Source organism: Adiantum capillus-veneris, chromosome 12 (genome assembly GCF_014529385.1).
Source record: "Adiantum capillus-veneris isolate H3 chromosome 12, ASM1452938v2, whole genome shotgun sequence".
NCBI lineage: Eukaryota > Viridiplantae > Streptophyta > Polypodiopsida > Polypodiales > Pteridaceae > Adiantum > Adiantum capillus-veneris.
The window spans coordinates 120,111,024-120,183,112 of record NC_140942.1 but is presented as its reverse complement, the minus strand read 5'-3'; the positions used below and the strand labels follow the sequence as shown (position 1 = coordinate 120,183,112).

General features: G+C 41.7%; 2 pseudogenes; both read right to left on the bottom strand.

The window, feature by feature from the left end:
- Positions 1-35,695: 35,695 nt before the first annotated feature.
- On the bottom strand, positions 35,696-37,184 carry LOC147446421 (putative serine protease EDA2; annotated as a pseudogene).
- A 16,895-nt stretch (positions 37,185-54,079) lies between these two features.
- Positions 54,080-58,194, bottom strand: LOC147446420 (uncharacterized; annotated as a pseudogene).
- Between the last annotated feature and the right edge of the window lie 13,895 nt (positions 58,195-72,089).

The following is a 72,089-nucleotide window of genomic DNA, read 5'->3' as shown; positions in this document are numbered from 1 at the left end:
TGAACTCAATTAGGCTTGTCTTAAGCCTTGTGGCTACTCATGATTTAAATCTCAAGCAAATGGATGTAAATACGGCATTCCCTCATGGTGACTTAGAGGAGGAAACCTACATGTTTCAATCAAAGGGGTATGAAGTAAAAGGTAAGGAGAAGATGGTTTGCAGATTAAAGAAGAGCTTGTATGGTTTAAAGCAAGCATCAAGACAATGGTACTTGAAGTTTGATCGATGGATGTTGGATCATGGATTCACAAGATGCAACTCGGATCACTGCATCTACACGAAGAATTTGGGAGATGGGAAGTTCATCATCCTAATGTTGTATGTTGGTGACATGCTGATTGCAAGTGCTAACATGCAGGACATCAAAGACCTAAAAGAGGAGCTGTCTAAATCTTTTTCAATGAAAGATTTAGGTGCTGCAAAGAGGATACTTGGTATGAAAATATCAAGGGACAGGACGAAGAAGACAATAAAGCTATCTCAAGAAGATTACATCAAGAAGGTACTAGAAAGGTTTGCAATGCAAAATGCAAAACCAGTTTCTACACCTTTGGCTAGTCATTTTAAACTAACGAAGGATATGTGTCCAAAGACACAAGAGGAGATAGCCTATATGTCTAAAGTTCCATATGCTGCAGCGGTAGGTTCTCTAATGTATGCTATGGTCTGGACAAGACCAGACATTGCACATGCAGTGGGAGTTGTGAGTAGGTTCATGGACAACCCAGGTAAAGAGCATTGGCAAGCTGTGAAGTGGATACTTAGGTATCTAAAAGGGACAACAACAAATGATTTGTATTTTGGAGGAACTGATATTTTTCTAGAAGGGTATGCTGATGCAGATATGGCAGGTGACAAAGATACTCGAAGGAGCACTACTGGCTATGTGTTCATGGTTGGAGGCACAGCAGTAAGCTGGGCTTCAAAGCTGCAGAAAGTGGTTTCACTTTCTACCACGGAAGCAGAGTATGTAGCAATGACGGAGGCAAGCAAAGAAATTCTCTGGCTTCACAGATTCTTAGAAGAGCTTGGATTCAAACAAGACAATTGTGTCTTGTACAGTGATAGCCAAAGCGCTATCCATCTTGCGAAGAACTCAGCCTTTCATTCAAGGACAAAGCACATTGAGGTGAGATATCACTTCATACGCACTCTTTTGGAAGAGGGACAACTAAAGCTAGGAAAGGTGCATACAAGTGAAAATCCTGCAGACATGTTTACAAAGGTGGTCAACAAGGAGAAGTTGAGCTTTTGCTCATCTTCAATCGGCATTCAAGGATAAGAAGCCAGAATGGAAAGCAGTCACAGGTTTGGTTTGGAGATCAGTCTCCAAGTGGGAGATTGTTAAGTATGGAGCCTGATTTACCCTTGTAATTTTCTGTGGTAAAAGTGCACATTTGTAAGGCCCCCATTATGAGGAGAAGCCATCGTGCGTGAAGGAAAATCACTCACCGGAAACCAAAATTTTCACGGACAAGAATCAGGGGCAACTTTACAGGCCTCGGGGGCCTCCGCCCCCGAGACTTTTTTCCGCCGGAATATTCCTTTTTTGCCGGAATATTATGGCCGGAAGGCGGCCGGAAATTGGTCGGAAAATAACCGGTCGGTTGGCCGGTGGCCGGTAGTCAATGGGCGATGGCCGGTGGTCGGAAGTCAATGGCCGGTGGCCGGTGATCGGAAGTCAATGGCCGGTGGCCGAATTCAAAAGCGGACTTGTCTTCTCAAGGGCGGCCACACATGGGCGAATTGGAGGGTCCGATTTGGACTTATTCGCACAAGGGTGGCTACACATGGCTGTCTCTCATAAGAGAGGGCAGCCCTTTTGGCCTATAAAAGGAGGCCATTTCTACACACATTTTATAGTGTGAAGTTGATGCAACAAGGTGAGTGTGAGGTGGTGAGAGTGAAGCAAAGCGAGAGCTCTATCAAGGGTTTAATCCCTTTGTAAACTACTTCTTCTTTTGAAGTGCTAAAGCCATTGAGTGGTTGCTTTCCCGTGGACATAGCCCACATTGGGTGAACCAAGTATATCGTGTGTACTCTCTCTCTCTCTCTCTACTCTATAATCTCTAGTGTGTGAAATCTATCTCTCTCCATTAAGTAATCTACTCAAAAATCTATTTAGCTACGCCTTATTTCCTAACAGTCATCTCAAATGAATCTTAGTACTAGGATCTCTAAGTGGATTATGGAGTTGCAAGAGTTCCAATACTCTTTCAAGGTAGAAGATAGTGTGCGTGCACAATTGGCAGGGATTCTCACTTATAGGGTACATGAGAAGGAGATTAAGGTGCCTGAAGTAGAAACCCTACCATTGCCACCAGCTAAAAAAATTACTAATGCTTTTACCGTGTTCTTTGATGGAGCTTTTCGACGAGCCACAGGAAAAGCAGGGGGAGGGCTAGTGTTGCTCAACCCAAGTGGAGAGGTGGTCATGAAAGATAAGATCAATCTACCAGGTTCAGCTAGCAACAATGAAGCAGAATATGATACACTACTTCATGGTTTAAAGGTATGCATTGGCCAAGGTATACAACGTCTCATGGTAAAGGGGGATGCACTTCTCATTGTGAAGCAGATTTTAGGCATTTGGGCATGAAAGAATCAAAGCCTAAGGACAAAGGTTCATGTCATCCATAGGTTGTTTAGTCAATTTGAAGATATACAACTATATCATATTCCTAGGAAACAAATGAAGATGCCGATTTACTTGCACAACAAGCAGTTACATGTGCTGAGAAAGAAGTGCAAGTCATCATGGTGGTAGCAGTTGTCAAGCAAGCAAGATACCAGGGATTGGAGTCATTGGCTCCCATTATTGGCTACATTTTGGAGGGCGAGTTTCCACAAGAATTCACAAAAGCTCAAAAGAGGAGACTCATGAAGAAGGCAAGTTTTTATCTCTTCCTAGAAGGATCCCTCTACCAAAGAGGGAAGGATCAAGTGTGCCGAAGAGTATCGACTCTATCGAGGAAATTCCAGCCATTCTAAAAGGTTTGCATGAAGAGGCATGTGGTGGTCATTTTGCCCAAGAGTTAACCGTGAAGAAGATTTTGCTTGCGGGGTATGTTTGGCCAAGCCTGCATGTAGATGTCCAACATTGGTTTAAAAGTTGTCACAATTGTCAGGTAAATGGAAATAGAAGGTTGGTGGATGGTCCGAGGCAAATAGTGCTTGCAAATGGACCCTTTGAAAAGTGGGGCATTGATGCTATGGGTCCTCTTCCTAGAACAAAAAATGGTAAACTCTACATCCTAGTGGCTCTAGATTACATGATGAGGTGGGTAGAGGCTCAAAGTGTGGCAAGGGTAATTGGGAAAACAGTGAGAAGGTTTGTCTACACTAATATTTGTTGTAGATTTGACACACCATTGGAAATTGTTTCTGATAATGGTCCAGGGTTCAAGAAGGATTTACTCACAGAAGTTTGTGAAGAGCTTCACATTCTACATCGTCATAGCACACCATACTACCCACAGTCAAATGGTTTGGCGGACAAGGCTAATGGTGTCATTGTAGGCATCATTAGGAAGATGGTGCAAAACAAGACAAAGTTGTGGGATGACTTCTTGGACATATAGGGAAGCCACGAAGTTCACACCATTTCACTTGGTCTATGGTCAAGAGGCTTTGCAGCCTATTGAACTCAACATCCCAATGATACGGCTTCATGGCAGAGGTGCATAAGATGATCAAGAGGTATGGATGGATTGACTTTTTACACTAGTGGAGCTTGAGTGGAAAAGAGAAGCAGCCTATGAGTGCTACAAAGGAAAGCTATACAAGCAAATGAGAATCTTGACAAGAAACTCAAGGAAAAAGGCATCAAGGAAGGAGAGCTTGTGCTAAGGTATGACAATTGACTCGACAATCGTTTTGATGCCAAGTTTGAAACTAGATGGCAAGGGCCATACATAGTCAAGAAGGCTTTCAATTCAAGTTACTATCAGCTTATGGACTTGAATGGTAAAGAGCATTCTAGGAAGGTAAATGGGTATCGCTTGAAGCCTTATTTGAGTTTCCTTCTACCAAAGGATCTATCGGAGGACTGTCAAAAAGCGACTATCTCATGTAAGTTTTGCTGCATGAGGCATGAGTGTGACGAGAAGCCACACAATGAAAATCCTGTCAAGGGACCAGATATCATATAGGACTCAAAAGCACTCTCTTTACAAAAGATTCTCTATGATGGTACATGAATATACCATCATCCTGGGGGAGGGCTAATGATAGCCGTTTTTCGGCTCTCCGTAATTTCCATAGTGAGTTACCTCACCCTACCAAAATCACCTAAACACTGTGGCTATTCTTACCTTTTAGACGTGTGTGAGTTAGGGAACTTTTCCCATATCTTCTTAAAACCCTCAGCTAGCTAGTCACTGGGCTAGTTGAGCCAAAGAAATAAAAAAAATAATAAAAAAATATTATTACCCATTTGTGTGTAAATATTTCATTGTATATAGGACCTAAATATAAGATATTTTCATAATTATTTTGGTATTTATTTAAATATTTCTACTTAGATGTGCGTTATTTTCCTATGTATGCTATGTACATTGACTCACAATTACCATAATCTTTCTTACCTATGTATTCCATATAGAAATATTTTCATGCAAGCTTCTCTTATTTTGGGTGAGAATCCACTCCAAGGAAAAACCTTAGAAATACCTTTCACCATCAGTCATTGCCTTTCACTAAATTCCTATTTTCTAGAGGTATTTTTTCTTATCTCTTGTAAATAAATATACTTTAATAAAAACAAATGAGGGTCCCCTCATTTGATTCCTTATATTTTCATATATCTCTTTTTCCATTTTATATTTATATATAGCTGACACTATTCTAGATTCCATGAATAGTTATATATACTAGCCTGTTTTTTTTTCATCATATCCATGTATTATATTTATGCATAATCCACAACCATGCATATTTTCAAACCCCTAAGAATCAATTAGGTCATGCTCTCATTCAAGGAGGGGCTCACCTTTGGAGCCATATGCAAATTCAACAAAAGGGGGTCCACTGAAGACTTTTTTGTGAAGAAAAACAGGTATTTTGGTGGGATTTTTTATATCCATTTTCACTCCGAATTTGAAGCAGTAGTCAAAAGCAAAAATGTGGACCAAGAGCTGAATAATCACCTCAAAACTTTTGGTGATTTTTGGAGCAACTACCGGTGAGCTAGGATTTTTTGAGTGGACCACAGTCTGCCAACTTTTCTCACAAGAAGCCCATAGTCTTCTCACCTCTTTCCACACATATACACACACACACACACACACACACACACACACACACACACACACACACACACACACACACACACACATTTCTTTCAATATCTCACTCAAACCTGCACCTTCCATGGTTTCTCTCACCTTCTTCACCATTAACCTCCCCTCTTACTTCCGTAGGTCTCATATGAGCTCTACATGTACATACACCATCTCTATGCCTCTCTCTATTACTTCCAAAGTACAATTCCATCTTACCCCTTCTCTATATACATAAAATTCATAATGTAAACCATGCTTAACCTCTAAAATTGAGAAATCTCATCAACCGAGTTGCCATTTTCATTACGGTAATCAGCCTTGACCGCGGTGGCATAAAGAAGAGAAGAAGTAGAAGATGATCAATAGTCATTTTGGGAACCTACACAAGTAAGTACTTCTTCAAGCTTCACCATCACAAGGATTTCCTCACTTCATTCAACCATCTTACTTCAACCAACCACCTCATTCTACCCATTTTAAATATAACATTAACTTTCTAGTGATTACTAACACTAACCACTAACATACTAACACAAAATAGCCATTGACCTAACCATAAAAGACACCTCACCTCAAGACATTTGCATAGTAACTCTCTCTTTCTCACTCACTCTCTCTCTCTCTCTCTCTCTCTCTCTCTCTCTCTCTCTCCCTTCCTTGCAACTCTACTTTCACCTTATCTACCATCAATAATGCTCTCTTTTGAGCCCACATCCATGACTCAAGCAGACAAAGAAAGCCCGCAATGTTTTGATATTTAGAAAAAATCATAATACTCATTTGTTAGCTTGTAAATTAGGATTTCCAATAATCTTAATGAGGGGTCTCCAACCTATAAATAGACCCCTCTCCTTCTTGTAAAACAACCTCCAATATCTCACATAGCACCCCGACACTCTATGCGTGAGGAGAGACTTAGGCGTAGCAACCACTTTGTGAGCTTCACTTTTGGTGTAAGAGAAGCTTTCAAGCTACACATTGCAAGTGAGAGAGCGTGAGTTCAAAAATCGCAAAACCACTATTGTATATGCTCCTCCATTATCAATAAATTGAGGTTTGGTAAATCAAAGGCATGATTCGACATTCAAATCTTCGTCCTTCCATTTGTGCAATACGGTTTGGAGAATTCAAGGTGACTTGTGTATTTTGAGTTTCTATCGGTTGAACTTGTTTTAGCAAATGTTTTAGTGTATTTTCATTGCCAATTTTGTGTTTTGTGTGTGTCTGGGTGTGAGGTTGCTTGTGTGTGTTTTATGGTGTATCTTCTTTGTTGTGAAAAAATCTCTCTTGCGTACTAGTTTGCATACCATAACTAGGCAGTGCCCCTATCTTGTTTGGGTTTGGCTATGGGTTTCTTGTTTTGTTGTGCTTGTGGTTGCCCCAGCCCCAATTGAGCAACACGGGAGCCTTGAGGGGTGTTTAGAGGTCGCCTCTCTTGTTGCCCGTCCCGGACCGCCTCACTATAATACAAAGCCTTTATGGAGGGGGGACCGGTTCCATGTAAATATGGTCCTCAACTGCTGCCAATTGTTCTATTTCTCTCTCTTTTCAAGTATTGTCAATGCCAAACTAGCTAGGTGTAAATGGCTATGTTGCTTTCTCAAATTAAGTACTTTCTCTATGCTCATTAGGAACTTGTTCTTAATGAAATGCCCACTATGTTATCAATTTCCACTACACACAAGTTACTAGTGCATTAAATGTTACATTGGTATCAAAGCTATTGGTTTCTCTTTTGTTGCTCAAGAAGAGAGGTCCTCAAGCTTGCTATGAATGGTTGGTGTTATTAATTGCAAAAGAGTAAGTAGAATAGGGATTTTTCATCCTTGAAGCACGCCTGCTTATGTAGTTAACGGGGATACTGTCGAGAGCTATGGTCTTAATAATGGAGTCCTAGGGGGCTTGCCTATGGCTTAACCATTATTGAGGTACTAGAAGCTTGACAGGAACCGATGCTATCTTGGCTCTGTTGAACCCTCTCTTCTATTCCTTGAAATTAATAATATTCGAGCCATGGGTATAGATGCTTGAGTGCTTATTTTTGAAGGTAAAGGGGAGTAGCAACTAGGGCTTGCAGTGCCAAAGTACAAGTAAAAATTTACACCTAAAATTTTCTAGTATGGATGAAAAGGGAAAAGAGATTGAAATGAGTGTTGATAGCTTTGATATTTCTAATGAAAGAGCAACTAATGATGCCCCTATGCTTGTAAACTATCTTGTTTCTAGGCTTCAACAAGCCCTGGGCAACCCATCCCTCCAAGGTGAAGTGCTACAACAACTGCGTACCCATGGTATTCTTCAAACTCCCCACCAAGAAGAGAGAGTACCTAGGAAAGATCCTGGTGAGACTTCCAAAAGAGGACTCTCTCCGATAAGGGAAGAAGAGGAGGATTCGTACAAAGGGCTCAAAACTTTACTACTCGATGAGGCATCTCCCTGCCAAAGGGGAACCCAAGTTTCAACGGTAGATCAAAAGAACAAGAAAGAAATGAGTCTCCTGCCACCTCGGTAGAGATGGCTCCATGAAGACGGCGGGCAAAATGCTCTCCAACACCTCCTAAATGAAGAAGACCATCGCATACTTCTCTACACCATGGTATGTGTGCATACTATAGACACTTCATAGAAAATTTCTCACAAATTGCGGGACCATTACATGACCTAACAAAGAAAAACATTAGGTATATATGGTCCACCAAGGAGAACAATGCTTTCAAAAAGCTTAAAGAGAAGCTTATCTCTCAATTTGTGCTTACACTGCCAGATCTCTCAAAGCCATTTGAGGTCCAATGCGACGCTTGTGGTGATTGCCTTGGAGATGAATTTTCTCCAAGAAGGGCACTCCATAGCCTATGAAAGTCAAAGGCTTGACCCTGTTGAGCAAGCTCTAGGCATATATGAGAAGGAATTCTTAGCAGTTCTACATGCTCTAGATTCATGGAAGCACTATTTACTGGGGACTCCTTTCATTCTGCGAATGGATCACCAAAGCCTTACGTACTTCATGATGCAGACCAAGATCTTCAACAAACAAGTGAGGTGGGAAAATTTCCTTTTGCAATTTCATTTTCATATTGCTCACATTGCTGGCAAGCAAAATCAAGTGGCCGATGCACTCTTAAGATGACCAAGAGTGAATGCGGTATCCATAGCAACTCACAATGATCTATTCTCTATGATAGATGAGTATGCTATTGATCCCGTTTTTAGAGATGCGATTTCAGCCCTTGCACTAGGGAAGAAGGAAGAACCATTTACCCTACAAGATGGTTATCTTCTCTATGGCAATAGACTATGCGTTACTAAATCACTACATGAGAAAGCAATGTATGAATATCATGCTCCTCCTTATGCGGGGTCTAAAACCAAAGGACTGCCAGGTCCCGGTCCATCCACCCAACCTCCCTTTAATAGGCTCCTAGCCACTTTCGGACCCCTTCCCACTGGCAGCCGGCCCTTGGCCGAATCCGTGACCCCTTGGTTGGCCCTTGGCCTGACATTACTCCCCCCTTGGAGAAGCCTTTTCGTCCTTGAAAACAAAAGTGGGGAATTTCTTCTTAAGAACACTAATGTTTTCCCAAGTGGCACCCTCTTCAGGGCGATCTTTCCACTTGACTAAAGCTTGACTACGTACATGATGACGAGTACGGAGTTCATGAAAATATAAAATGCATTCAGGTTCATGCGGTGGAAGGGGAGGCTCAGTGAAATCAACCAATATCTGCTGGCCGATAACATTGTCGTCCCCATGCAAGCGTTTATGTAAACGACTTACATGAAGTACCGGATGGACACGAGAGTGCGTAGGTAACTCAAGTTTGTAGGCCCTATCTCCAACTCGCTTGAGTATCTTGAATGGTCCACAATAACCTGGAGATAATTTGGGTGTAGGCCGAGTCTTCAGACTATCTGAATGCTCTGGCACACGCAAAAATACCTCTTCCCCTTCCGTGAAGGTAACTTGCCGACGTTTCTCATCAGCATACTTCTTTATACCGATCCTGTGCTTGTCGAACATTTTGACGAGCAAGTCTCAACATTTCCATATGATCTTGGAGGAACTCCTTGACCTGTTGGAACTTCTCAGTTGCCAACCCCACTGTCACTGGTGATCTAGGTTGAAAACCATACATAAGCATGAATGGACTAAAACCAGTTGTAACATGCTTAGCACTATTATATGCAAACTCAAGAATAGGAAGATAATCTTTCCAATCGGATTGCTTCTTGCTAACGTATGCTCGTAGCATATCCTCTAGCACTTGTTGACTCGTTCAGTCTGACCATCTGTTTCAGGGTGATCAGCCGTACTTAAATTAAGTTGTGTACCCAATCGTTTAAAAACAGCCCTCCAAAAATGACTGTTAAACTTGGGATCACGATCACTCACAATGTTACTTAGCAATCCATACAACCTGTAAAGATTTTCCACAAATAACTTAGCTAATTCTGGAGTCTTAATGGTTGACTTGGTTGGAATAAACCGACAAAGTTTAGTCAATCGGTCTACGACCACCCATACCGAGTCATGTCCTCAAATAGTGGTTGGTAAACCCACAATAAAATCCATGGAGATACTTTCCCATTTACCATTGGGAATCTTCAAAGGATGTAAGAGTCCTCCTGCTTTCAGGCGCTCTGCTTTATTAACTTGACATTTTTGGCAATGCAAGACATAGTCTTGAACATACCCATGCAAACCTGGCTAGTAAAACTATCGCCTTACGAGTGCATAAGTTTTCTTAATTCCCGGGTGCCCTGCACTTGGACTATCATGACATTCATAAAGAATTTGGCACCGAATGTCCGCCTCCGTCGGTACACACTCTCTCCCCTTGTGGAGTAGGTACCCATCATCTATGGAAAAATTCTTCCATCTCTGCAGTTCATCACTCGAAAGAGGAGAACTGGGTGTGGAGGAAACAAAACCACTACCAACATTGGAGTGAGAAGGATCCCTCTTTCTAACATAGCTCCACACCTTGGAGTATGCAGTATCATGCTCGCACTTACCTTTGAGAGATTCCAAAAACTCACTTCGCAATTCCGTGAAAAGGAGAGAGTTGATCTCTGGCATTCGGATGAGAGCATTAGCCACTACATTGTACCGCCCTTTGCGATATCGTAGCTTGGCATCATACTCCTGAAGAATCTCAGCCCACCGGGCTTTGCGACCCTTCAAATCACTTTGTTGTGTAAACCACTTGATGCTTTCATGGTCAAACACAATCTTGAAGTGTGCACCATACAAATAATGTCTCCATGTCTTTAAAGCAGACACTATGGCATAGAGCTCTCGTTCTTAAGCAGAGTAATTCTGCTGTGCTGAATCCAGCTTCTTGCTTTCAAATGCAATTGGCCTTCCCTCCCGCAGAAGGACTGCTCCAATCGCACGATTACTAGCATCCGTTTCCATAACGAATGGCTTTAAGGGATCCACAATAGCCAAAACAGGAGCTGTGGCTAATGTGTCCTTAAGTTTGTCAAAACTTTGCTGTTGTTCTAATCCCCACTGAAAGGTCTTGCCCTTGGCTTTCAGTTGATCTGTCATGGGAACAACAATATGGGCATAGTTTTTAACGAATCGACGATAAAAACCTGCAAAGCCTAAAAAAATCTGAAGCTCTTCCAAATTTTTGGGAGAGGGCCACCTCCGAATGGCATCCACCTTGGATTGATCCATGTGTAACCCTGCAGCCGAAATAACATGCCCTAAGTACTGAATTTCCTCCTTGAGGAAATCGCATTTGGATTCCTTGGCATATAACTGATTTTGGCATAACAAATGAAACACTTGTTTCAAATGTGCTAAATGATCTTCCTCAGTGGCACTATATACAAGAATGTCATCGAGGAAAACGATAACAAACTTTTCCAAGTATGGTCTCAAGACACTGTCCATGAGTGTCATGAACGTAGCGGGAGCATTGGTCAACCCAAAGGGCATCACCAAAAACTCATAATGTCCAAACCTTGTTTGGAACACTGTTTTGGGTATATCCGCAAGCCTGATGCGTACTTGATGATACCCAGATCTTAAATCAATCTTTGAAAATATACGAGCATGGGTGAGCTTATCAAACAACTCATCTGCTCGTGGCAATGGGTACTTGTTCTTAACAGTAACCGCATTTAATCCACGGTAATCTACGCACATGCGCATACTACCGTCCTTTTTCTTCACCAAAAGAATGGGAGAGGCCCATGGTGAAGAACTTGGTTGAATAAACCCTCTACTGAGATAGCCAGCAAGATGACGTTCCACCTCAGCAGCCTCAGAATGACTCATTCTGTAAGGCGGTTTACTCACTGGCTTACTGCCTGCAACCACGTCTATGCCATGTTGCACAGAACGTGTCGGCGGTAGCCCTGGTGGTAAATAATATGGGAAAAAATCCTTGAATTCCCTTAAAAGTTCTTGTAATTCATTAACAACATTTTCTTGTTTTGAATTAGTAGGCATAGCTGGAAGAGGAGAGAGAGAAGAATGCGGCGTTGAGGAAGTTTTATTCAAAACATTATCATCATTAAAAACATCATCCACATTGGAAATAAAATGGCACAGTGAGTAACACAAAAAGAGTTCTTCTATTGCATCATCAAAAGAAAGCTTCATAAGATCAGCTGTACAAATAAGTGGTGAGGAAGGTACATCCTTCTCCCCCAACAACAGCACGTGCACACCATTGGATTCGAACATTAGACTATTATGCTCATAGCTACGTCTAACGGATGATCCTAAACTATGCAACCATTCACGACTAAGAACCACATCTGCCCTCTCCATATTCATGACTTGGAAATCCAAAGAGGTACGATATCCTTGAATTTCCAGAGGTACATCTTTAACCTGAGTTTCCTTTATCTCAGCATCATGGCTGTTAATCATTGCTACCTTGGATGGGAACTCGGGGTTTGGGGCAATTTGAGTCATTTCATCAATTTATAATTGATGAAATTGTGCGACGCACCATCGTCTACCAAGATCCGCACCCTGTGCCCTTGGATAGAGCCATGCATACACACCAACTCATGTGGTCCGAAAGTCTGCTGCCACATGGAGGCCGTGATACAGCACTCATGCACCGCCTTGGTGTGTGTTACTTCCACATTAGCAAACTGGGAAGAAGATTCAAGAGGTAAAAGCTGCACCATGTGCACTGCTTTTTCCTTCCCCTTGTCTTGAGCAGCAGATTTCCCCTTGGGACAATCCTTTTTGCTATGTCCAGTTCCCAAACATTTAAAGCACAACTTTTCTTTTTTGGCTTTCTCAAACTCTTCCGTTGAGAGAGGACCTCTAGATCCCTTGGGCTTTTTGGAGGTCTCTGATGCAGCACAGGCAATTTTTCTTTTATGATGCACATGCTGTGGACGTGTTGAAACAGGTGTAGTGCCATGCACATGCGAACTATGCAATGCCCGATCATTGGGATCATCATGGATGTGAGCTTGCACTATTACGTCCTCAAGTGTTTGTGGATCCTGGGTTTTAACGTGCTTCTTAAGCTCGGGAGTTAACCCACGGATGAACCCACGTACCTGTTGAAAGGTATCCATCCCTTCCAGCTTGAGGATCACATCGCGATAATGGGAAATATATTCCAATAATGTTTTATGCTGGCGCATAGAACATTCGTCGCAGGCGGTCCAATTTCTATCCTTCTCATTGGTAGGTAGAAATTCCTTCCTGAAGACAGTTTCAAAAGTTGCCCAAGTCTGTGGTAGCATGCCCTTCTCCTTGAGAGACATCCACCATTTGTAGGCCTTGGCGTCCAAAGTCAGACTTGTCCGCAGTGCCTTGGCTGCATCCGGGGTACGTCTAAGGTCATGAATACCATCCCACTTACTGAGAAAAATATTCACGGTGTCCTTGTTTCGCTCACGCTCTTCTCCCCGAAAAATTGGTGGCTTTGTATTTTTCAACAAATCGTCCACCTCTTTTTGGGTCAGAGAGTGCAGCGGTCCCGGAGGAGGGCCTTGCCCAGCAGCCGGCCCTTGGCCTAGTGTGGAGCCGTGCTCCTGATTTTGATGACTAACAGGACCCATGGCCTGCTGCTGCCGCATATGCAACTTAATCAAATCGGATAATGCTGTGACATTCTGATTTAATTGTGAAAAATTCGTTTCAAGCACAGTCATGCGTGTTTGCAATGCACGAAAATCTTGCATGTCCAGCAACTCATACGCATCGTCTGTCGCCATTGTGGCACGATTACTCTCCGTGAGAGGAACCGTCCGCGTGGCATCGACAGACGAAATGCGTGCGGACTGCTCGAAATCAAATGCATGATGCATATCTATGTCCGAATCCATGCTGTGGACGTACTGTGCGAGAAAAGAAAGGAGAATACCTGAATTCCAACGAGCTCGATAGTAGGTTGCGATAATTAACCGTATAATTACGCCTTTGATGGAAAAAAACGCTGAATTCGAAAGCGAACTTCAATCCAAAATGAAGAGTAGCTTGAAAATAATGATCAAGTCTGCAGCCGATGATGCTCTTGAAAGCATTGATCAATTTGGAGTTGCCAACGATCTGGTTTGCATCTTATGCAATACGCCAGATGAACTTGAAGTTTTCCGATAAATGTTGCAGCCGATGAGATGCTGGAAAACTCGAATCAATGTACCTTCACCACCGATTTGGCTTGCATCGTATGCAAGAAGCCAAAACCGGGAAAATTGCCACCAATCGTTGGCTTTTCAAAAATTTAGAAGCCGAGTTGCAGCAGATTTGGACTGTAAAATTTGAAAAAATCCACAGCCGTTGGGTGCTTTGTGTGCCCACGATGAAAGGATGGGAGCAGAAGAAGAAAACTCGCCTTGCCAAACCAAGTACCGTGGGTAGAGCCCCTTAACTACGCCATTAGGGTTGGCCAAGTTGAAGGGAATTTTTTAAAAAAAACGAAAAACCATGGCCTGCATGTCACCGACAGCGCATGGAGAAGAAGCGGCTGAAACTAGCGATGGCGAGGTCTTTTGAGGCCGTCCCAAGCACGGGACCCTGCTATTTTTCCACAGCGCTCCCAGCGAGCCCACCTTTGGCCAATTCTGTGCAGGTCGGAATTTCCTCCCTTCCCGACTTAGAGTTCCTGCACGCGCTTGGCTCGACTTCGTCTTCTTCCTCCCTTTTTTGGTTGTGCATGCAACATGCAGCAAAAGCAAAACCGTGCCCCAGTTCTAAAGATAGCCTGAAGCTCTGATACCAATCTAAAACCAAAGGACTGCCAGGTCCCGGTCCATCCGCCCAATCTCCCTTTAATAGGCTCCTAGCCACTTTCGGACCCCTTCCCACTGGCAGCCGGCCCTTGGCCGAATCCGTAACCCCTTGGTTGGCCCTTGGCCTGACACGGGGCATAGAGGGATTTAGTCTACCCTAAAAGGGATAGAAACATATTTCTATTGGCCTGTCATGAAAGCAAACATACAAGAGTATGTTTCAAAAGGTGTGGTATGCCAAAAGACGAAAAATGATAGAGGGAAGCAACCTGGATTGCTTCAACATGTGCAAAGCCCTAATTCACCATGGAAGAGCATATCCATGGATTTTATCTTTGGATTGCCCAAGGCTATCCATGGGAATACACGAATATGGACGATAGTAGACAGGTTTAGCAAGCAAGCACACTTCATACATGTCAAAAAGACTATCAAGGCCCATCAAATGGAAACCCTCTTTATATCACAAGTCTTCAAGTACCACGGCTTGCCAATGTCCATAGTGTCACATAGAGATCCTAGAATGACCTATAATTCTTGACAAGGTCTCTTTGAGAACTAAGGTACAAGGCTAAACTTCTCTTCGACCTATCATCCCCAAACGGATGGCCAAAGAAAAATAGCTAACCTAACAATTATTGATCTACTAAAAGCTTATGTCACAAAAGTAGATCAAAAGTCCCAATGGGAGAAGTACTTACCCTTAGTGGAATATGCTTACAATAACATTGTACATGATTCAATGGGAAAAGCACCTTTTGAGGTGATAGAGGGAAGATAAAAAAGTCCCCTGCTACTCAAGGTACATGGAAGATCTTCGCCGTAGATGATTATAGCCGAGACCTGCAAGAATCTTTCCAAAAGATTAAGGATGCTATATCCATCTCTCAGCAAAGGCAAAAAGGATGTTGCTATTGATAATCACAAAAGAGCCCTAGCCTTTAAACGAAGTGATTGGGTCTTGCTTAAGTTTCCCAAGGCTTGATAAAGGTACACTACGAGCAAGAATCCTACGGGATATCAAAATTACTATGCTAAGTTAGCAAAAAGGTACTATGGTCCCTTTCAGATTCTTAGGCCAATCAATGAGATGACCTATCAACTCAAGTTGCCCAGCCATTGGCTCATACAAAATGCTTTTCATGTGAGCCTACTAAAGAGCCACCTCATGAAGCAATCACTGAAGACCCACCGGAGATCGAGGACCAAGAAGAGGTGCTGTAGCCCGAGTCCATTCTCCGACACAAAGACAAGGTATTACGAGGCGATGAAACTATCTGAAGATATCTTATCAAGTTTAAAAATTATCCTTATGAAGATGCTAGATGGATGCAAGGCATACAATTAAAGGATAACCTAAATCTTGTCAATGCTTATAAAGCTTCCCTAGAGTAAAAAAATGTTAACATGTATAAATGAACAAATTTTTTGTCTTATAAGACTCTCTTTTTCTTTATTGTGCACAAATGTTAATAAGTATGCATGCTTACTATCATGTTTGTGGAGACAACATGCTTGCGGCAGCTAAGGCTCTCAAGCACCAAATGGACTAGTCATCCATTTGGAAAGGTGTCATAGGGTGAAATAGGGATCCTCTACCCGCTAGCAAACGGACTAATGACCAGGCTTTATCTTCTCTACCTCATAGTCAAGGATGACTATGATTTCAAGAGAGAGGTAATGTCATAAAAATTAATATCTAATTCTCTCGAATGATTTTTACATGTTAAACTGATCATTTAATATGGGGAAGTACCAGGGGAGTAAAAGCTAGAATATTGGTAAGGCTGTCGGGGATCCATAGGAGGGAAAATAGGGATCCAAAGGGGGAGATTCTGCAAAAGAGCAATGTGCTTCAATGGGGCTTAAAAGACCTAAGGTTCAGCTCCATTAAGACTTCCATAGGCTAAATTTCCTAAAGTTAATTCAATTGTCCAATGGCTACAGTAGGGGAAAATTGGATGGTCATTTGGGTAGACTAAAAAATCTTCCCACATCCCTAGGAAGGAGGGGACAAGCCCTAATGGTAGGGGATGAGAGAGAAACACACACACACACACACACACACACACACACACACACACACACACACCCAAGATCTCCCCAAAGGGAAGAATGGACACATGGCAGGCTCCTAGGCCATCAGTTGCCCCCAATTTTCCCTCAAATCCTACTGGATGGCCATAGAGGTGGACCAATGAGAATTAGGCTAGATTAAAATTAGTCTAATCAATTTAAAATGCTTGATAAAAGAACCAATAGAAATTAAACTCCCTAGAAAACTATTGGACAGTCTACCAAGGGGTCCAATGAGCATCCATCGCCCAATGGCTTGCCTGATTCCTATTGGCCAAAAGACTAAAATGGTCCAATGAGAGTTTAAATGAATTATTTAATTACCTAAAGCTCTCACAAAAGTGGAAAGGGGAACACATGTTACAAGGCTATCAATTATGCTTTTAATTTGTGATTGGCTAAGCTTTATAGGAGCTAATGGGAGGCCAGCATGAGTAATTTGCAAGAGGGGTCGACCAAGAACAGAGAGACGGCTGCATTTTTGTCTAACACAATGCTACACACATACACACACACAGACATAGACACACACACACAACTCATGTGTGCAAGAACAAATCCATATCCTTCTCCAAGCATTGAGAACTAGAGGCCATCACCAACAACTCTTGCTATGGAATGCAAATCCAACCAAGAGCCAAGCTTCAATGGCATGCTCATCTCCTCTACCGTGCTAATTACTAAGCTAAGCTGTGCTATTAGAGTGATTATGTGAGGAGAATACTTATTTCTTGTAAGATACATCTTCTTCCTCTCAATCATCCTCATTCCCTACCTTTACCTTCTGTGCACGCTCACCTCTCCCACCATGTCTTGTCGTTGCACCCACCATAGCTGCAACCTTTCAAGTGGTATTAGAGCCCATGCGGGCAAGAACTCCAAGGCATTTCTAGCGTGCATCTTAACACGCTTTCATTGGCGATGGTGAGAATCTCAAGGCGCTATCAGTGGTGCTAGCAGGGTGAAGGCTCTACAGATTGGCGTTTTAAAATGTCCTGTAGGTGGTACAATAGGGAGAAATAAAATTTTCAACCGTTCCAAAACGCTCCTAGGCACGCAGGTGAAAAGATGCTACCGCCTCTCTATATGGCCAATGCTGCATTGCCAGTTGCTCTAGCCTTTGGCTCCTCTCAAAACATTGCCGATTGTTGGCAGTTTTTTGCTACTTTGTCACAACGTTCCAAAACACCGTCTGGCAAGAAACCTCTTAAAACGCTATGTGTAGTAACTTGTTGGTGATGACAAGTCAATGAAGCTTGGAAATTCCATGCCACATATTAAAATGTTACGTCACAACTAGCTTTGGTGGTCACGGTCATAAGAAAAATTTACAACGTCAATTTGGATTGTGGTGCAGGAGGCTCACAGGAGGTTAATCAAGAACATCACTGACAAGGCAGCTGTGAGCTTGTATGCATTTTTGAAGCATTTCAAAATGTTGTTCCACAGTGGTAGTGCCCTTCATGATTCTATCGGTATTGAAGGTTGTTTGCATATCATGTTTGAACTAATGGATGATGCAAATATGCATGGAGAATCAATACCCATGACATTATTTCTTAGTAACTACTATCTCACTCCAACTTACTACAACATAAAAAATAAATTCAATTTGAAGTAATTCTTCAATCTTTTCTCGGTTGATGAAGACAAAAGTTGATATTTCAAACAACATGGGTACATCAACACAAAGTTCAAAACGGTTCTTTTTACTTGTTCCTCCATGTCATAGATTTGTTCAAAGGTTTCTCTGTTATCAGCAAAATTATATATTATCTGTCAAATCCTTGTTTTAGCCAATCGACTGTCAATTACTACCATGCCACAAAACTTGTACAGATTATAGGAACTGTCACACATAAGCGGTAAGACCTTCCAAAAACATATGTTATCAGCCTATTGTCTCACTTCTCATGAGGTTATTTGGTACACCAAGACCCAAGGTTTGGAAGTAAACCAAAAACTCCATTAGTTGGTAGCCTAATGGTAGCACCAAGTTACGGTGTACCAAAAACCTTGGTTGTGAGAGAACCTAAAACTCACGGTTGATGAGTACACCAAAAACTTGAGGTATTATGAGAGTGGTGTGTCCAATTTGGGCTTGAGGGGGGGATTGTTGTGTTTCCAAGCCCTAGTATAGTCTGGTGTCAAACTCGTGGGAACATACTCCTATAACAATGTAGTTAAACCTCCAGTTTGTATGGATAAACTTGCATGGCAACTTTCCTTTATACTTGTAAGGTTTTTTCAAATTAAAAGATGTAGCGTGCTCTAGTTTTGAGTCGATCTACCTTCTCTCTCCTTCACCTTCTGTGCACGCTTACCTCTCCCACCATGGCTTTTGTCGTTGGCACCCACCATAAGTGCAACCTTTCAACCGTAAAATGGAATTGGAAGAAAAATTACAAATTGAATAGAAAAAGGGTGAATTTTATTTGTAAAAAATTCATAGATGAGGGGTTTCAAAAAAAATTCCTCAAATGCACATGCTATACACAATTTATACATAGTGACCCCCCCCTTGCCCCGGGGTATCAATATACTTAAGCTTGCTATTCATGTAGAGTCTCAGTGTGCTGAAATTGTGGTCTCAATCTCAAAGCAAGACCGACATGGTCCATTATGACAAAGGATATGATTGACAAGGCAATAATCTTCTCTTAACATGGCTAGTGGAAAGAGATAGAGGTACATGACAAACTGCTTGCCGCTTTGTGGTCGAGCATGAGACTAGTGGGTAAAATGGGTGAGCTAATACGTAAGTGTACCAGAGCAATGGAGGCACAAGAGTGGGGAGAGATAACCAAATATATTCAAAACTCCATAACACAATGGTCACCTTGGCTTTCTAATACAAGAAGAAAACTTTTGAACCCATTTTGAAGAGAAATTGCTAGAAAAGTAAATAACGAAGCACTCCAACGACTGGCCTGGGATAGTGAGAACAAGAGCTGGAAAAACAATTTCACCTCAATGGCACTAAAAGAGTACAAAGTAAGAGAGCTATAGAAGGGCTTGAAAAGTGGCCGATTCCTTTGTTCAAGTCTAATTTCTAGTGGAAAGTTTGGAAGTGGCCCAAGAGCAAACATTTTTTTAAACAGCAAATTGAGGGTATCTACTACTCAGTAATGATCAAGACGGATTGGTTCTCCCTCTTTAACAAATAGTGGGGTAAGCAATGGCTAGAATTAAGATGGGTGGCGGTAACAAATAACATCTAGAATCCATAGTGGCCACTATCGATGAATATCTTTCTATGGAAGATGCTATGGGGGTCTCTACCAACATGTGTAAAGATTCTAGCCACATGTATTAGCTTGAATACATGCTCAAGGTGCAAACCTCAAGTTACGGTCCCTCTCACTTTATTTGGTCCCTCTCACTTTATTTAGGGAGTGTGCGAGGATTAGAGGCATGTCAGACAAGATATGAAATGGGCTCAAAGGACCTAGAAGATAGGGTTTTTCAAGAATGATCTATTCTTAGGAGGGAAGGTGATGAAAATTTAAATGCTACTGATTTGTACACAAACAATTAGATTTTGCTACCTTTAATAAGTTTGGAAGACTAGGAACCATCGGGTATTCCAAAAAGACCTCTGAATTGCTAGCCTCACGGAGATCATCCAAGAAGGCAAGAAAGTGATTATTTCCATTGGAAAAAGGAAGAACCCGAATGACTGTAATTAAGCAATTCTCACTGTCAAGACCGCTAATGGTGTGTAAGGGATCATGTGCTATGTCTCGGCTATGTAACTTTTTGATGTATGGAGTGATCCCTCAAGGCTAGACACAAGCTCGAGGTTAAGTTGTTTATTTCTTTGTGAATTTAATACATCCTGTCACAATTGTGAGTTTAACAAAGAAAAAAAAGAGAGGAAGCTAAGAGAATAACCCTTGGTTTAATCAAGCCATATGCAAAACAATTTGGTCCAACTTTTTTTTTTGGCCAAACTCACAATAGTGAATGGAGAAAATATTTAAGAAAACCAAAAAGTTACAATGACAGCCATCCATGCTCCCCAAGGGCCATGGCATCTCTCACCACTCACATTTCACAAATCCAAATACATCATCTAATGAAGGACGCCACCCTAAGACAAAGCATTCAGCTACTATTAGGGGAGCCACCCAGAGCACGAGATGACATAAAGCCAAGATTGGCTTGGGGTTGCCACCAAAGAGAAAGTCCTGCCATAGCAAAACCCTTGCCCATTTAGCTATTAGGGGAGCCACCCAGAGCACGAGATGACATAAAGCCAAGATTGGCTTGGGGTTGCCACCAAAGAGAAAGTCCTGCCATAGCAAAACCCTTGCCCATTCAGCTATTAGGGGAGCCACCCAGAGCACGAGATGACATAAAGCCAAGATTGGCTTGGGGTTGCCACCAAAGAGAAAGTCCTGCCATAGCAAAACCCTTGCCCATCAAGCCAATATGAGAGAACCAAAAACAAAACCAGCAACCCAACCGGATAGTGGCTTGTTACATCAACAAGAGAATACTTCTTTTTTCTTTTCCTTCTCCTTTCTAATCAGACTAGTGGTGGTCATAGATCTCGAGGCATTTAAAATATGGCTAATGAGGGCGGGCTAGCATCTTGTTCTGAGAGTCTTTTGAAATTGGTGCCATACTTGAGGGTTGTCATTAGCATCTCTACAGATAGTCCAACGAGTGAATCTGGTTTCTCTTGCATCTCTTTTGTTGAACATGTCGTCCTTTTAACCACCTCCTCACGAGACATATACCGATTGCTGGCTTCTTCTTTTGGCTTATTATCACTCATAAGAGGCTTGACATCTCTAGTGACATGTCTCCAAGTAGACTTGATTGCCAGACATGTGGACAACTTTTTCCTCGGGGAAGTTCCTAGAATCATGACCAATTTGGCGACATTTGTAACAAATGTTGGAAAATGAGGCAAACACCACCTCTTCCTAAAAGGTGCCAAATCTTCTCATGTTAAGATCTAGATATTTGGGGATGGGCCTACTCATGTTTCACAAAATACATATTTACCATCCAATCCTGCTCTGACCCACTACACCTTCGAAATGAACAACATTCGGCCGATCATTGAAGCAATGGATTCCACATTGTCACGGAGCAATAGAGGAATGCTCTTGAGCATAGCCAACACCAAGCATAACTCCATAAACTCTTTGTTTGGACTCGGGCATCCATGGCATTGCATAAGCAAAGTGGGAAGCTTCCTAATGGCCTCCTCTGATAATCAAACCCTAAAGAGGTTGCATAGAAGCACACTCTTTGCCCATCACTGTGAATTGGCAAAGCGCATTTCAGTTATTTGTCGCCCCTACCGTCCTCTTACATACGCCTTGGACGTCATTTGATTGCCCATAAAGTATAGAACTACCGAGTGAGCATAACAAGCCTCTAAGCTCTATAATGCTACCTCAAGACTAAATTTAGCCTGCATCACGTACCCATCCTCAGCCTTATGCTGGTTGAACATGATCGCCTCGTGTAAAATTTCCTCAGTCAGGGTACAACCGCCAAAAGACGACGATTTCAAGATTTTCTCAAGACAAGCAGCGGTTGCAAAAGTTTCACTAGTTCTTTTCTTGCTCTCCGTCGCGAAAAAAAAAAATGCATGCTTGCTGAGAGAAGTACTCCTACCAATAAAACCAAATCCCTCCTCGTCTTGAGCTTCAACCATAACCCCATCAGGGTTCATGCCGGTGAGACCCTCCCTAAAGCAGGGCTTGAAGCACATATCACACTCAATACTTTACAAGTTGATCGAATTTGAGTTGAATGGAAAAAGTGACCCTAGTATCTCTCCGACTATAAACCATCAAATGAAAAAAAGTAGCTGCGATAATTTATTGACACCCCAGTAGCTCATTGACAAGAGCTGTTGGGGTGTTGAGAATGTTTTCAAAATAAAAAAAATGGTTGGGATAATTTGTGTCGGATTAAAAGAATAGCTGGGATTATGTCTTTACACCCTAATAGCTCATTGCCAAGAGCTACTAGGGTGTTGAAAATGTTTTCAAAATAAAATATTACAGATTCCTCGTTTTTGTATGCTTTTTTTTTTTTTGCTTGTATGGTGATAAATTATCAAGCCATCATCAAGCCTTAGTTGCAATCCACTCTTTGAGCGAGCTCCTCATGATGTTCTTGCTTTGATTACGTTTTCAGGGGATGAACAAGTGCTTGGATCACCTACACAAGATAACAATTGACTAGCAGCTTTGAGTAATACACTAGCTATTGGATATACTCGCTCTTCTACTGGCTTCGCATGCGCATTAAGCGCAATCTCACGAGATTCCCTAAAAGAGCCTCTCTCTCTCTCTCTCTCTCTCTCTCTCTCTCTCTCTCTCTCTTCCGTCTCTCCTCTCTCCGCCCGCGTGCTTAGAAGCTCCATCGCGCATCAGCACAGACCCCCCCTCCTCTGGCTTTGCACATCCAAGCTCAAAGTAGCAAGACACAAGCATGCATGTGTTCTCCCTGCGCGCACGTTGGGAGGAGAGAGAGAGAGAGAGAGAGAGAGAGAGAGAGAGAGAGAGAGAGAGAGAGAGAGAGAGAGAGAGAGAGAGAGAGAGAGAGAGACGTCCCTTGCCCTCTTGCACTGCATAATCTGAACAGCTTGGTTTGCTCGCGCGAGAGCACCGCAGTCGTACCAAAGTCGGCAAGCATAATATCATGCTCTTGTCTTTTTCCATCTTGACTGGGAAGCTTCACCTTGATGCCGACCATGCAACTAATACTAAAGCCCATGCCCTGCTTCACCTACGTCCACCCACCCCGCGATCGCACACTTCTCCAATCCTACCTCGCGCGCACTGCCCTGGCCTGCGAGTCCGACCCTGCAAAAGACATCTGACAAGTGCGCATCCCCAATTTCCTTCTCTGCGCCTCATCACAATAGAATAATTTCTTCCCTTCCACAATCTCTGCACACATCGACACATGGCATCTCCCCCTCTCTTGGTGCCTTCCACCCCTTTTTTTCCTCCTCACCCTTTGGAGAATCTTCTTACATTCTTGTTAATTCACCTGCTTGTCGAAATTGGGCACGCCTCTACTGGCACTATTTTCTAATAGTATGACACATGTGGGTGCTTTGCATGATATAATTTCCTACATATGGTGTTTTTTGTGCAAAGGAATCCATGGATGTTTGTAGCCTGTTTCAAAGAACATATGCTCATTCAAAGCTATTATCTTAGTGTCAATCGATTGATTACATTTTCTACCGTCAATTAGTGGCATAGAAGCATGAACACTTCAATTATGGTAAAAATTTTAATTGGGTCGTTTAAGCTACATGATATGGCATGCCAAAATGAGCTTATGTGATGATAAACAATCAATTGATAGCCAAATTCAACTTGCATGCTTTAAAATTCATGATATGGCATACAAAAGTGAGTGTACGAATGTATTATGAAAGCTACAGAGAGAGAGAGAGAGAGAGAGAGAGAGAGAGAGAGAGAGAGAGAGAGAGAGAGAGAGCGGTCTGCAAGCACCCTTCAGGAAGAGCCTTTAGAAGGAGGAACCACAATTTCCTGCACTTGGTCTTCTTTTGGAAATCCCACGGCCTTACCACCTGCACCTAGAGCTCCCTCAGTCCTATCCTCTTGTTCAAGCCCTGACAGACCCTTACGTGTCCGCTCTACTCTTGTTTCAACCCATCTTCCAATGTCTCTACACGAGCCTTGCTTATCAATCCTGTGCATCAACATGTTATGAATTTCTTACAAAATTAATGATGATCGGTTTGGTATAAGAATCGTGTCAAGAGGCTGCAATGGTCCACATCAAAGTATGCAACCTTCACCAAGCAAGAGGGTGTCCTACTCCAGATTGACTTGGACAAAGCCTATGAATGGATCACATGGGCTTTCATAGAAGATGTTATGAAATTGCTAGGATTTGGGGCGTGGATATGTTGGTTGATACACACCCTAGCCATTGGCAGCCAATCTAAGCTTCTATTTCATAATAGAATTGTGGGTGGATTCAATGTGAGTTCAAAGTCAAATGATCAATCAAGCAAGGATGCATTCTAGCCCTACTATTGTTTGCCATTGGTTCTCATCCTTTGGTTACCATTCTCAAAGTCAGTACTGCAAGAGAGGAGAGATCTAAAGATTGACTATTTTTTACAACGGCCAACTTTTGGGGAAGCTCTTTGTAGATGAGTCCCTTCTCTTCTTAAAATCTTGCCCCCAAATTATCATAAAGGTTCTAGAGATTGTGAAAACATTTTCCATAGCCTTGGGGTTGAAGTGCAATATTGAGAAATCAAGACTGATATCAATTTCAAAAAAAGACTCATTCAACTCATCTTTATGGATGGGAGAGATTATGTAAACAGGAAAGATATTTTGGCACTAGGGAGCCCCACTAGAGGGGGTCAACATAATACACAACCAAAGATTTTAGTGGTTCCTAGATAGGGTAAGGTGTAGGATGCGAAGTTGAGAGTATGTGATGCTTTCCTTCTTGAGTAGGGTTAGAGTGGTTAATTTGTTTATGCTCTCGTACATAGTCTTCCCAAATGCAATTGGAAAGAATTCTTGAAACTAGTAAAAATATTCTAGTGGAATAACACCAAAGACTTCATGCCATGGCAATGCGCCAAACGGGAGACTGTGCCAAATGGGAGACTGTCACTAGGCTAGTGGAGCAAGGTGATTGAGCTCGAGGAGGTCACTTAATAATTATGTGACTATCACACGAGTGTAGCAGAAGGGGTTATTAAATTTTATTTTTTTTCACATTTTCACATATTGAAGGATACCATCAACTTTGAATAATACACTAACTATGGCACTATTTTCTAATAGTATGACACATAAGGGTGCTTTGCATTCTATAATTTCCTACATATGGTGCTTTTTGTGCAAAGGAATCCATGGATGTTTGTAGCCTGTTTCAAAGAACATATGCTCATTGAAAGCTATCATCTTAGTGTCAATCAATTGATTACATTTTCTGCCGTCAATCCATTGCATATAGGCATGAACACTCTAATTATGGTAAAAATTTTATTTGGGTCGTTTAAGCTACATGATATGGCATGCCAAACTAAGCTTGTGTGATGATAAACAATCCATTGATAACCAAATTCAACTTGGGTGCCTTAAAATTCATGATATGGCATACGAAAGTGACAGTAAGAATGTATTATGAAAGCTACTCTGTGTGTGTGTGTGAGTGTGTGTGTGTGTGTGAGAGAGAGAGAGAGAGAGAGAGAGAGAGAGAGAGAGAGAGAGAGAGAGAGAGAGAGAACCTCGTGGTCCATAAGGTGGACAATCGACAATGTCAACACAGTGGGCACAATTGTCGCATGTGATTAGAACACTTTGCTCTGTTGCATACACGCAAAAACAATGACTCATGGGTATTATAAGAGCACTTAGGGCTTATTATCAACAAATTACCACTAGGACCAGATGTTTGTTTGGAGGCATGGCGCCAAGGATCTTGTGAACCATTCATGAAGAGAATCCTACTGCCTGTTATAACATGCAACGATTGATAGGTTAAGCCCAAAAATACACTTATTTCTCCTTTTTAAAGAAGTGTGTCGGATTACAAGGTGAGGACTCCACATATCAATACAAGCGGGAGCACAAACAAGTACAATATATTTAGAGGGTGTAATATGATATGTGATGCAAGTACATATTGGTAGCACCACAAGGGGTCATAAACTTGGGACGGATACATCCCCCATAACCAACTAGACAAACCTTGTATTTGATGTATGCGAGGTTGGGGGTCCTCGTGAAAAGCTTGATCATAGTTTCCCTATGGAATGTATGTGACCATGGTGCTGATGTAATGGGTTTCTCTCAATATAACCTCACATATTGTGAAATTTGCAAAAAAAAAGAAAAACACATTGCTACATGCTAATATGTTAAAGGAGTATACATAATTTGTGCTTCAATAATGATAACTTTGACCAATTGATTGGCTCAATAAAATATTCCTCTACGTCTTCTTCATGTACCCTATTCTTGTAATAAATCATGGACAATAGCTAGCCATCCATTGACCTTTTTGATTTTTTCAATGGTGGAAAAATTAAGTAAAGTATCAACTCCAATTTGCATAGTTTCTATGCAGACTCTTACAAGCCATGATCAAGTGCTAAACAACACAATTTTCACACAATTTGATGAAAGGAAAGTCTTGTTCAAGTGCTAGTGGGAAAATGATACACTAAATTCTACCGGTTGTTGTGTTAGTATTTGAAGGATTTTTTTCTCGTTCTTTCGCTAAAATGTGTGAGTTCTATCGGTGTTTCTAATGACAAGCTTGGATCTAGCTCCAAATGTGAAACTATAGCCATTAAAACATACATTGAAGTCCACTTCTAGGGATCTAAAGTGAGATTATGTGGAGTCCTGCTATATGCTATATTAGACATTATGCATGAACTTCAAAAATTGCAAGACCACCACCCTAGATAACAAGGTTCTTTAATGTGACTGTTGAATGAAAGGACTTATTTACAAACTAAAACGCAAAAGAAGTTTCCAGTCATTCAATGCTTCACATGCAAAACTCACCAAAGCATCAATTATTTTTCTCTTTTGAAGTCGCAAAAGAGGTAAATGTGAAGCATGCCATGATACCTGAAATTCTAGTAGCACCATAGTTCAAATTTGTGCTTGGGTGTATGACATCTCCAAATACTTTTGAACAAACATCTAAGTAATATCTGAAAGATAGCATAGCGAGAGTAAGTTCTCGTAGATTATACATCATCCAAAAGTAGATACTCACTCATTCATATTTTAATGTATACACACTCACACATGATGTGTGTAGGTATGCTTATTTATGTGTATAGGTAGACATGCCCATAGACATACATGTCTATCTATCTATATATTTGTCTGTGTTTTGTGTAAGTTTGTGCTTGTTAAGCCATGACTTCTTCAAGCAAACATTAGCATTTGTAATACTTTTGAGTAAGTTTGTGCTTGTTAAGCCATGACTTCTTCAAGCAAACATTAGCATTTGTAATACTTTTGAGTTGCTAATATAATCTACCAGTTTGTGCTTGTTAAGCCATGACGTCTTCTATCAAACATTAGCATTTGTAATTCTTTTGGGTTGCTAATATAATCTACCAGGATTGTTAGTTTTGAAAAAAAAAAAAAAAAGCTTGTGCTTGTTAAGGAATGTTTGTCTATTTTTTATAAACACAATGTCTTATGTACACATGTATTCATCTATAAAAGACATTCAACATCAGGTTTTTATTATCTGTGCAAATGCACATAGCAGAAGTAACTTGATCACAAAATAGTGTGTGCAATTTGTGTTAATTAGCCTTTGTGTTGTAGAGCGAGCATTCCATTGTATAAGGATTTGCAATGTGTAACTGCCATCTCTCCCAAACTTTGGCCACCATCCTTTACCTCATGAGACATGCATACGTATAGAGCCAAGCACAAATGTCCATACATAAAGTAAAGTATGTGCACACTTATGTACAATGTGTATGCTTGTGTATGGGTACATGACTTGTAACTACCTTCCTATCTCTCTATAAATACAAATCATTACCAAAGGCAACAAATCGGGACAGATAGGCCTATCCGCCTACTGGCCGATTTAGAGCACTAAAACACACACACACACACACACACACACACACACACACACACACAATATAAATGTAACTGAGATAGTTTTTATGAACATCTATGAGCTCATACTTTTCGTTCACATTATGCATGAAAACATTGTTTTTAGAGGCTGCTGTCACAAAGAATCCAAGCTCTGAGCATTGCTGGTACATCCATTGGTGCCCTACATCTGTAAGATGAAAATTTAGTTTTGGCAAAGCTTCGCTTTACAATAAAAAATTATGCAAAGCAATCATTAGGGTGTTCTAACAAGTGTTGTAGCCTTAACAAATCCCCCCCCTCTCCCCCTTTCCCCTTTCCCTTCTAATTTTTGCTTATTGTTCTTTGACTTGTGATGTTTCTTTGCTTACCACCTTTTCTTCTATGCAAGTTTTTGCTTTTGGTTTTGTGTATTTCTGTTTCTTGTACCTATTCTGTGTGTGTCTGTGGCATTTTTTTGTGTGTTTATCACGTGAGTGCAGTAGAAGGGATTATTAAATTTTATTTTTGCTCACAGTTTCACATACAAGGGTACCATAAAGTGGAATTGTCTTTTTAAGAAACAAATTGAATCAAAAAAAGATGTATTTTATTTGTCAAAAATTCACAAATAAAGAGTTTTATAAATAGTCCTTAAATGAACGCGATATTCACAATTTATCCATAGTGACCTCTCCCGTGTGGTTTCGATAGTCATTCATTCCCAAAATTGAGAGAGAGAGAGAGAGAGAGAGAGAGAGAGAGAGAGAGAGAGATCTCACATTAGAAAAATACAAAATAATGCTAAGAACCGTGTAATAAACTATATGTTTTTTTAGATACAACAGATACTAGAAGAGAAAAATAACCGGCTATTTTCTCAAGTTTTGAGGGATGCAAAATAATATTGTTTAAATTGGTGTGAAAAAAAAAGACTATAATAGTAACAGATTCAAGGTGACAAGCTTGAAGTTATTCATACGCAAAAGCCATATGAAACATTTGTACTTCATTAAGAAGGTGAGAAATTGGAGACTACCAGATCCCTATAAAAAAATGGAAGAGTCTCTTACCTTGACCTCTGGGTCAGTATTTTTTAATTGATTGCTGTCAAATTTATTTGTATCACCTCCGACAAATGAATTAAGAGCCTCCACGTATGCTTCCTAGGACAATTGAGAAATTTTGATGATAATTCCTATGAGAATCTTATTTTGTAATAAAGGTAACATATCAAAGAACATAGCATCTCCTTAAACCAAATAGCATTTAATGATAATAATGATAATAACTGCAATGAGAATACTATTTATTTTTACAAGAACATTTTGAATAAGATAAAATTTCTTTACTCATACTGAGCCAAGACACCATTGAGCATCATTGTGGAGAGTATGTCGCTATAATCTTCGCAGTATGTCAAAGCGATGCGAATATGAGAATATGCTTTAATGTTTACCATGGAAAAAAACCGGAATCTGGCACGTGGAGAAAAGAGGGGTTAGATTTTTTAGATGGCGGCAACGTCCATATTGAGAGAGTGTAGCTAGATTCCTGTGGTGGGCAGGTGCGAGGAGCAAGAGTTGGAGCGTCGCAACAGCTGGGGAGAGGAGGTTGAAGACATGATAGGGGTGAAAATCGCGCGCAGGAGGGCTCTGTCTCTGTCTCTCTGTCTGTCTCTCTCTCTCTCTCTCTCTCTCTCTCTCTCTCTCTCTCTCTCTCTCTCTCTCTCTCTCTCTCGGACACGGACATAGATGCTGGCGTTGTCCTGTGTCGCCTCTCTGTCGCTTTGCTGCTCTGCAGGCCATGGCGATCATTGCACGGAGCTATACTGGATGTGCATGGCCCCGTAGGCAGGGTGCATGGCCCCCTAGGCAGGGAGATGGTGCGAGGGCTGGTCTTGAGCGCAGACAGAGAGGCGAATTCTCGTGATGATAGAGACCACGCTGACAGGCAGGCAGGGAGAGTTAGGAAGGCGGGCGTGGAGGAGGACGCAATAAGCGAGGACAGGGGAGCCGGAGAGGGGCGTGTGCATCAGCTCCAAGTCAGCCCCGTGTTCTAAAAGTTAAGGGGTTCACAAAATCTTCTGGCCAAATTAATTAATGTATCGAGAGTAGACACAGTATGTCCCCACAAACTGATTGCACTAGCTTTGATTCCTAGCAGCATTGCATCTCAATCTCATGACCTTACTGTATGATGACTATATATCAAAATATAATTTAGGATAACTTTGGTACATCTAGTGTAATATATGTAGCTATGCTCCTTATTTTAAGTTCATCTAGAAGAATATAAAATTATATTGTTAGCTTTCAAAAGGAGTTCCATTTTTAGCTTTCAAAAGGATTCTTACAAGAGGAGAGAGCTAGGCAGACCTTCATGTGATATAGAAGAGAACATTGGAAGGGAGTGTGCGACAAAAGGATCTCTAGAAGTGGAAGAGTTTGTCCCACTTTCCCAATCGTGGATGGATTTATTTTTTAGCCTGGGAATGTGAAGGGCATTAAATCAGCCTAAAAGATTTGTCTATTATGGGAGGAGACAAGAAAGATATATACAAATTGTTGGTTAATTAAAGAACACCGTCATGACATAACCACTCGCTTGTTGCAAGAAGCAAGCGATAGGGAGAAAGTTGGTGTTTTACACAAATGGACCACTTGGTTTTAGTAGGGTTCTCTCCATTTTTAGTAGGGATCTAGAACCGCAAGTGGTGCTTGACTATGCCTTAGGGAGAGTCTTGGGTGTAAGAGTTAAGTGGGCATACCAATTTCTCACCATTACTAACATCTATGCTCCTTGAAAACGGGAAGAGCCAAAATTTTGGTGAATTTGGGGGATTTTCCGCCGGAAGAGACTGGTGCATCATGGGAGATTTCAATATGGTAGACACTAGAAAAGAGAAGATTGGCTCAGCTAGCCTGTCGGTAGGTTTGGAAAAGGTGAAATGGAAGGAATTATGGTGCATCTGTAGATCCTTCATATCTCCCGCACATTTCTTGCAATATAAGAGTGGTCTACCCTCCCGCCCTCTCTCAAAGGGTAGTGTGGTGATCGGCTCTTTTACTCTTGCTTTAGAAAGGTAGGTAGTAGATGTGGCAAATTTGCTGCTTTACTAGTGGCATCATTGGTTTGCATTGGATGGGATGTGGCTACCACGCAAAGCCTGTGGCTTTTGCTATTATTGATTTTGACTCAATAGTAGTGAACTCTGTGTGAGGTGGTGATGGTCCTTTATGTACTAGATCTGTATGTTGACTTTTGCTTAGAACTTTTTTTCTCTCTTACTTTGTGAAAATATGTAATTGGACATGGGCAAAGGTTTTCTATTCAATGGACAACCAATGTGAACCATCACAATAAAATAACCAATGTATATTTTGCTCAGTATACAAAAGGTATGTAAGTAGTTAGTCTAACAATTTGCATGATTCATAGATATTATGTATTTATATATAGTAGGTGAATGAGCTATTTAGATATAGTAGGTGAATGAGCTATTTCTACCATGGTTTGTACTAAAGTCTCTTGCAAAAAGAAAACTTTGTAAGGCTAAAGCCCCATCCCTTTTTGAGTTGGATGTCAAATTTGAGCAACAAACCAAGTTTGAGGCTGTCTACCAGCATACTACCTACCTACTCGGTCTAGACTCTCTCATCAAGCGGAATCTCGATAGATCCACTAAAATAGCCCTTCTCTCTCCTCTCTCTCTCTCTCTCTCTCTCTCTCTCTCTCTCTCTCTCTCGTACATCTCTCCTCTGTCTTCCCCCTCGTGCTCAGCAGCTCCATCGCGATTGAGGGCAAACCCGTCGCCTGCTTCTGAAGAGCAGCTCCTCTGGCTCTGCACATGCGAGGTTGCCTCCTCCGTGAACACAATCGCTTGTGCTTGCTTTCTCTACGCTTACCTCGTGACCCTTCTGCTAGGATCTCACACACAATTACTTCTACTTGCATTTTTCCTCAAGAAATATTTTAAATCTATTTTGGCGTTTTGAACTAGTGAGCACCTTACCCAACATCTAATAGCCTATTGTGCTAATTGCTTAACTTAAGTTAATCGTTCTTATGTCAATGGGGACGAGTGACTGTATCTATACATCATACAAGTTATAATAGATTAAGAGATACCTGTGCATCATACTGATGGAAGTTCAATGCTGTTGACAACTCTAGAGCTTGAAATGCTTCCACGTACAAGATGCGGGAATTTAACTCTAAACCAAGCACTCAATGCACCCGCATATGAGCTACCAAGTACTATCCAAGGATTCTCGTGACTTTGTGAAAAGTTGTATCTTTGATTGATTTGTTTCTGTATATTATTGAATTTTACACACAAAAAGAGTCATATTTAAGATCACTTTCAACATAGATTAATCAAAGGTATGGATAAAATAGCAAGCAACCTAAAAATAGAAATATAAAAGGTCCGCATGCTCAACACTTTCCAACATGATTTTTTACAAGCCATGCTATTGGTAGCTTCAAATTGTTGAGCTACAAAAAATTGATGTACATATGTGGTTAATTCTTTTTTGAGTAGTGAAGATTTTAAATTAAAGGTGTGTTTCAATCATCCACCATTCATTCATTTGCATTTGTAATTGTGAATCTCTTTTAGAAATTTGTTTTAAGTCCTTGAAAAGTAGGAATTTGTGAAGTTGACATAGACACTTGGCACACACATGGTGTATCTGAGTGAAATTTATATGTTTTGTGTGTGTGTCCATGTGCATGTTTTTTTGTTCCTGCTTGGATTAGAATCCCACTCTGAAATAATTTGCAACTTTTGTAAGAAACTTTGACATTATGGTCACATATTTTCTTGCAACCTTTGCATGCTTCTGAGCAATCTTAGTTGCAAGTTTTGTCAATGCCATTTTTCTAGAGAAGGCTTATCTTTTCAAATTCTTTTTATTCGTAGGCTTACATCCTACATTTTGTGAGACATTTCTCAATATTTTTCTTGTGAATTTATGGTTGGAACAATTCCATACCAATGTTCCTAATGCAAATCCTCATCTTCCCTCTGAATACAAACTTTGTTCATTCTACTAGCTCTTATAGCAGTTCTGTGAGTGTTTCTAAGGTAATATATGCTCCTCGAACTCTCATAATACTTGAATGAGTACTCACTTTTGATGTTGCTCCTTGATATCATCAAGATGGGATTTTGGGCACATAGATCTTATTTGGTAATGATCATTACTGTCAATATCTATCAACAGTATAGTGCTAGGATACATCACCTATTATGCTTTCAATTCTGCTTGCAATTCTTCTAACACTATTAATAGCTATCAATAATACAATTCAGGGATACAACACATATTCTGCTTCTTACAAAAAAGATCTCTTCACTAAATAACTCATTACTTGTTTGCAATACCTAAATACTACAAAAAAACACCAAAAACATTACCAAGAAAGTATGTGTATATTGTAACGTTTCATATCTAAATTTTCTTATTTAGATAGGATCAATGACTTCTATGATCAAATTGAAATCATGAGTGGATCTTGATCCTAAAGTTGGTGTGAATAGTCTACGCAATACAATTTTAAGTGTAATCATGATAGTGTAACACTTCACAAGTGGATCTCTATGCTAAATTTGGCATGAATAGCCTATGCGATACAATTTTTAGTGTAATCAGGCTAATTTGTAACAATTCCTTTAGGTCCATCACTTTTTGTCTGCATCGAAATACACTTGCATTTTGTCTATGGTATATCGTTTTTATTTTGCTTAAAATTTCAAGTTGTTGAATTGAATACAAACTAGTTTTTGAATCGACTAGAATTGCTTAAAAATTCAAGCTTTTGAATTGTATTCAACTCTTATTATGTACACATTCTTTGAGTGAGTGAAAGGAGTACTTTGTAAATTAGATTTTTTTCCATATACTACCATACCTCTCCACTTAGTGCATGAAGTACATATACTTGCAAAGGAGTTTGAGGCTGGAAGTTCTTTTTCAATTTACGCTCAACATCAAAACATATCATATTAACACAAAGCCAATTGAATCTCATCAAAACCCGTAACAAATTTTAAGAATGAAAAGAAATAGGTAACAAGAGTGTTGCTGATTGACTTTGAATAAACATCTTTATAGCCATACCTGGTAGTAATTCCAAAAGTTTGCAAGGTCATATAAAGCTTGTCCAGTACTAAGATATACAAGAATTTTGGTACTTAAATCTGAACCAGGAATGTTTTGCCCATAATATCGATGCTCCAGAGCTACATATGCAGCTTTTATTTCTTCTGCCAATTGCTACAAAAACAATTTCAAGTGTAAGAATCGAAGCGCAATAGAGTTAGATGAGATTCTATTTTTCTCCTTCATAATGTAAGTGCAAAATTCTAGCTAGATTCCAAGTTTTCCATGAAGTAAACTGGTAAAATTTTTCTAGTGTAAATACAAACAATTCCCTAAATTTTGAAGCTTCTATTGCCATTGGACTTCAAAGAGAAAAGTTGAGCCACCCTTCAATTGGCTTTCAAAAGGAAAAGTAAAGTGTGCCCCTCTAGAGGAAAAGTAGATTCAACCACTTCAAAGGTTGAAAGTTGAAGGTTGAAAAGGTTCGAAGTTCCAACTTTCATAGAGACACGTGGAGGGCTTCTTTGGCCTTGAAAAATTTAGGCTTGTCTAACCATCTCAACCCTGATTGCGCATACATGCATTGTTTTATGGCAAAATTTTGTAAAGAAACACATATTCTGCTTCTTAAAAAAAGATCTCTTCACTAAATAACTCATTACTTGTTTGCAATACCTAAATACTACAAAAAAACACCAAAAACATTACCAAGAAAGTATGTGTATATTGTAACGTTTTCATATCTAAATTTTTCTTATTTAGATAGGATCAATGACTTCTATGATAAAATTAAAATCATGAGTGGATCTTAATGCTAAAGTTGGTGTGAATAGCCTATGCAATACAATTTTAAGTGTAATCATGATAGTTGTAACACTTCACAAGTGGATCTCTATGCTAAATTTGGCATGAATAGCCTATGCGATACAATTTTTAGTGTAATCAGGCTAATTTGTAACAATTCCTTTAGGTCCATCACTTTTTTTCTGCATCGAAATACACTTGCATTTTATCTACATGGTATATCGTTTTTATTTTGCTTAAAATTTCAAGTTGTTGAATTGAATACAAAATAGTTTTTGAATCGACTAGAATTGCTTAAAAATTCAAGCTTTTGAATTGTATTCAGCTCTTATTATGTACACATTCTTTGAGTGAGTGAAAGGAGTACTTTGTAAATTAGATTTTTTTCCATATACTACCATACATCTCCACTTAGTGCATGAAGTACATAAACTTGCAAAGGAGTTTGAGGCTGGAAGTTCTTTTTCAATTTAAGCTCAACATCAAAACATATCATATTAACACAAAGCCAATTGAATCTCATCAAAACCCGTAACAAATTTTAAGAATGAAAAGAAATAGGTAACAAGAGTGTTGCTGATTGACTTTGAATAAATATCTTTATAGCCATACCTGGTAGTAATTCCGAAAGTTTGCAAGGTCATATAAAGCTTGCCCAGTACTAAGATATACAAGATTTTTGGTACTTGAATCTAAACCAGGAATGCTTTGCCCATAATATCGATGCTCTAGAGTTGCATATATAGCTTTTATTTCTTCTGCCAATTGCTACAAAAAAAATCTCAAGTGTAAGAATCGAAGCGCAATAGATTTAGATGAGATTCTATCTTTCTCCTTCATAATGTAAGTGCAAAATCCTAGCTAGATTCCAAGTTTTCCATAAAGTAAACTGGTAAAATTTTTCTAGTGTAAATACAAACAATTCCCTAAATTTTGAAGCTTCTATTGCCATTGGCCTTCAAAGAGAAAGTTGAGCCACCCTTCAACTGGCTTTCAAAAGGAAAAGTAAAGTTTGCCCCTCTAGAGGAAAAGTAGATTTCAACCACTTCAAAGGTTGAAAGTTGAAGGTTGAAAAGGTTCGAAGTTCCAACTTTCATAAGAATGAGACACGTGGAGGACTTCTTTGGCCTTGACAACTTTAGGCTTGTCTAACCATCTCAACCTTGATTGCATTCAACTTCTATACTATAAATAATGCGCATACATGCATTGTTTTATGGAAAAATTGTAAAGAATATTGCTACTTTTGACCACGAGATGTTCCAAACATGAGGCTAGCTAGATGAGGGATCGAGCCTCCAACTTTGTGTCTTAATTAATTTATAATATGTAAAGAGCAAATTTATCTTTTACAATCATGTGTCACTCTTGGTAAAATATCACATCTTATGTCACCAACAATCACTCATCACACTTATTTAATCACTTACCATATAGAAGCTATCTAAATGCCTCCACACTCGGCCTCTCCACATACTTCTAGAAAAATGGGACCATCAGGATCATCAAAATATTGGACTGATTCATAATATCGATGTTCAAAAGTTCGGTTGTCCTGTGAAATTATTTATCATGGCATCAATTAGAGCAAACATAACAAGGTCGATTTGTTTAAAGAATGAGGACTAGATTTTAAGAGTCAATTAGAGACTCTTTCATAAATCCAAGTTGTAAATTTTCTTCCTCTAAAGTCTCTTACAATAAAGTTTTTTTTACACTTCAATAAATGGTAAAACCTTGAATTTTAAGTGTAAACTAATAAGACAACCAGCATCTATAGCGGGGATATATAAGTGAATGGCCAAGAAGTTTTTATTTTGCCTTTTTTTGTGTGACATATAGACGCCAATAACTTTTTTGTGGTTTTTCCTGTTTTGTGTGGGGACGAAGTAGTACTCGAGCGGTGAAATGATTTGAGGGTTTGGGTGAACTAGAGGGGGCCGTCGTCTTTCTGAAGAATGACGGGGCGCATGAGCTAAGACTAGATGAGCTTGCGCGTGAGGTAGTGGATCTGCATGCCATGGCAACCCACTCCCACCATTGTCATGGCCAGCAGCGCCGCCAGCAAAAGTGCAGCTCCGCGCCCCATGGCTATATTTCCACACGGGCACACACCCCCAGAGAGAGAGAGAGAGAGAGAGAGAGAGAGAGAGAGAGAGAGAGAGAGAGAGAGAGAGAGAGCCTGAGCTTGAACATGAGTGAGCGACTCTCTCTATAGAGCGAGAGAGCTCCTTGTATTGGTAGCGTTGCGCCGACCGCTGTCTTCTACTCTTTACCTTGATTATGTAAGATCGATTTTTTTTAACTTCGTTAGGGCAGGAAGCAATTTCAAATCCCCGGCCTCTCACTAACTCACGTGGATGCTCTTTTATTAAAAAAACCATTGCGATGAAAAGAACTACGTTGTCAAAAGCTACCAACTGCCAACTCTCAGCAGCAATTCGATTTTTTACTTCGTTAGTTCATAGGTTTCTAGAAGCAGCTCAGAGATTTGTCTCTGGCCACTGTTTGTGTGTGTGTGTGTGTGTGTGTGTGTGTGTGTGTGTGTGTGTGTGTGAGAGAGAGAGAGAGAGAGAGAGAGAGAGAGAGAGAGAGAGAGAGAGAGAGAGAGAGAGAGAGAGAGAGAGAGAGAGAGAGAAGGCTCTCAGCAGCAATTCGATCTTCTCCACAAGCAGTTCGCAGGTTCCAAAAGCAGCTCGGAGCTTTGTTTGCAAGTTTGTCTCTGACTCTCTGGCCACTGTTTGAGAGGGAGAGAGAGAGAGCATTCTTCAGTAGCATAGAGTCTGTAGGCCAAGATCCTCCCTATTCATTCCAGAAGTAGAAGGTTGACAATGTTACTATTTGCCTAATTGGCATATTGGAATCAGCCTTCTTTTGTAGTGAAGCCTCTGCACCTTCCCCGCGTAGCAATCATAGCAACTTTGTGTGCAACAAGACCCAGTGGCTAGTTGAGCAGTATGTCCAGCTTCAACTTCCTTACTCAGCTCGTTTCTGCAAGTGCTACTAGTTATGACCAGTATTATACCGCTCCAAGTATAGCTCATGCAGATTCAACAACCCTGTGCCCTCGTCCATCCTTCAATGTTCATGGAAATGATATATAGCAGGTCCCATGCCTAATTCTCAAGACTGACACCAGTTCTTTTCCGTGCAATATGCCCGCGTAGCAGCAAGCCAGGCCGAACCGGAAAGGAGTATTGAAGACTTTCAAACCCTGGTAATATTTCGCAGATCATCAAGCTGGAGAGTACTTCGGATGCTTGCCGACGTGATGAGCACTCCCAAAGCTCAGATATTTCGTGCGATCAACCAAAGGTAGAGGTATGTTCTACTAGTGCTACTGAAGCAGAAGATATCAGATTTCAATCGATGATTAGTTGGTCTGATCTGTAGTCGTCGAATCACCAAAACTCATCGCAACACGTTATAATTTCCGCACACACATACTCACAGGAGTAATTTCTACAGGAGGCTATGACTTCTTTCTAGCTAGTACTGCAAGAAGTTACAAGCATTGCTGGATGTGGGTCTACAGATTACCCTTCTCTTTCCATGCTTTTCTTCTGTGCTCCAAAATAGCTTGCATTTACACTACGCTTAAGAAACTTATTAGGAGTAACAAGCATTGCTGGATGTGGGTCTATAGATTACCCTTCTCTTTCCATGTTTTCCTTATGTGCTCCAAAATAGCTTGCATTTACCCTACGCTTAAGCAACTTATTAGGAGGTTAATTAGCAGCTTCTACTCACATATGAAGTCATATAAGAGAAAGCAATGGAGCCAAAAGTTAAAAGTACTTGCTCGCACACAACTTTAATGGAACCATCAAACACGGACCCTACTGCCTTCGACTCATCCTCTGATCTATGGTGCTGGGAGTGGCAACACCCATCTATGGTGTTGGAAGTGGAAACACCCAGCTAGCTGTTGTACTGGCACCTTTTACTTGTTCACATGAAAGCAAAGATCCATGAAGAAAATCCTACCTCGTCGACATGGTGAGAGCATTCTTCAGTAGCGTAGAGTCTCTAGGCCAAGCTCCTCCCTATTCATTCCAGCAGTAGAAGGTCAACAATGTCACTGTTTGCCTCATCGGCATATTCAAATCGGCCTTCTTTTGCTGAACATCAGGGAAGTGAGCAAGCTCTAGAATATTTCCAGCTGATGCAAAAGATTTAGGCTATTTTCAACTTCGTATCAAGAGTATTGACTCTTGGAATGCAGTGGTTGCGGGATGCATCAAACATCACGGAAGCTAGCAAGCTCTGAAGTATTTTCAGTTGATGCAAAATGAGCATATCTTTGTATATGAAACGAGCACGTCTCTCCAGATGCAATCACCTATGCTTGCATCTTGAAGGCATGTTGCAATATTGAAGATGCAAAGATGGGCAAAAGCCCTAGGCATGTTGCAATATTGAAGATGCAAAGATGGGCAAAAGCCCTAGGCATGTTGCAATATTGAAGATGCAAAGATGGGAAAAATCCCTGGGCTGTTTTGAACACATGCAAAGCAAGGCTATGGGGAGTGTGGACTCTTGGAATGCACTGATTCCAGGATTCCCCCAACAGGGAAAAGATCTAGTATGTTTTTGGTAGATGCGAAGCGAGGACCCTTCTCCGGATGCAATCACCTACGCATGCATCTTGAAGACATGTTGCTCTACACAACAAGTTGATACGAGCACATAAAATCAGCCTATTATTGTTGGCCAGAGTTTGATGAAAAAACATGTCATGCTTGGCACAATCTTGGTCAATATTCTTGTCAAATGTGCTGCGTTTCAAAGGTGATGATTTCTCCATGGTGTTCTGCAAGCGCATCTCTGTAGATGCAATCACCTCTGCTTGCATCTTGAAGGCATGTGGCAATTTGGAGGATGCTAAGATGGGTAAAAGCCCCCCTCGCTGTCACAAGACGGGCACCCTCGTGCCAATAGAAAAGAACAGACTGAATAGACTTTTAGCACTTCAATAACAACTGAACTGAGAGAGAGAGAGAGAGAGAGAGAGAGAGAGAGAGAGAGAGAGAGAGAGAGAGAGAGAGAGAGAGAGAGAGAGAGAGAGAGAGAGAGAGAGAGAGAGAGAGAGAGAAGACACGTGACACGGAGTGGCAGAATTCCACCCTAGAGAGTATTGGCCTCAAACCTTGGTGCCCCTTTCTGTATTTCTTTATATTGCATCATCAAAGTACAAGCCGGTACTCTAGACTCTGCATCTTCTCCAGGAAGCATGCCACAAATGAGCCCTTAGCACATATTTAAAGGCCCTTGGCCTATGAAAAGCAGTTTACATGAAAATCCTTCAAACTCAAAAGCTTCTGATCCAAAAGCAATGCCAAAAAGCTGCCAGCGTAAATCTCAAAAATGCGTACAACTGCCATGTCAACACTGTCAGAGCGTTTTGCAGAAATTTGCCACGTCAGCACTGTCACCGCAAAATCTGGAGCATCCATATAGCTGTCACATCATCAGCTTTTCTGTGTGTGTGTGTGTGTGTGTGTGGGGATGTGGGTTCTGCTTTATTTTAGTTCCTTTATGTTGTTGGTAGGACTTCTTCCTTTGTTACTTGTTCTTCTTAGGGTTTAGGCCCCTCGGTCGGCATTTGCAAGTTGGCTCCATTCTTCAGGGCTTTGACATGTTAGCAGTTTATGACACTCGCTGTTTTCAATAGATGCAAAGTGACGAAATCTCTCCGGATGCAATCACCTACGCTTTCATGAAAAGCGAGGATTTCCCGATGGACGAAGTCTCCCGAAGTGCTTTTTTACGCGAAAATGCCAATACGACCCGGGCATGTTCTTGATGACGGAGATATTGCCTGTCAGGTGCATTGACTAATGGGAATGGCGTCGCTTGGAATACATTGGTCATGGGATATACACTGCAAGAGTAGGGCAAGAAAGCCTTGTATTGTTTTTAGCTTCCTATCCGGAGTGTTGACTCTTGGAAGGCATTGGTTGCGAGATGTGCCGAACATGAGGGAAGCGAGCGAGCTCTAGAATATTTTCAATTGATGCGAAAGCTTTAGGCCGTTTTCACCTTCCTAACAGGAATGTTGACTCTTGGAATGCACTGGTTGTGGAATGCAAGCTCTAGAGTATTTTCAGTTGATGCGAAGCGAGCACTTCTTTGTATATGAAATGAGCACGTCTCTCTAGCTGCAATCACCTAAGTTTGCATCTTGAAGGCATGTTGCATTTTGGACGATGCAGAGATGGGAAAAAGCCCTCGGCTTTTTTGAACAGATGCAAAGCGAGGCTATCCAAAGTGTGGACTCTTGGAATGCATTGATTGTAAAATTCGCCCCACAGGAGAAAGATCTAGTCTATTTTCCCATGTTGAATCTTGGGAATGCACTCATTGTGGGATGTGTGCAACAAGAGCAAGGCCAATGAGCAATACAAGAAAGAAGTTGTGCTTGACTTTGCCTCGGAAGATGTATACGCCAAATATGGTGTATTGATTGATGCGAATGGCGTCGCTTGGAATACACTGGTCATGGGATATACATTGCAAGAGTAGGGCGAGAAAGCCTTGTGCTGTTTTCAGCTTCCTATCCGAAGTGTTGACTCTTGGAAGGCATTGGTTGCGAGATGTTCCGAACATGAGGGAAGCGAGCGAGCTCTAGAATATTTTCAATTGATGTGAAAGCTTTAGGCCATTTTCAGCTTCCTAACAGGAATGTTGACTCTTGGAATGCACTAATTGTGGGATGCGTTGACCATCAGGGAAGCAGGCAAGATCTAGAGTATTTTTAGTTGATGCAAAGCGAGCACTTTTTTGTATATGAAACGAGCACGTCTCTCTAGCTGCAATCACCTAAGCTTGCATCTTGAAGGCATGTCACATTTTGGAAGATGCAGAGATGGCAAAAGCCCTTGGCTTTTTTGAACAGATGCAAAGTGAGGCTATCCAAAGTGTGGACTCTTAGAATGCATTGATTACAGGATTCACCCCACAAGAGAAAGATCTAGTCTATTTTCAACAGATGCAAAGCAAGGACCTCTCTCCGGACGAAGTCCCTTGGAGTAATTTTATATCCAGATATGCGAAGCAAGGGTAGGTGAGGAAGCTTTGAATAATTTTTCTAGAATGCAATATGACATGGGCATGTGCTTCATGACCATTTTGCCAGAAATATAACTTGTCGAATGCATTCAACGATGGGAATGGCGTCTCTTTCAATGCATTGGTCGTGGGATGCGCATCGTAGGAGTAGGGCCAGAAAGCTCTAGGCTATTTTCAACTTTCTACGTAGAATGTTGAATCTTGGGAATGCACTCATTGTGTGATGTGTGCAACAAGAGAAAGGCCAATGAGCAATACAGGAAAGAAGTTGTGCTTGACTTTGCCTCGGAAGATGTATATGGTGCTCTTCACAACGCACGGAAAGCGCTTGAGGAGCTTCTTGTATGGGATTCCACCTCTTCAAACGCAATGATTGTGGGATGTGCTTAACATCAGCGGGGAGAGGGAGCTACACTATTTTCAGCTGATGTGTAGCCGCGATCCATGCCTTTCTGCTTGCCAGCAAAAACGACTCTCATGTGCATCAAAAGTTTTTCAAAGGAAACATCTTCTTCTAGATGGATTCACCCATGCTTGCACCTTGGAAGTTGGTCACCTTATGCAAGAACTTCACATGGGTTTGACAATTCATGATGATGAAATTGCTAGCTGCAGGTTGTTGGAGAAGATTATCATGCCCAACGGTGTTTTGCCTAATGTGCATGCCCAATGTGGTGCCCTCACAGAACTCCAAAAAGTCATGGATGCGCTTTTTCTATTGATTGCATTTTTCTCGAGCACATTGACTGCTAGGTGCGAATGACATGGTTGTGGAAAGCCATCTTCACAAAGCACAGTGAGTTCTTGAGGGGCTAAAGCGAGCGCATCTCTTTAGATGCAATCACCTATGCTTGCTTCTTGAAGGCATCTGGCAATTTGCAAGATGCTAAGATGGGCAAAAGCCCCGGGCTCTTTTCAACAGATGCAAAGCCAGGGCATCTCTCAAGATGCAATCACCTATGCTTCCGTTTTGAAGGCATGTGGCACTGCATTGATGTTCAGAATGTCGTCTCTTCAAGTGCATTAATAATAGGGACAAGGCCAAGAAGCTCTGCTGGCTGTCAGAATGTCGTCTCTTCAGGTGCATTGATTGCGGGATATGCCCGACAATGACGAGACCAAGAAGCTCTGGCTAGCTACTTCCAACATGCAAAGTGAGGAAATTTCTCATGATGTAATCACCTATGCTTGCATCTTGAAGGCGTGTGGCAATTTAGATCACGATAACACTCATGGGCAACAAAATGCACGATGATATTGTTACTCAAGGGCTGCTGAAAAGTTGTGCTTTGCATTGCCGGGGATGACATGTATGTGAAATATGGTGTTATTCTTAAGCACAAAAGCTGCTTGAAGAGCTTCTTGTATGGAATGTCACCTCCTGGAAGGCATTGATTGCGGGATATGCGAGACAGGGGCAAGGTTTGGAAAATGCGGTGCATCTCTCTAGATACAGTCACATATGCTTGCATCTTGAAGGTATCTGGAAATTTGAAAGATGCTGAGATGGGCAAAAGCCTTTGTCTGTTTTCAACAAATGCAAAGCCAAGGCATCTCTCCAAATGCAATCACCTATGATTTTGTCTTGAATGCATGTGGCACTACATTTATGTCCGAAATGTCATCTCCTCAAGTGCATTGATTGCGAGATATGCCCGACAGCGATGAAGCTCTGGCTGGCTGTTTCCAACATGCGAAGCAAGGATATTTATCCGGATGTAATCACCTATGCTTGCATCTTGAGAGCATGTGGCACTACGTAGGAGAAACAATCACATATACGAGATGTGGGGATCTTGAGAAAGCACAAAACATTCTTGAGCATCTTTCTGTCTGGAATGTGGTCTCTTGGAACACATTGATCGCGGGATATGCTCAACACAAAAGGCTCAAAACATATTTCCTTCAACCCTTTACATAAAAGGAGAACACCGTTGATTGCTGCTTATTGAGTAGTCATCAAAAACAAAGAGAAGACCTGCTCTCTGTCTGATGAGATCAGGGTGCATCTATCAAAATAGCCCACAAGCGAGATCCACCTAGTAGGATGAGCAAGGGAGGAACACCAAGCTTGAGCTCGCAGAGCTGGCTATGGCTCAGAATACAAGAAGATGCATAATCAAGAGCTCTCTAGCTCGAGACATACATCCCACAATCCTTAACATGTATGTCATAATAATCAATATCTAATTCTCCTAAATGATTTTCTCATATTAAACTGATCATTTAATGTGGGGAAGGCCAGGGGAGAAAAAGCTAGAATATTGGTTAAGCTAGCAGACCGGCCACAGTAGGGATCCAAAGGAGGGAAAATAGGGATCCAAAGGGGGGGCCATCTGCAAAGGAGCCATGTGCAACAATGGGCTAAAAAGACCCTAAGGTTCAGCCCATTAAGACTTCCAAAATGCTAAGGTTCCAAAATTCAAAGGTTGTGTCCAAAGGTCAACCCTAGGGAAAATTGGATGCTTTGTGTGTGCCCTAAAAGTCTTTGCACATCCCTACATGGGAGGGGGCGAGCCCTAAAGGTAGGGGATGAGAGAGAAAGCCACACACACACACACAGGCTCCCTTTACACAAAGGGAATGAGGGACACATGTCAGCTCCCTAGGCCAGATGCCCACAAGGTGTGCCCAATTTCTATAGGATGACCCTTGAAGTGGACCAATGAGAATTAAGCTAGAGTAAATCTAGTTTAATTAATTTTAAAAAAATTAATAAAAGAAACCAATGAGAATTAAGTCTCCTAGAAGACTATTGGGCAGTCTCCCAAGGGGTCCAATGAGCATTCAGGAGCCCCATGGCTTGCCTGATTCCTATTGGCCAGGAGGCAAAGGGGTCCAATGAGAGTTTAGTTTAATTATTTAATTACCTAAAGCTCTCACAAAAGGGGAAAGGGGGACACATGTCAGAAGGCTATCACTTATGCTGCTTAATTGTAATTGGCTTGACTTGGGGAGGGCCAATGAGGCTTCAGCAAGAGCAATTAGCAAGAGGGCTCGCCCAAGAGAGAGAGGGGGCTGATTTTTGCAAGGCATTATCACACACACACACACACACACACACACACACACACACACACACACACACACACACAGCTCATGTGTGAAGAAAGAGAAGACTATCTCTTCCCAAGCTTTAATGGAGAACTCATCACCTACTCCAAGCTTGCGAGATAGAAGCCTACATCAACACTCTCTTGGCATGTGGATGCAAATCCAACCAAGAGCCAAGCTTCAATGCATGCTCATCTCCTCTACCAAGCTAATTACTAAGCTAAGCTATGCTACATATGAGTGATTATGTGAGGAGATGTACATCTTTCTTGTAAGACACTCCTTCTTCCTCTCAATCTACTCTCATACCCTGCTAGCTCTCAGCATCTTCGAAGGTGTGTGAGGTCTTGGGTCTGAGAACGGGGATAATTCAAGTTGTGTTTGTTAAGTGTTTTGCTTAGTGCATGAAGTTTCCATCTTCATTGCACTAGCTAGTCTTGAAGGAACACAAAGAATTGTATTGTACAATGTCTCTCTTGATGGGAGAAACCATAATACAAAGCCTTTTGGAGGGGGGACCGGCTCCATGCAAATCCGGTCCTCAACTGTTGTCAATATATTAATTTCTCTCTCTTTTGAAAGTATTGTCGATGCTATCTAACTAGGTGTTATGCTTTTTGTTGCTCTCTCCACCCAAGCACTCTTGTAATTCTCATTAGGAATCTATTCTAATGAAATGCCCACTATGTTCATGCTAATTTCCGCTACACATAAGTTATTAGGCCATTAAATGTTACATTGGTATCAGAGCTCAAGGTTTCTCTTTTCTTGCTCAAGAAGGGAGGTCCTCAAGCTAGCTACAAATGGTTGGTATTATTAATTGCCTGTGAGTAAGTAGAATAGGGATTTTTCAGCCTTGCAGTGCGCCTGCCTTTGTGCAGTTAACGGGGCATCACCGTCGAGAGCTATGGTCTTAATAGTGGAGTCCTACGGGGCTTGCCTACGGGGCTTGCCTACGGCTTAACCACTATTGAGCTATTAGAATCTTGACAGGAGCCGGTGCTGTTTTGGTGTTGAAAGACCCTCTCTTCTATTCCTTGCAATTAATGGTATTCGAGCCGCGGGTACAGTAGCTTGAGTGATTTTTCTAAAGGGGTAAAGAGGAGTAGCAACTAGGGCTTGAAGTGCCAAAGTACACCTAAAAAATTTACACCTAAAAGTTGTTAGAATGGCAGACAATAGTAAAGAGAGTGAAATTAATGTTGATAACTTTGATTTTGCTCATGAGCAAGCTACTAATGATGCTTCAATGCTTGTTAAGTATCTTGTTACTAGGCTTCAACAAGCCATTGGCAATCCATCTCTCCAAAGTGAAGTGCAACGGCAGCTCCGTGCTCACAGGATTCTCCAAGCGCATCACCATGACGAGAGAACACCTAGGAAGCCTCCTTGTGAGACTCCCAAAAGAGGTCTCTCTCCGATTCGGGAAGAAGAAGAGAATCCTTATGTAGGGCTCAAGAATTTACTTCTTGATGATGCATCTCCTTCCCAAAGGAGAACTCAAGAGCCTCCACCGAAGGGACGAGAAAGAAGCGAGTCTCCCGCCACCTCGGTGGAGATGGCTCCACGAAGACGGTGGGCTAAACGCTCTCCATCACCACCAAAGCGGAGAAGACCATCGTATTCTTCTCCTCACCACAATTCGAAGAGGGATGATAAAAAGCAAGAGAAGAAAAAGGGAGAAAGAGGACACCCTCTTCTCCATCTTCTTCATCCTCTTCCTCTTATGAAAGCTATGGTGAAGATGACAAAGATCAGGACAAGAAAAAGGCGAGAAAGAGGTCACCCTCTTCTCCACCTTCTTCAAATTCTTCACCTTTTGAAGAAAGTGATGGTGCAACTTTTGAACCATCAAAAACAAGAGGCCATAGGAAATCCTGTGTCGCATGGAAGAGGTCGTCCAAGCTGAAGAAATTCAAAGAGGGAGGGAAGAGCATCTCTTTCCTTACCTATGATGGTACTTTTGGTGCCACAGACAAAGTCTTGGCCTTTATCCAACAATTTGATGCGGCGTTTGGAGATGAGGGCTTCACGGAGTCCTCTAAGCTACGCCATGTAGCTATGCACTTTCAAAAATTTGCCAGACAATGGTGGTCTAGCCTACGAGCCAATGGTGAAGCTCCACGAACATGGAAAGCTTTAAGAGCTTCCATTATGAAGCAGTTTTTGTCCACCGATGCCAAAGACAAAGTACTCACCGAATGGAGAAGCTTAAATCTCTCTCCCAATGAATCTATCCACAAATATGTAGACAAGTTTTGGGACCTACAACTCAAAGCCACTGTAGGTCCCAAAGCCACTGTCTTCAAAAAGTTGGATTTTGGAGAGTAAAAGCAACAATTTTGTGCAGGCTTAACCGAAGAAATGGCGGAGTATGTCAACTCCCAAAGACCACGTACCATATTGGCGGTAATACACCACACTATGGTGGCCTCTCGAATCAATTTCCAAACGGGGGCAAAAAGAAATAATAAGCCCCCGGAAAACAAGGGTTCCAATGAGCCTAAGGGGAAGGACAATGTCCAAAAGTCTCCTAAGGGCAACTCCAACAAAGCTAAAGAGAAGGGAGTTTACAAAGGTAAGAATAAACTCTCTCCTGAAGAGCTTGAGCGTTATCGTAAGGATAACCGATGTTTCAAGTGCGGCGAACAAGGGCATGCGTACCGCGCTTGTCCCCAAAAGAACAACCGCCGAGATCCTCCTAGAGCTTCCTTGGTTGAAATCCAAGAGGAGAAAATTCACCAAACTTATCACAAAGGATCTCCTCTATGCCATGCTTGGGGAAAGGTAAGAGAACATGATGCTTTTATTCTCTTTGACCCTGGTTCTACTCATAATTTTATATCTATGGAGTTGCCACCAAGCTAGGCATACAATCCTACGAGATGGGAGATGTCCTACCCACAGACAGTGCCTTCAAGGGGCAAGAAGCTTTAGTCACTCCCTTAATCGGGAAATTGAGGCTGCATGTCCAAGGCTATGTGGACAAAGAGGACTTCTTTATCTTTCCTCTCAAGCATGAGGATGTAATCCTAGGGGCACCATGGTTTGACCGCCTGACTGCCGATGTTAAATTTCCTGAAAGGAGAATCTCCTTTAAGTTTAGGGAAAAAGACATGTATATAAATGCTAAGGAAATGGGTAACACTATCCCCATTGTACATACACCAGCTTTCAACAAGTCAATAAAGAGCTCTATTTCCGTGTACATGATTTTTGTTAAAGATTCTCAAAATGAACATAATGCTTTAACAAAAGAAAATAAAAGCAACCAAAAGGAATTAGAGTTATCCAATTTTCTCAAGGGGTTTCAAGATGTTTTTATTGACGACATCTCTTGTGAGCTACCTCCTAAATGAGGTAATGATGACCATGCAATTGAACTTCTTCCAGGAAGTTCACCGCCTAATAAACCTCCTTATAGAGTTTCTCAAGCTCAACAAGAGGAGATTATGCGGCAAGTGCATGAGTTAGTTGAGAAGGGTATGGTTAGGCCAAGCTCATCTCCATTTTGCTCACCTGTGCTATTAGTGCAAAAGAAAGACGACACATATCGTATGTGTGTCGACTATAGAGAACTAAATAGGATCACTATCAAGAATAGGTGTCCCGTTCCATGGGTAGAAGACCTATTTGATAAGCTACAAGGATCGACCTACTTCAGTAGGATTGACCTAAAACGTGGCTATCATCAAATAAGGATAGTTGATCAAGACATTGTAAAGACCGCATTTCGTACTACATTTGGTCTTTACGAATACATTGTCATGCCTTTTGTCTTGACCAATGCACCAGCCACATTCAACCGCTTGATGGGGAAGCTGTTTAGGCCTCATCGAACCTTCACTGGAGTGTTCTTTGATGATATTATCATCTACTCTAATTCATTGGAGGAACACAAGCAACACCTCCAGGTAATATTTCAAGTTTTAAGAGAGAATAAACTTTATGTTAATCGAAAGAAAAGTGAATTTTTCTTGCAAGAGATTCAGTATTTAGGTCAAATTATCTCTCAAGATGGCATCCAAATGGATCCATCCAAGTTAGAGGTAATAAAAGGATGGCCTAAACCAAGGAATCTTCATGAACTAAGAAGCTTCATAGGTATGTGTGCATACTATAGACGCTTCATAGAAAAGTTCTCACAAATTGCGGGACCATTACATGACCTAACAAAGAAAAGCGTTAGGTATACATGGTCTGCTAAGGAGAACAATGCTTTCAAAAAGCTTAAAGAAAAGCTTATCTCTCAACCTGTGCTTACACTACCGGATCTCTCAAAACCATTTGAGGCCCAATGTGATGCTTGTGGTGATTGCCTTGGAGCTCTTTTGCTCCAAGAAGGGCATGCCATAGGCTATGAGAGTCGAAGGCTCGACCCTTTTGAGCAAGCTCTAGGCATATACGAAAAGGAACTCCTTGCAGTTCTACATGCCTTAGACTCATGGAAGCACTATTTATTGGGGACTCCTTTCATTCTGCGAACGGATCACCAAAGTCTTAAGTACTTCATGACGCAGACCAAGATCTCCGACAAACAAATGAGGTGGGAAAATTTCCTTTCACAATTTCATTTTCATATTGCTCACATTGCTGGCAAGCATAATCAAGTAGCTGATGCACTCTCAAGACGGCCGAGAGTGAATGCGGTTTCCATAGCAACTCACAATGATCTATCTTCAATGATAGATGAGTATGCTATTGATCCCGATTTTAGAGATGTGATTTCAGCCCTTGCATTAGGGAAGAAAGAAGAACCATTTACTTTACAAGATGGTTATCTTCTCTACGGCAATAGACTATGTGTTACTAACTCACTACATGAGAAAGTAATGTATGAATCACATGCTCCACCTTATGCGGGGCATAGAGGGATTCAAGCTACCTTAAAGGGAATTCAAACATATTTCTATTGGCCTACCATGAAACTGAACATACAAGAGTATGTTTCTAAATTTGTGGTATGCCAAAAGGCAAAATTTGATAGAGGGAAGCAACTTGGATTGCTTCCACCCTTGCCAATCCCTAATTCACCATGGGAGAGCATATCCATGGATTTTATCTTTGGATTGCCTAAGTATATCCATGGGAATACGGGAATATGGACGATAGTAGACAGGTTCAGTAAACAAGCTCATTTTATACCTGTCAAAAAGACTATCAAAGCCCATCAAATGGCAACCCTCTTCATTTCACAAATTTTCAAGTACCATGGCTTGCCAATGTCCATAGTGTCGGATAGAGATCCTAGAATGACCAGTAATTTCTGGAAGGGTCTCTTTGAGAATTTAGGGACAAGGCTAAACTTCTCTTCGGCCTAGCATCCACAAACGGATGGCCAAAGTGAAATAGCTAACCTAACAATTCTCGATCTACTAAAAGTCTATGTAACCGAAGTAGATCAAAGATCCCAATGGGAGAAGTACTTACCCTTAGTGGAGTATGCTTACAATAATACTGTACATACTTCCACGGGAAAAGCACCTTTCGAGGTAATTGAGGGAAGATCAAAAAGTCCCTTGCTACTTAAGGTACATGGGAAGATCTTCGCTGTAGATGAGTATAGCCGAGACCTACAAGAATCTTTTCAAAAGATTAAGGATGCTATCTCTATCTGACAAGCACAGAAGAGCCCAAGCCTTTAAAGAAAATGATTGGGTCTTATTAAAGTTTCCCAAGGCTCGATTAAGGCACACGACGGGAAAGAATCCTACGTGACACCAAAAGTACTATGCTAAACTAGCAAAAAGGTACTATGGTCCCTTCCAGATTCTTAGGCCAATCAATGAGATGGCCTATCAACTTAAGTTGCCCAATCATTGGCTCATACACAATTCTTTCCATGTGAGCCTATTAAAGCCTTACAAAGGAGAGCCACCTCAAGAACCAACTATTGAAGACCCACCGGAGATCGAGGACCAAGAGGAGGTGCTGCAGACCGAGTCCATTCTCCGACATGAAGACAAGGTATTAAGAGGCGGTAAGGCTATCCGACGATATCTTATTAAGTTTAAGAATTATCCTTTTGAAGATGCTAGATGGATGCAAGGCATACAATTAAATGATAACCTAAACCTTGTCAATGCTTACAATGCTTCCCAAGAGTAAGCAAATGTACAAAATGTTAAAAATGAACAAAGTTTTTGTCTTATAAGACTCTCTTTTTCTTTATTGTGCACAAAAATGAAGTAGTATGCATGCTTAGATCAAGTTTGCGGAGACGACGTCTCCCAAACACCAAGTAGAGCTTGTCACTCTACTATGGAAGATTGATAAGACTAATGTGCAAACATGATTTCGGCAGCCTCAGGCTCTCAAGCGCCAAATGGACTAGTCATCCATTGTGGAATGATGTCGTAGGGTAACATAGGGATCCTCTACCCGCTAAGAAAAGGACTCATGAATATGCTTTATCTTCTCTACACCATAGTCGAGGACGACTATGATTTCAAGAGAGAGGTAATGTCATAATAATCAATATCTAATTCTCCTAAATGATTTTCTCATGCTAAACTGATCATTTAATATGGGGAAGTTCCAGGGGAGAAAAAGCTAGAATATTGGTTAAGCTAGCAGAACGGCCACAGTAGGGATCCAAAGGAGGGAAAATAGGGATCCAAAGGGGGGGCCATCTGCAAAAGAGCCATGTGCAACAATGGGGTAAAAAGACCCTAAGGTTCAGCCCATTAAGACTTCCAAAATGCTAAGGTTCCAAAATTCAAAGGTTGTGTCCAAAGGTAAACCATATGGTAATTGAATGCTTTGTGTGTGTCCAAAAAAGTCTTTGCACATCCCTACATAGGAGGGGGCGAGCCTAGCATGTAGGGGATGAGAGAGAAAGCCACACACACACACACACAAGCTCCCTTTACACAAAGGGAATGAGGGACACATGTCAGCTCCCTAGGCTAGATGCTCACAAGGTGTACCCAATTCCTATTGGATGACCTTGGAGGTGGACCAATAAGAATTAGGCTAGAGTAAATCTAGTTTAATTAATTTAAAAACACTTAATAAAAGAACCAATTAGAATTAAGTCCTCTAGAAGACTATTGGACAGTCTCCCAAGGGCTCCAATGATCATTCAACAGCCCAATGGCTTGCCTAATTCCTATTGGCCAGGAGGCAAAGGGGTCCAATGAGAGTTTAGTTGAATTATTAAATTACCTAAAGCTCTCACAAAAGGGGAAAGGGGGACACATGTCAGAAGGCTATCACTTATGCTGCTTAATAGTCATTGGCTAGCCCTGGGGAGGTCCAATGGGAGGATAGCAAGAGCAATTAGCAAGAGGGCTTGCCCAAGAGAGAGAGGGGGCTGATTTTTGCAAGGCATTATCACACACACACACACACTCTCACACAGTCTATGTGAGAAGCAAGAAAAAGACTATCTCTTCCCAAGCTTTAATGGAGAGCTCATCACCTACTCCAAGCTTGTGAGATAGAAGCCTACATCGACACACTCTTGGCAAGTGGATGCAAATCCAACCAAGAGTCAAGCTTCAATGCATGCTCATCTTCTCTACCATGCTAATTACTAAGCTAAGCTATGCTAATATGAGTGATTATGTGAGGAGATGGACATCTTTCTCGTAAGATACTCCTTCTTCCTCTCAATCTACTCTCATACCCTGCTAGCTCTCACCATCTTCAAAGGTGTGTGAGGTCTTGGGTCTGAGACCGGGGATAATTGATGTTGTGTTTGCTAAGTGTTTTGCTTAGTGCATGAAGCTTTCATCTTCATTGCACTAGCTAGTCTTGAAGGAACACAAAGACTTGTATTGTACAATGTCTCTCTTGATGGGAGAAACCATAGTACAAAGCCTTTTGGAGGGGGGACCGGCTCCATGCAAATCCGGTCCTCAACTGTTGTCAATATATTAATTTCTCTCTCTTTTGAAAGTATTGTTCATGCTATGTAACTAGGTGTTATGCTTTTTGTTGCTCTCTCCACCGAAGCACTCTTGTAATTCTCATGAGGAATCTATTCTAATGAAATGCCCACTATGTTCATGCTAATTTCCGCTACACACAAGTTTTTAGGCCATTAACTGTTACATTGACGAAGCCGTTCCTTCTCACAATGGAAACCACTGCAGGGTGAAAGCATGACTGGGCGGTACACTTTTATGGGTTGATTACTAGTTTTGAATAGCTGCACTATTAGACGTGATGCGTGGTAAAATTTTTGCAAATTAATTCTAAATTTGGCACCAAATAGCTTTTTAGATTGTCCTCTTCAAGAGCTATCCAATGATATCACACGCCTTGGGTTCTTCTATCTTTGTCAAACATATTACAACTATTAATTTGGCACATTAATTAATTCTAAATTTGGCACCAAATAGCTTTTTAGATTCTCCTCTTCAAGAGCTATCCAATGATATCACACGCCTTGGGTTCTTCTATCTTTGTCACACATACTACAACTATTAATTTGCCAAATAGTGATGTCCCGAACACAGCTTTGGTGTCCACCCAGTCATGCTTTCACCCTGCAATAAGGTTATGTTGCCAAAGCCCTTTTTGCAAATTAATTCTAAATTTGGAAATCAATTCCAAAATTTTGCAAATTAATTCTAAATTTGGCACCAAATAGCTTTTTAGATTCTCCTCTTCAAGAGCTATCCAATGATATCACACGCCTTGGGTTCTTCTATCTTTGTCAAACATATTACAACTATTAATTTTCCAAATGGTGATGTCCCGGACACAGCTTTGGTGTCCACCCAGTCATGCTTTCACCCTGCATTGCACTATCAACGCGAAGGGTAGCAAGGTCCACATGCCAGAGGGAGGGGAAGGGGCTCGACTCTCAAGGAAAGAGTCTCTATGAGCTGATGCATGACCGTTGCTTCTCTAGGTCCATGCATCCTTCAAGACGAGCTGAGAGTTGAAGGAGGAGCTGGAGGTCACCTGCATCAAAAACTGGCTGCCAACAAAGAGCTCGCTTAAGTGAGGGGGCTGCCTTGCCTGGCTGTCTCCAGTATTTGCACGCAGGTTCCAAAGCTTGCCCTCCTCGGACTCTTAACAAATCGGCTATTGTTGTAGCTAATTCTTGCTCCTGCTCTTTCTCTTTGGTCTTGCTCCACTTCAACGACTAGTTACCTTTGTTGCCATTATCATAACTATACTCCTCCGTCTCTGACGCAGCCTTCCACTCCCTCTACTTGCTGCATTGCTTCGAGCGTCCCTTCCTCTCTAGCTCTTGCTTCCCCTTTGGCACATACACCCTCTCTGGCGACATTTTTTCTTTGACTACTTGCCCAGCTTTATGATGCAACTGTGTCCTCTCCCTACATGAAGTTCATTATCCAAGCACTGTGAATACAAGCCATACACTTGCTCTTCATCCTTAAAGTCATCGAGCCCAAGCTTCTTGAGGTTAATGCAAGCGAGCAAAACCCTCTGTCCGGACGACATCCGCAGTGGAGTGGACTGATGGGCATGGTCACGCCAAAGTAGTGTGCAAAGGAAAGCGCAGGCCCAGAGCTTGGAGTTTTACTGGCATTGTGATATCTATCAAAACCGGTCCGCGCCGGTGCGGAACAGTTCGAGCAAGTTCACGAGCGCCCAGAGAAGCCAAGTCGGAATGTGGGTTGCCGCCACCGCCATGAAGACCAAAGTAGAATGGTTTTTTTTTAAAATCACCCTACCCTCCCCCTCCGCTACAACCAGTCTGCACCGGCACGGACTGGTTGCAGCAATAGACCAGGGAGGGGGAGGGGAGGGTAGGGTCATCTTTAAAAAAAAAACGATTGCAACAAAAGAGTAGGGTCACGCAGATAGGGTGAAATACCCCTCTAATTTGTGGAGTTTTCCAAATACCCCTCAAATTTCAAAAATTCCTAAAATACCCCCAACATTTTATCATAAATTCCCAAAATGCCCTTCAAATTTTTCAAAATTCCCAAAATACCCCTGGTTGCGAGATAAAAGTTTTCCAAAGATAAAAACATTTTTAGCTTTTAATAAGAAGATTGATTTTCTATCAATACAAGATGCTAAAACTAGACTTTGAGTTGGTTATGTAGGCCGTGGAGATGTATTTTTTGTTGTTTTAGACATAGTTGCCTTTTTTAACGAGGTAATTTGTGACAAATTAGATGCTAAGCACTCCATTAAAACGGATCTCAATTGTCAAAATGGAATAAAGAATAAAGAATAAAAAATCTTAAACAATTCAACCATAATAGATATAATGGTATCTTTGGAAAATTTGAAATTTGAAGGGTATTTTGGGAATTTCCACAAATTAGACTTGGGGTCTTTTGAAAAATTTCCCTTTAAAAATGTCAAGCAAACCAGGGATTTGTTGTAGCATGCGGTGCCATAGGCAAAGAAAGCGGCGACACAGGCATATAATTCAATTGTGCGCCTCTTGGGCAAACAATGGCGAGGCGGCATGATGCTGAGGTGTTTACAACGGATGACAGTACAATGACACCTGCAATGTGATGGCGAGCAATGGGAAGGTTTTTTCCTTCCATGGTTGACGAGACTGGGGCATCGGATTGCAACTACATAAGTCAATGTGTAGAAGAAACAACTATGCTCCTGTGTTGGTCTCTCTTGTTTACATGTTGGTGCAAAGGATCCTGGCGATCCTTTGCAGGGTTTGGAAGCTTTGAATTGCCATTATGTGAGTGAGGCAGGCCTGGATATCCTATGACCTTGGGTGTTTTTAGTAGTGAGAGCACGCACAATATAAGAGCTTTTAAGAAATTGTTGCTTCATGACTTTACCTCTGCATCGTGCAGGCAAATGCACTTGAGACTTGGGCCTTTTTTGTGCAGAAGAACTTGCAATTGGCTCTAGGTCGTATCACTTTTGTTTAATGATCACAATAGACTCATTAGGCAAGAAATTGTCCTCACGAAAAGTGGTTCTAGAAGCAAAATGATAAGATCGAGTAGTGTTGGACGGCTACGCCGCGACAGACGTCAGCACAACGAGAACTCACCTAACAAGTAATGTCAGCTAAGGACGAAGCTCGACCCGCAGGCGCGTGGAAGCAAGAATAAGGTGTCAACTTACACTCGACCGACTCCTAACTAGTTCCTACAGAGGCCCCTACCAATTGTCTAAGTCACAATCTTCAAGAGAACAAAAGAGGATGCTTCCTACAACGCTTGCTAGAGCTGAACACCTATCAAACACTTCGGAAACACCACAGAACTTGAAGGAGACCCTACGAATACCTATAGGCCACTCTCCCTAAGGTTTGTGAACCAAAGTCACGACCCAAAACACCCGGTGCAGAAACACGTAGGATGTCTGGCCGAAATCTGTAGGTCTTCGTTTCCGAAATCTGAAGTGCCTAATGTGTGGTTCTACTCAATGTGAACGTGTGGATATGCTGCAATGCAAAATCGGACAACGTATGCTCACCCAAACAATCAATGAAGCTCGTAGAAGAAGCTCCCGAAGCCGGACCGTATGCACGCAATGTTGGTATCGGCTCGTAGCTCTAGTCGGGGGTAACACGCTGCACTTCTCCGCACTCGATTTCGACCACCGTAGCACACGTAGCGTCAAGACAAAGCTCACACTCTCTCTCATGTATACAGTACGCTCACTCACAAACTTAAACTTGTTTAAAATGACAAAAGGTCCTTCATTAAGGTCAAAAAGTGATATATATACCTTACAACTTCTCAAACCCTAAAGTTCCAAAATCATCCATCTACTCCTTCTAACTATCAAAACTCGGATACAATCTGGAAACTTCTGTAAGTCCCAATATTTACAAGGTGAAAAACCGGGTTTTCCTCAATGAATGACTAGTTACAAAAAATAATAATCCGCCGAGTAGTTAGATGCCGTGGGGTGTGTCCAGCTTCTAACATCCCCCCCCTCCTTGTTCATGTCGTCCCCGACATGGCCTTGAACTTTTTGCTTCACCTTATGGTCTCCCGCATCTTTAGCAGCGATTCGTACCGTGCATGTAGATTCAGCATTGTTGGCCCAAAGATGTCTGTATGCATGGTAAAGAACCCCGTGTAGAAAGCTTCTTCAAACGCCTGGAGGTGATAAGATGGGAGAAACATGATTCTTTGATATAATGCATGTATCACCTCCTTGGAAGGTTGACCTGACATCTCATACGCACATCTGTATGTGTCGTGGAAGAAGAATATGCTGTCAGTCACCTGTCCTGGCTTGAAGGTTTCAAACACTACTAGGATGGTCCTGCAGATTTTTCTCATCATGATGCATGTAAGGTCAGGTGAGCCAGTGAACAACTTTATGGCGCCCGTTAGGGTTTTCACCATGTATTGTACACTTATTCTCTCACCTGCCTTCATGCCTGGCAGCTTTGGGTAGTTCAGCCAAGTGGGTTGGCTTCTCTGTAAGATTTTGTGTGCTTTCCACGTCCTAACCCTTGGTAGAGGGCATAAGCTGAGATTGTCCCTAATGTGTTTAGGTGCCTCTACGAAGTGTATTAGGTACTGCGGGTACTTGGTAAGCCAAGCTTTCCTCCACTTGGGCTGAGAATCTACTATCAGCCTTACTCCTTCTGGCCTCGAGGTGTCTGCGTTGTAGAGAGGGACCGTTGGTTCTTCTCTGATCCGCTGGATTATTGTTGCCGCTTCATATTTAAGCAATGGATATGGGAGAGAGGGTTGTAGCCATTCACGCCTGAGATTGCTGGCGTCGATTTTTTGAATTGTCATTGATTTGAAAACCCTCTGTTCCCATTCCAAGGCCTCTTTGGTGCTCTCTCTGAGCTCTGCCTCTATTGCTTTTCGCAATTTTTCCTCTTCTTCTTGTGTTAGATCCTGGGGCTCTTGAGAGGAGCCTGCTATGCTTTCCTCTGGCATGGGTGTGTCCACAGGATCCGACACATTGTCTAGGTCGATCCCCTCATTGGTAGCTGGCCCTGAGCTCTCTGGTTCTGCTTGTTGTCGGCTTTTCAACTCCTCTATTTGCGTGAGTAGTGTTTGCTTCTCCGCTTCTGCTTCGCCGCCCATAGTCACGAGGAGGTCATTGAGTTCAACATTTACTTTTTCTGCCTCCTCGAGCTTTATCTTGATGCTCGTCAATTCTTCTTGTAGGGCCTTTTGGCTGTCCTCCAATCTGGTTTGCATTGCAATAGAACCTTCAGCCATGATCACCCTCTGTTTCTTCTCGAGAGTCAACTGCTTTTGGAGTTCTTGCATTTGCTCTTCATATATTTTACTCTCCGAAATAATTTGAGTTGAGCTTGTAGCTCTAACTCGCGCAGGCGATGCTCTCAGCCTTTGGATGGTTTGATCTTTGACTTTTAATTGGTCCTTGAGCTCAAGGACTTCATCCAGGCTTGCTTCTTGTTCTATTTCCGCCTTCTCCTTAGCATTCCTCAAGGCCTCTACTTCTTTTGTTTCTTCTGCTAGCTGGAGTGTCAGATTATCCCTTTCTTTTTCTGCATCTCGCAATGACTTGCTGAGTTGCAGGCACTCCTCTTCAGCTGCTTGCAATTTCTTTGCCGTTGCCTCATTTGCTTCTTCCTTTGTTTGGAAGTTTTGTAGAGCAGTGGCTAGGCTGGCCTGGAGGTCAGCTTCTCTTTCTTTGTGTCCTTGGCTTTTTGCCTGCAGTAGATCTCTTTCCATTTTGGTCTTTACTTCAGTGGCTCTTAGAGTTATCAACTCTTCGCCTGATGCCACAGATTGTGCCCTTATTCCAGCTAGCATTGTCATCACCACATCCCAATCATTCGAGGGCGGGTGCAGGTCTACCGTGTCGGTAGCAATCTCCTTAAGTTCAACTAGCCAGATGCCTGGCAGCTGTTCTTCACTTCGTGTCCTTGCCAAGTCGGATGCGACTGTGGCGGCTTCTTCCTTTGAATAGCCTGCAGCTAGCAGGTCCAAAAATGCATAGTATGCTTCCTCGAGCTTTTTTTGTTCATATGCAGGCTTGGCTTCTTCTTTGTGTTCAGGTTCTGTCCTGTGATCTTGCTCTTCATCCTGGTGTTCTTCTTGCTTGTCTCCGGCCTGTTGATCTTCTGGAGGAGGGCTGCTAGGAGGTGGTGATGGCAGTGGGCTAGGTTTAGGGCTACCTGGTAAAGCTGTAGGTTTGCCCTTGAAATCCCTATCTGCTTTCATCTTTCTTTCTCTTTCCTTGTTTTCTTGTTCATCTAGCAACGTTTGCCGTATTTGCTCCACTTCTTCCTCGGTGAAAGGGATGTGTGGAATGTTTTCCGCCACAGCATCAAGAATCTCGAAATTCTTGATATAGTCTTCGAAGCGGTCCCTCTGCACTCTTCTTGAGGATCCGGACATCGACTCAAGGGATGGCTTCCATAATTCGTTTAGATCGCCCTTGAGGGATCTTCCTGCTCGGAAACTCTCCATTAGCCTCTCGAGTCTAGCCGCTTTTTGTGATCGAGTCTCTTTGGTTGGCATTTGAGCAGATTCTTTTTTGCCTTTCTTCTGCTCAGGTTGCTCCTCTTCCACTGGCTCCAGTCGTCTCTTCAACCTTGTAGCCACCCTTGGTGCTCGTTGTGGCTCGTCTTCTTTGTCTTCCTTTATCCTTAGCCAGTCATTCTGAGATGGGGGGTCAGGCCACCTTCCCTTGGCATGTAGTGCTGCATAAACTACCTTGGTTATCATCTCTCCTGGCACTATGTAGGTTGGATTTTTGTTTCCCATCTTTACCAGGCTGTCTTGTATGTATGCCGCATAATTGATTATCTTTGGGGTGCCCTTCGTTATTGCCCAAGTAAAGGTTGTGGCAATTGCACCTGGCGGCATCCTGTACTTCTGCGGCCTCTTCGTGCACATGTGGAAGTATTGGTTGTACAATTGGCTCATGATCGCCACCTTTGGGTTGGCGATGTCTTCAAAAGTGTAATTAGCCTTTTTCTCTTTGTACACCTTTACTTCATCCCTTCTCTTTGTCACACTGTCTCTCTGATTGGAGAGATCTAGTGCATGGGCGACAACCCTTTCCGTAATAATGATCTCTGTGTTGGGTCTGCCGTGCAAATCCATCACCTTGGCCACTCCATCTTCTCTAATGCTGGTCACAAACTCCCATACTCTTTTGACGTCCACCCCTGCTGGGATTGCTTCAAAATAGTTATGGAGGTCAATTTTCTCCAAGTAGCCGGCCATTTTGCTCCGGACAAATTCATTGAGCTCCCTTGGCAGCTCTATTATATTTCCGTCATTGTCCTTGAATACTCCTTGGTAGATTTTTAGGTTGTTTGACTCTAGTAGATCTTCCTGTATCCAGGTGCTTGTAGGCTTTAATGTTCCCTGTGGAATGACAAATGGTTCCACCTCGTCCAGATAGTCTTTGATTGTCATTCTCTTCTTCTTTGCCGGTGACTTCGAGGCTGCCATAGACCCTATTGTACTCAACAATCCAAAGTTTAGCGTTTTTTTTTTAATAAAAAATATCAGCTGCTAAACTGAGTTTTACTTATCCAAATGATTTGAAAATTGAAATCATAGCTCAAAAGGAACTTGTGAAGCTGTGCATGTGCTCACAGTGCTAATTTGACCAAAAAAATCCATCTAGACATCCTACGCGTAGGATGTCTTTTTCTTCAGAACTGGTTCATACTTGACTTGTATGTAGTGTAAGGCTCATGGAACATGGTTATAAGCTTGGATTTGAATTTGGATGTCAAAAAGTGGATTTTAGGGCTGATTTAGGCTTTAAGTCACAATTTTGGTAGATTGTCCATCATAGGAAGCAATTGATGTCCAAATGGGTTGAAACTTGGTATATGGGCTCTATGCATCATGGTATTAGCTCCTATGATGTCATTTCTTGCAGAGAAGTCTAAATCTAAGCTTAAGACATCCTACGCGTAGGATGTCTTTTTCTTCAGAACTACATGAAACTTGATCAGTGGGTTGTCCTTGACCTGTGGAACATAGCCATGTTCTTGGATTTGTATTTGGATAATATTTGATGCCTGTAGGGCTCTATGAGGTGTTTTTGGGCTCAAAAAATGTATCTTGAAGGTGTTGGGGGTCAAAAGTGATTAGAAGGGCTTCAAGCTTGACATATGGGCTCTTGTTGATGAGGTTATTACTTCTGAAATGACAAAACTTCTCCTTCATGCCCAAAAGGTCCATTAGACATCCTACGCGTAGGATGTCTTTTTCTTCATTTTTGCTCCCAGACCACACAGAAAGTTAGCTGATGTGTATGTGAATGTGTTGTGCAAATTTCATGAGATTTGGAAAAGATTTGGTAGGTTAATGACCCTTTAGTGCCTTTATGTCCTATCTTTGCGTTTTTTCATGCATATGAGGTCCAATCTCTTCCAAAGGTGATGAAATTTGGTGTAGGGCTTGTGAATGTCATTCAGAACATGTGCATGGCAAGAATTGTTGGGTTTTGTGCCAAGAATTGCCCTTGAGACATCCTACGCGTAGGATATCTCCTGGTGAATTTTCTCTTGTTAGTGCTCCCAGTGCTTGCCCTTTGCTCCCCTAAGTCCCTTTTAAGCCTAATTTCAACAAAAAAGTCAATTGGGTAAGTAAAAACTCCCTGTGTGGACTTCAAAGTCTCTGAGCCGTTTTTTGACTTTTGGAGTGCTTTTTGGCGATGAAATTCCTCGATGTTGGTCTTTATAGCTTCCAAATCCTTTGGGGATCCTTGCCGTATGATTTTTGTCGACTTTGGCTTCACCGGAGCTTCATTTGGCAATTTGTCGCTCTAGAAGCACCCGTGGAGGCGTTTACATACCTTTGATGATTTGTGGTGGTCCACCACCATAGGACTTGGTTGTTGATGGTCTAGGAAAGCCGCTCGTGAAGTTTGGTGGCAAACGGACTTGCGGTTTGGCCACAAGTGCATTTTGACGCTTTGTCTGTCTGATGTCGTTTCTGAGGTTTAGTGCCGCTTTGGGTCACTTTTTGGTCATGCGGGTCATATGGACTTGTCGAGCATGTCGATATGCTCCTACCCGTAAATTTTGGTAGCATTTGATCGCCGTTTCGTCGATTTCCCATTTGGTGGCCTCTTGCGGGTTTCTGGGAATTAGGGTTTTTCCCGATGTTTTCCCACTGCCATTGGCTATCCAGGAAGGGTCTCCTAGACTAGGGTAAGCTGCTGATGAAGTCTTGTTGCTTTGCGGTTAGCCGTTAGGCCGCCATTTCTACTTGTAGGTCTCTACCGCTCGCTTTGTGTGTGACCTCTACGCTAGTTTTCGCGACAGAATGACAAACATGCGCGAAAAGCTCAAGGTGGTGAGCCTACCTCTCATGTCTGGAGCTGGTCGGGTAGACGTGCACGTCGTAGAAGCTACTGGAAGGTCGATCCGCTCTAGGTGGCAGAAGCTCTCTCCACAAGGTCAATAGTGAGAATGAGCTAAAAATGGGGTGAAAAATTCTTATAATGGAGGTCCCCGAACCATTTTTCATGAAATTTGACATGTGCTCCTATCTTTCTGCAAGATGCGGTTTAGGCTCAAAAAATTCTTGATTTGGACTCCATTTGCTCTGTTTACCAAAAATTTGTCATTTCGGCCAAAACCTGGCCAAAACACACTTTCTGCTTCCGTCTCATAATTGCACCCCCACTGTCCCGTAGGTTGTTCTTTAGTCACTGGTCATCCCCATATTTTTTGTTTTTCATTACGACTGTTTTTCACCTGCTTTTTGTATTTTTGAAGTTTTTATGCCGAAAATTAGCAAAATTTAAAGGAAAATAGCAAATCAAACCCAAAAAATCCCCATAATTCATAATAGATCACAAACATCACCGTAACACATTATATACACTCTTATGCAATTTTTGTGGCCAGATTTCTCCGTTTTACCAATATTTTGCCTGAAAAATGGCTATTTCTACATATATACACACACCTAGGGGCTTAATTTGGCGTTTGGCCCCATATTCTTGTAGCTTCATGCTGTATAAGGGCATATATACTTGGGTTACTCCAGAAAATTTCATAATCAAACGTCAACCCTGAAAATAGTCGAAAATTGTGCCCTTATTTGCTATTTCTGTTATTGGTTCCGCATTGAGAATGCCTCCCCCCCTCCTAGTCGGAGTCCTCCTGGAGGACAAGGTTTTGCCTCGGAGTATGTGCCGTGCATAGGTTGAAAAAGTCATGCTAATGCGTGGCCGATTAATGTGGTCCTATTTTATGCATACTCGGTCAATGCATGGAAAAATTAATGCTGTGTAAGAGAAGGGAATAAGCAAGATGCTTATTGGCATTCGCCGTCGAGGTTTCCTGTTTTCTTGGCAAGTAGCAGCTGTAACTCTACTGCTCTTTGTTTAATGGTCTTTTTGGTCAAAGGCAACTGCGTTGCCGACACTGTTGATGGAGTCGTAGCTATTTCGGAGGATGTGATAGCTATGGGCCGTATGGCCTTGGCTTTCCATTGGTAGTGTGGTGCGGCCAACTTTGCCCCTTGTTGGTTTGTCATCGGCACCCACTTATATTTGTTTGTCAACGATGGAAAGTAGACCTGTAGATGTCTACTTTCCATCGTTGCTTGTACCGTAGGTATTTGCTTTGTCTTTTGCTTTGGTATCCAAATGTGAGTGTCATGAGGGTTTTGGCTAAGCATTTTCTTTGGAATCCATATCTGCTTGGTTACCTTGGTTTTTGGTTGCACCATCTGCTTTGTTAGAATTCGGTTGTCACATTGTGTTTTCCCCCTCATGGCGTTTCTATCCTTCCGCATCCATACTTGTTTACCTTGTTGTGGTAGTCTAGATTTTTGCAGTCTAGTCGGTGATTTCAGTTGTCTGTGATGAGCATGGTTTGCCGTTAGCTGGTAGTTGGTCTCAGGTTTCGTGTTGATCGTTGAGGGTATTTGTTCTTTGGTATTTGTTTCCAGTGATTGCATGGCTTGCATTTGATCCGGATGTTCCTTTTGAGCAAAAGCTACCACCTGCTGTTCGTTTTCGTGCTGGATTTTGACCGCCTGTGCTTTCCAGTCTATTTGGACATTGTATGCTTTTTGCCAAGGTTGCCCTAGAAGCATTGGTTGTTGTGTGCTTTCATCTGTCACCACATATAATTTGTGTGGGTAAATATATTGATGTAACTGTATATGCAATATAATCCACCCTAATGTTTTCAATGGATGTGATGTGCTACTTTCCAGCACTTGGGGAGTAGGATGAAGTTGATCTGCGACTTGGAGCTGCTGGTATAATCCGTAAGAGATCAAATTTTCTTGAGCACCCGAATCGAGCAAGGCTGGTGATTCAACTTGATCATTGCCCACCTTGACTGTAATTATTGGCTCGATTGTGTCTCCTTCCAAGTTCATGAGTCGAATGGCATTGATTCTCAATGGTGGTTTACTTTGTTGTTGTTGTCGCAGAAGCCGTCTTTTTGCAATGCGTTATTGTGCTTCGGTTTGAACTTCCTCTCGTACTCTCTCTTTTTCTTTCATTCTTTGCTTTCCTTGATGAATTTGTTGGAGCATCTCCTGTGTGAGTGGAAGGTGATATCTCTTTAGTCAACACCCACTAATCCAGTTTGGCATTTCTTCACTTGCTAATGTAGCAAGCTTGACGGCCCCACTTTGTGATAGATCATGAATCACAAATGGTCCCATCCCTCGATTTTTCAGTTTCTTGGCATGTTGCTTCAATGTATAAACAAGTACGTAATCTCCCGTTTTAAACTCTTTGGTACGCACATGTTTATCAAAAAACTCCTTTTGCCTTCTCTTTTTAGCATAGATCGAAGCGACCGCTCGTAAGCGGAGTTCATCTAGCTTTTCAAGATCATTAATTCTTGAAGAGAGTTCATGCCCTGTCCATTCCAATTTTGTTGCTACGCGTAGAGTTGGGATTAAAAACTCTATGGGTAGTATAGCGTTTAGCCCAAACACCATGTTGTATGGTGTTGTTCCTATTGAGGTTTTGTAAGCTACCCTGTATGCCCATAGTGTTGAGTGTAGCTTCTGATCCCAGTCGGTCCTTGAATGTGACACTATTTTAGTGAGGACCGTGCATAGTGTTTTATTTGTGGCCTCCGCTTGCCCATTGGCTTGTGGATGGTATGGTGCTGATTTTCGATGTATGACCATGAAATCCTCTAGTAGATATTCAATGACTTCATTGAGGAAGTGTGTTCCACGGTCACTGACAATTTCTATCGGTAACCCGTAACGTACAAAAACATTCTCATACAAAAATTGAGCCGTGGTGCGTGCATCAGCTTTTTGTGTTGCTTTGGCTTCGACCCACTTTGTGAGATAATCCGTAGCCACAATAATATATTGGGTATGGGTGCGATATGCAGGGGGTGATATAGGTCCCACAAAATCAATTCCCCACTTTGCAAATGCCCTTGCCCCCATCATTGGCCTTAACACTAGGTTGGTAATGGGACACTTTTATGTCCTAGGACACTTTTATGTCCTAGGACACTTTTATGTCCTGTTAAGTGACCATTTTCCTTGAATTATGACAAGAGTTTTAAAAAGGATTTTGAGGTGCTATCTATCTAGAAAGTTGTCTCATGAGCTGAAAAAAACTTGACATTTTTTTGGAATATCAATTCCATCTTTAACCTTGTCCTTGCACAACATTTCACAACCTAAACTATGTGAAAAAACGGGTCCTGTTTTTGGCTTTTTTCAACTTTTTGCAACTATACCACTCTAGAATTCATGTTTGTGAGGTCTATAATGCTAGAGAACTATCTTTAGTAGTCCTCAACATGTCCTAATGCTTCTAGGGAGAAATAAATGTTAAAGTTGTAAGTTATGACCAAATTACAAAAATTGTCAAATCTTGTTTTTTAGCCACTTTTAGCTCTTCTATGATTTTTTTGGTGGCTTTCATGATATCCAAATGTAGTTTTGATTTTCTATGTCCCATATTGTAACATAAAGCTAATACTCCTTGAGTTTTTGGGCACCTAATACCCTATTTTGCATAGTACACAACGATGGTTGGTTTTTTCTATTATAGAAGAAAACAAAACATTCTAGTATATCAAGTATAGCTTTTTCAATATTGCTAGTTTCTTGTGACAACTATATGCATTTTGTAGGTAGTAACCATATCTAGTCATAAGGATCAAATTTGGCTAGATATTCAATAGTTTCTATGGGATTCTACAACTGATAATGTTGAACCCAGTTTTTTCATGTTTGCTGTATTTAGCACTTCATCTTTGTCTCCAAGATTCCCCTTGGTAAGAGATGTATTATTCTTTTGACATGCTCCATGGCTCCTTATGAACCTAAAGGACAATAGGGAACTAAGAAAACATGCATATATTATTTGTATTCAGCGTGGCTATAGAAACTTTGATGATACGTTTGCAGAATGGTAAAAATTCAACTTTTTTGTACCTATTTCTTTTGGAAAAACAAAAAATAGTGAGTGAGAAGCAATCATATGTTCTGATCACCAACCCATTGAAGTTAACAAGGGAATTTATCTCAAGTCCTACAAAAATCCCTAATCTTATTTTTATACAAAAAAACGTAAGAAATGACTGTTTTGATGAAAATGTACTGGTCCATCAACTTTGGAGGCTTGGTGTGACCAAAAGATGAGAAATTTTACAAGTCTCTTATTTTTTCCATGTGTAGTAGGCCTTGAACTATAACCTCATGAAAGGATTTTACAAAATGACTGGATCTACTATGGTTTGGGAGGTTTTTTTCAAAACCCTGAAAGGACACTTTTATGTCCTGTTAGGTTACCAACCTAGTGTTAATGGCATCTCATCTCTTTTGATTGGTACCTTGGTGCGTTGACATGCATCACAACGTTTGTCAAACTCTTCGGCATCCATTTGCAATGTAGTCCACCAGATTCCTGCCGTTAAGACAATTTCCGCCGTCTTATCGCCCGAAAAATGGCCTCCACTTACTTCGCTATGTGCATGTTCTAGAATCAGCAGGTATTCGCTTTCACTTGCACAGATTTGGAGTTGGTTTTCCTTGCCCCATTTATAGAGTCGATTTCCAATTAACTGAAAGTCACGAGCTTCCAGCTCTATAGCTTTCTCCCGTGCTCTTGTAGTGTTCTCAGGGAATGTCCTGGTGGTTAGAAAGTCAATGATATATTGACTCCATGCAGGTGCTATGTTCACCCGAAACAATGTTGCGTGATCCACTGGTCGCTTGGCACTACATATTGTACAATTGTTAACGTAAGAATGTGTATCTGCATACATAGTTGGCCAATAAACTCCTAATTGTTTCAATCTTTGGTGTGTTTTCACTGTTGAACAATGAAATGCACAACCCTGGACATGAGCCTCTTCCAGGTAGCACTTGAATTCTTCCGGATTTATACATAATCGTAGGATTAGGTCAGATTCAAGATGATACAGCCGTCCTGCTATCAACTGGAAGTTTTTTGTTTGTAGAATTATTCGCTGTTTGTTTCTACATCCTGTATTATCAAACTCACTTCCAAAGGATAGAATGCTAACTATTTCCTGAGACCATTTGGGTACCATTTCGATGTTGAAAAGATAAGCATCTGGTATGTCATCATCTACCCCTTGAAGGGCTTCCCCGTTGTTTATTCTTGAAAGATGATCAACTCGCAGATGAGTTTTCCCCTTTTTGACCACCACTGTGAAGTCAAGTTCTAGGAATATAATAAACCAGCGTACGATTCTCCCTGTATTGCAAGGTTTATTTACTAGGTATAAAAGAGCTTGATGATCCGTGAAGAACACAAATTTGTTTGCAAGCAAATAATGCCGAAATTTCTTCACAGCATAAATCATTCCTAACCCTTCCCTTTCGGTGGTTGTGTAGTTATTTTCTGCACTGTTTAACTGTCAGCTCGCATAGCAAACTGGAAAATCCATTGTTCCGTCTCCAGGTTGAGCTAGAATGCTACCAATGGCATATGCCGAAGCATCAATGTGCACATGGAATATCTTGTCCCAATCTGGTGCCTTTAGCACAGGTGCAAATATAAGGTTTTCTTTCAGCCTTTGGAATGAAGTCTCACACTCATTGGTCCATTCGAAATTGACTAGCAAACGATACAAAGGTTGTGCGATAACCGCATACATGTATATGAATCTTCGATAATATCCACAGTGCCCCATGAAGGATTGCACTTGTTTTGCATTAGTAGGCCTGGGTAGGTCTACAATGACTTTGACTTTGTCCAGGTCTGTGGTTATGCCATTTCTTGAGACAATGGGTCCTAAGATTCGTCCTTGCTTAACCATAAATACACACTTTTCCGGGTTTAGACAGACTCGATATGTTCTGCACTTTTCAAAGACTTTTTGCAAATGGTCAATATGTTCTTCTCGCAGAAGAGAGTGTACACATAGGTCATCCATGTAAATTTCTAAGAATATTCTTAGGTATTCCTTGAAAGCGTGAGTCATTAACCTCTGGAAAGTGGCTGGTGCATTTGTTAGGCCAAATGGCATAACTCGATATGCATAAATCCCCCATTCTGTAGCAAAAGCTGTTTTGTGTTGATCCTCCCTTGCTATTGCCAATTGGTTGTATCCTGAAAACCCATCCAGAAAGGAATAAGCCCGTTTCCCGGCCACTCGCTCAAGGACATGTTCTGTAATTGGCAAGGGATAATTATCCCTTACGGTTGCCGCATTCACCTTTTTGAGGTTTACACACACTCGCAGTTTTCCATTCTTCTTGGGAACGACCACAATGGGTGAAACCCAGTCTGTATGTTCAATTTCATAGATGAACTCTGCGTCCATCAGCTTATCAATCTCTTCTTTGATTCGTTTGGCAAATGTGTCATTATATGTATAAGGACGTTGTTTGCTAGGTTTTGCATCTGATTTTAAAGGAATTGTATGTTGGCAAATTAATGGATCAACTCCTTTAAGGTCTTTATAGGACCAAGCGAACACATCTTTATATTTCGTTAGAAGTTGTGTATGCTGTGCTTCCTCCTCAGGCTCTAAATCATTAGCTATATAGACCGGCTGAGGCTTTTCACCTGGTTCTGCGAGGTCTATTCTTTTTGCGTTTTCAGGCCCGTCGTAAGATTCTTGGTTGGTTCTCTCCCTGATTGGTGATGTCAAGATGATTTTTCTTTCCTGGATAGTAAATTTCCTATAGTGAGGTGGTACGTTCATGTTGCCCTTTTCTGACTCCCCTTTACCATCACTATCCTCTTTAGTGGTCCAGATCTCCCTCAAAGACCGTTTCAGTTCTTGGTATTTCTGTTTACGCTCTAGTTTGGTCCACTCTTGGTATTTTGTTGGTTCTTTTTTTGTTTTTTCAGATTTTTGTGATTTTGTTTGAGCCCGAGCTTTTCTTTCCCGATTCGCTTGTTCTCGCGTTCGCTCTTTTCGATTTTCTGAGAATTTTCCTGATATTTGATCTTTCACACAATCCTCTGCTTTTACAAGCATCAAATAGTGAGTTTTTCCTTTTATCCTGGGCATCAGGTTCTGTCTCACTTTATTTTCGGCTTTTTTTCTTCCTATAGCGTTCTTGGCATCTAGGGTGTTGATTAGCAAAATCATAAAACTTGATATTCTCTCCTTCATTCCCACGCTCATTGGAGATGTCCGAACACTCATAATTAGCCTCATCATTTACTTCCACTTGCTTAGAAGAGTTGTAAAACTCTTCTTGTTCTGGAGGTGCTACCGTCTCTTTTTCTGGCATCACGCTTACCATGTAATAGGGTAGCACATCGTAACCATCCTTATCGCAAAATTTTGTTGTTGGATTGTCGGTAATGGTACATACATCTAACGTTGCCAGTATGTGTTCCCATTCTAGAGGCTCCAAGGCATCTTCAAGGAATGGCTCCGGAATATAGTACTCTTTGTCTTCAATTGCTCTTTCTAATATGCAATCCTCTTTTCTTAAGCTTCCACAATGTGAAGCTCCGCACATCCATATCTCTTTTGGTTGCCCCAACCATGCTAGTAGTTCTGATCCTGCTATTGTAGCCGAATCAAACTCTTCCACAGGTGTTTGGTTTACATCCTTGTAACTATGGTCTTTCAAGTGTATTTTAGTTGTCGTCTCGCCATGTCTGAGGTATATGTGGTCATAACCTCAATCTTGGACCATCTTCAGTTGTCGCATGAATGGTCGTCCCAAGATTATCTCATAATTGTTCTTTTTGTCGAAATCGACTATTGCAAATGTATGCTCATACTCGATCCCGCACGAAGTGACAATTACCTTTTCCAAGAGTCCGAGAGGCTTCTCCATGAAACCATCTGCCAACTGCAGCTTCATTCGGGTAGCCCTCAGAGCTGGTTTTCCCCATTTTTTCCAGACTTCCTTCGTGGCGATAGAAACTCCCGCTCCACTGTCAAGAATAGCTTTGGAAACCACTCCTTGGAATTCTACAGGTAGCGTTGTGTTTCCGTCTTCTCCCTCACAATATTCTCCAACCTTATTCAATGGTACCGGCCTAGTGTTTAGATTAGGCCTGTCCAACTCCCTGATTCCTTCTTGTAGTTTCAAGGTGGGGTTTTTTACTCCAAATTTTTCCAGGCATTTTCCTACTGTGGTCCACATGTTTGGCCTTAGCTTTAGGAGTTCTGCTAACGTGATTGTGCATGCCACCGGGGTGGCTAATAGCTCAATCAATCCTTGTGAGTCCATCACCTTGTTAGAAGAAAATCTTTGAGATGGAATTGCCCTCACTTCCGACTTAGCTTCGTATTCTCCTAGGTAAGAGGGTAAAGTTCTCAAATAGTCTGGTTGGCTGTGTCCCGAACTAATAGATCCTTGGTCTCCCCCTTGTGAATGCACCTCAAAGTTTATTTGTGATCTTGCCTCAAATTCTTCAATAGGAGGTAGGATCACATTCTTTTCTTTTCTCGTGCTATTCATGTGGTCATTCATTCTATTAGCCTCGTTGGCCTCTCTGATTTGCTTCCACAGATCATCTAGACCATTACCGTCCTTTCCCATCTCTGCCGATATTCTAGGACGGACCCCGTCACTTGCCCCTTCGGTGGTATTGGGCACTATGATAGGCTCTCCTCTGGACTCATATTCATTAGTGAGTTTTTCCTTTGTTTCCTCATGTTTCTCTATTTTTGGTTGGATAAGGGTTGGAACTGGCACATCATGGCAATTTGCCGATTTTTCCAACGGGTCTTCCATCAATGATTGAGCCGTCTCGATCATCTTTTTACACATATCCAGCCTTTGTTTTTCTATTTCCATATATGGATATGTCATCCATCTTTGCTCATGGGTCTGGTTTTTTTTAAGCCGAGCTTCATAAGCTCTTAGAAGCGCATCCAGCTGCTCGTTTACTTTGTCTGCTAGCACAGATCCTCCTGATCCTGCACTTTTGGGCTCAGCTATTTCCTTCGGTGCTATGGCTGCTGTGGTGTGTGAGCTTAGGCTGGCTAGATCTTCTAACCGCTCCAACCTGTTCTTTGTATGTTTCAACTCATCGGATAGGGCGGTTTGATCTCGTTCTTTCCTGGCTTTCCTACGCGCCTTTCTTGCCTTCCAAGTGCTCTTCGGATTTTTTGTTTTTGAACTTTGGGCATCCGTCTTTGGTTCTTCTATTATGGGTTCATTCGTCCTTCTTTGGGCTTGGGCCCGTGTCACCGCCTGAACAGGTATGACTGTTTCACTTTCTGATACTCCACTGGATGGTACTGTTTCCAACAGGTTCAAGGCGGTTTTTGCTCCTTTACTCGGGTTTTTAGGAAAATCGGGAATCAAATGAGTAATTCCACATTCTGGGCAATACGCATTGACTCTAATGATTTCATCATGGGGACAGTCTCTCAGCCAATGGTCTCCGCCACACTTGTAACAGGGGCCCTTGGGTTGTTGAGGTGCTCCTTGAGCTCCCCGTTATTGGTAAGTCTGTCTCTGTCCGCCCATGCCTCCATTGGCTATGAACAACAATGTTCGTTCATCTAAGTTATATCTTCCTTCTCCTGCGGCCTGTATAGCAGTTGGAGGTCCTTGATTCCCCATCATGCTCC